At 41.5% G+C, this 72,089-nt stretch overlaps 1 protein-coding gene across 6 annotated transcripts; it reads right to left on the bottom strand.

The window, feature by feature from the left end:
- Positions 1-22,041: 22,041 nt before the first annotated feature.
- Positions 22,042-40,907, bottom strand: dyrk2 (dual-specificity tyrosine-(Y)-phosphorylation regulated kinase 2). Of its 6 annotated transcripts, none has more exons than XM_080191137.1 (3): positions 40,899-40,907; positions 39,380-39,519; positions 22,042-28,220 (listed from the first exon to the last, which is right to left on the bottom strand). In XM_080191137.1, exon 3 carries the CDS (start codon positions 28,197-28,199, stop codon positions 26,619-26,621), a length of 1,581 nt encoding a protein of 526 aa, XP_080047263.1. In that variant the 5' UTR covers positions 28,200-28,220; positions 39,380-39,519; positions 40,899-40,907; the 3' UTR covers positions 22,042-26,618. The 6 variants fall into 6 exon arrangements, with proteins under 6 accessions (XP_080047263.1, XP_080047258.1, XP_080047257.1 ...); XM_080191132.1 differs by lacking the exon at positions 40,899-40,907 and adding an exon at positions 40,578-40,861; XM_080191131.1 differs by lacking the exon at positions 40,899-40,907 and adding an exon at positions 40,154-40,571.
- Between the last annotated feature and the right edge of the window lie 31,182 nt (positions 40,908-72,089).

Here is a 72,089-nt window from a genome sequence, read left to right on the forward strand (position 1 = left end):
GCAACCATGTCTCATTTATTGCTATTTGTGCTACCATTCATCAATCTTTTTACAAATGTTGCATGGAGAATAAAATGATCTATGTTCAAACAACACATGCAGCTTGGATTCTGAATGCTCTTTGCTGAATCTTATTGTTTTTGTCCGCCGAAAATTTCACAATGGCAGCAAAGAGAATGAAAAATAGGACACATTGCTTTCAGGTATGGGGTTTTTCTACCTTCTGCAAGCAGCGTTGCAATTTAGAGATTGAGAGAACCCATTAATGCTGTGTTAAACAAACATGAGATTCAGCTCAAGGTTAGAAACAGAAATGCCTACACACAAACTCTGATCTTGGCAAAATAACCGTCCAAACAAAATAAAATCTTCGATCATCACAGAAAGATCTTTCTTTGAAAGGAGCGGGATTCCAGATTCTTGATCACTCACTATTGCTGATCAAGATAGCACCCTCCAAGATTGAAGCCACCATATGTTGGTGCGCATTCAGAGCTATCACCAATTTGGCCAAAGTGGCTATGATGTTTCTAAGGCTCAATCGCAGATAACAAAAAGAGAAAAAAAAGGTCTTGCTTCCTCACTATGAATATTTTTGAGACACTTGCACCAGAGCAAAACACTTCTGACTCAGCCAAAAATGCGTCAACAATTTATTACACCCCCAAGAACAACACAAAGGAAACAATTGTCTTCTGCTGCACCAGGCAAGAAGCAAACAAGACAATTGATCAACGTTGCATGAAATTGAGGCAACTAACTACTAGATGTGGCTTCAGTGATGCTGAACATATTGAATGGGAAATCACAACACAAATATTTGAAGATTGTCTCTTCTTTAGCCAGCCATGCCAAAAAGCACTCAAGAAAGACAGAAGGCTATCAGGGCTGTTGGAATTAGCAAGATCACTATTGCTTTCAGCGTCCAAGGCCACAGAAGTTGAGACAATCGTTTTCCAAATTCACCTCCAGTGAACACAGTTCTTCACTCGCTTGCTAGAGAACCAGTTGCAAAACAACAGCAGCACTCTCACAAGCTGAACTGCGTCTTGTCCAAAGAATTTTCCACTGTGGTGGTGCTGACACTGGACAGAATGTCCTGCTGCTGGCACAGTTTGCGGAAAACCCAACACTTTGTATTTGTCACTCAGCGGTGAGCTTAACTACTAACACCGATACCAGCAGGAAGTGGCCACGTGCGTGTGTCACAGCTAAAGGGCAAGGGGACATAACCAGTGCAGAGGCAGATCATCCCGAACATCTTTGTGCTCTCCTTTGAACACAGCAACCAGCTATGTGTGACAGTGACCACTGGCTTCTTGAACACAATGCGCTCATCGATACAGGAGTATCTATTAATGTCAATAAGACTCCAAACATTTACCAAATTTCAAGACTGTCTCATCCTCTGCAAACCTGGGAATATGAAAATTTCCCTTACAACAGTGACAAACCGCTGAAAGTTCTTGGGACTTGTGAAACAGCGGTTTATTCGAAAGTAGGGCGGCATGGTGGCACAGTGGTTAGCACTGCTGCTTCACAGCTCCAGTGACCCGGGCTCAATTCCCAACTTGGGCCACTGTCTGTGTGGAGTTCGCACATTCTCCCTGTGTCTGCGTGGGTTCCCTCCACAGTCCAAAGTTGTGCAGGTTACGTTGGTCAGACATGCTAAATTAATCCTTAGTGTCCCACAATGTTAGAGGGATTAGCAGGGTAACTAAGTGGGGATAGGGCCTGGGTAGGATTGTTGTCAGTGCAGACTTGATGGGCTGAATGGCCTAGTTCTGCACTGTGTGGGGTTTCTCAGTTTCTCCAAAAGCACCAGGAAGAATACTGCATTCCCTATCATATCTGAAAAATGGGATACAGCTCTCAGTTTCCACAAGGCAACAGATCTGCACATGATTGCAGTTATAGTTTTTTAAATTCATTTGTGGGACATGGAAGTTGCTGGCTCACCAGAATTTATTGCTCATCCCTAGTTGTCCTTGCAACTGAGTGGCTTGCTAGGCCATTTCAAAGGGGAGTTGAGAGTCAACCATATTGCTGTGGCTCTGGAGTCACATGTTGGCCAGACCAGGTAAGGATGGCAGATTTCATTCTCTTAAGGACATTAGTGAACCAGATAAGTTTTTCCTCACAATCAACAATGATTTCATAATCATCTTAGGTCTTAATTCCAGATATATTTTTTAATTGAATTCAAATCCACCATCTGCTGTGGTAGGATTCGAACCCGGATCCCTGGAACATTAGCTAGTTTCTGGATTAATACTCTAACGATAATACCACTAGGCCATTGCCTCCCCTCAACATAATTCACAAATGCTCATCTCAGTGCTGAGAAAACCAACCAGCCAGTCATGGATGGAGGCCTGGTTGACTTAGGGCCTAGTTCTCATGCAGAAGGGCAGAGCAGGTAACTCATCAATCTTTTCAAGGGTAGGCAAATTGGTAATGCCTTTAGGGCAAAGTTATACACAGATAGAAGCACTCTCTGGAATACCTTAAAACTTTGATCTCCACTTGTGTGGAAGCGAGCTAGAAGTAATAATCATAGGTCACTCATAAGCTTATTCCAGAATCAACATAGCAAACCACCTACTCATGCAGAATATCGGATGCTATCAAACCACAAGAGTACAAGTTTCATTTGGAGTATCAGCAACGCAACATCATCCTAGCAGAATATCTTTGCTGACATTTGTTGACAGTCGTAATCGTCATGAAGAAAAGATTGCCAAGCAACATCTTGGCTACGTATGCCAAAATGAGGTGCTAAAATTAGCTGACATCAAAGTGATAACAAAACAAGATGAGGTATTACAACTACGTATGATGGCAACAGAATCACAAAACTGGAAAGATGCAAACAAGAGAGCATCTACAAATTTAATCATTTACACTCCAAAGACACTCAGCCTGGTGGTGCAGTGGTTAGTACTACTGCCTCACAGACCAGGGAACTCAAATTCAATTCCAACCTTGGGTGACTGCCTATGTGGACTTGGTACATTCTATCCTCGTCAGTGTGTGTTTACTTGGGTGCTCTGGTTTCCTACCACAGTCCAAAGATGTGCAGATTAGGTGGATTGGCTATGCTAAATTGCCCATAGTGTCTCAAGATGCGCAGATTAAGGGATTAGTGGAGTAAATGTGTGGGGTTATGGTAATAGGCCAGAGTGTGGCTTGGGTAAAACACACTGTCGAACAGTCAGTGCAAACTTGATGGGCTGAATGGCCTCCTCTGCACTGTGGTGATTCAATGATAAGGTCTTTAGTGTTTGAAATAAGCTCACCATCACAACATTTCATCTGATGTTACCCAACAACTGCATTGTTATTCCACAGTGATTGAGGATATGCTGCAAGTATAGCACATGTAAGTTTGATTTATCATTTTCACGTGTATTGGTATACAGTGAAAAGTATTATTTCTTGTTCACTATAAAGCATACCATTCATAGAGAATGAGGAGTGTGCAAAAAGTAGTGTTACAGTCATAGCTAGCATATAGAGAAAGATCAACAGGTAGGTCCATTCAACAGTCTGATGGCAGCAGGGAAGAAGCTGTTCTTGAGTCGGTTGGTACATGTCCTCATGTATCTTTTCCAGACAGAAGGAGGTGGAAGAAAGAATGTCCAGGGTGCATGGGGTCCTTAATTATGCTGGCTGCTTTTGAGGTAGCGGGAAGTGTAGACAGTGTCAATAGGTGGGGGGCTGGTTTGAATGTTGGATTGGGCTACATTCACGACTCTTTGTAGTTTCTTGTGGTCTTAGGCAGAGGAGGAGCCATACCAAGCTGTGATACAAACAGAATGAATGTTTTCTATGGTGCATCTGCAAAGGTTGATGAAAGTCGTAATGGACATACCAAATTTCCTTTGTCAAAACCAAATAACTCTCTTGTGAAAAGGTATGGTTTCCAGGAATTGCTCTTGTACAACACAAATCAAAATCCATGTTCGCTAAGTAACCACTATCTTTATGATCCGCTGCAGGACCACAGATTGTTAGCATTAATTTCGTAGATTTGCCCTCTGGCAAACATCTGCCCATCGTCACTGACAACTACTGCAGATTCTCAGCTGTAGAAATAGTTACATTTACATTTAACAAAAGCAGTCATCACAAAGCTCAAATGCAAGAAGTAACAATGGATCCCTCTCAGCAATGATGGGGTGTATTTGTGAACTCTGGGTCTCACTCAAAAAAAATCACAATCAGTTGGCTAAGTGCTAATGGTGAAGTCAAGAAATTTAGACATGTTTGAAAAAAAAAGACATGTAAAGCTATAGCTTAAGGCAAATCATGGAAGCAAGATTTGTATCGCTTTCTTTGTGACTAGAACACTCCCTGAAAAGCCTCCAGCTGCACTCATCTTTTGCATATCCTACATGCACGCGTATCCCTGAGGTACCCTGCAAAATTAATCCCCAACATAAATGGGAACACAATCAAGAACAGAAAGATTGAATTAAAAAGTTTATTAGCATCACAAGTACGCTTACATTAATACTGCAATGGAGTTACAATGAAATTTCCTAGTCGCCACACTCCGGCACCTGTTTGGGTACACTGAGGGAGAATTTAGCATGGCCAATGCATCTAATCAGCATGTCTTTTAGATTGAGGGGGGAAACTGGAGCACCCAGAGGAAACCCACGCAGACACGGGAAGAATATGCAGACTTGGCACAGACAGTGACCCAAGTGGGAATTGAACCGGGTCTCTGGAGCTGTGGGACAGCAGTGCTAACCACTGTGCCACCCGCAGAATTAATAAATGAAACTAATTGCAGAGAGAAACATGAAATTTAGAGCTACCTTCCAAAGTCAGGAGACAAAATGCTCAAGAAACATGATGGACATGTGCAAAAACAAACAACCCCCCTGAGAGCTCCAGTCATTTGCGATAATCAACTCATGAGGATCAATGATCATTGCTAAGCGCAGTTCGCAATGCACGCAAAGCATATTATTCTCCAAAGCTTTGAAAATTGCCAGTTGCAAGCATTGAATCTGACATTGACAGCTCAGATGAAGAATAAGTTAAATTAAAGCACACATGGACTATAAATTTCCAACCATTCTAGCCAGCAGGATCTTCCAGTCCTGCTGACGGCACACACCCACTGCAGATTTCCTGGCAGCAAGGAGTACATTCAACAGGACAATGGCGGAACCAGAAGATCCTGCCACTGGCTATGGCAGGCCATCTCCATGAAACCCACCATGTGTTTTGTGGAAAATCCTGCGTGTCAGATAATATCCTGCTCGTCAGGGAAGATGTCCACCATATTTAAGTGATGTTATGAAGTGAGCTATTTTCAGTTGAACAAATAGTTCATCTCATTGTTTATGACGGAGTGCATTAATAATAAAGTTAGAGTATGCAAAAGTATTACAAGTAAAGTCGAATGTTCTGGTTATGCTCATGTTCACTATTGTTTATACTTTTGAAAATATACCAATTAAACATGTTCTGCCTTATTTACTAAGATGGGGAGGCCTGTAACGTATCGAAAATAAGATTGTACGTTTTGTCCACTTAAGGCAGAGGGGCGAGTCTAGAAGGAGAATAAAGAAATTCATGGTTTAACAGAACGTACAATTCTGCTCCTGAATGCTCCTTGCTGAATCTTGCCGTTTCTTCTCTAGAACTTCACAAATTTAATGAAAATCTAAACGATTACTGGAAGCCAGCCAACGTTACACTATTTTGCACTGGGGAAAAGCGCATGCTAAGTGGCCTATTAGCAGAAATTTTACATGGAACTTCTCATGAGACGTCTCAGCATTCCACATAATAACATGAATTACAGCAATGGGCTGAGGGCAACGATCTCGATGGTATAAAATCCCAATGACAACATGTATGAGGTATTCTGCACAAAATGCCCAACTCCAGACTACTTGTGTTCAGCAGTTGAAAAAAGAGCAACTGTAGGGCACCAACAGGTGTATAAATAACCAATTTTATAACATTATATAACACTATAATTATGGCAATTTCCCCTAATGTCTACTTGCGTTTATGAAATGGTATTTTACATAAAATGTTGATGGTGTGATTTGATTTACTTTTATAAAACCATTGTTAAGTGATTTTTCACAGGCATTTTTGTGTGCCAGACATGTCACATTATATTGCACTCCCCTGTGTTAAAAAAAAGCAATTTTAAATAAATGTTGGCTGCTCATTAACATCTGAGGAAAAGAGGGAAAATACAAGTAATTGATCCTGTTAGGTAATTCCTTTGTGGCTATTCCTGCCTGGTCCATGAGAAGGATCATTTCATTGAGGAATAATGCCAAGAGACAACACACTCTTTGGGGCCTGACAAGTTATAAAACAACTACAAAATCTCCTGATGGCTTATATAAGTATTTTAAACAATCTTATTTAACTTTCCGAAATAAAAAAAACTTAAAAAAAGAAATAAAGAACGGGTTAAAATTTCAGGCGGAATTAAAACTCCTTTTGCTCTGCGTACCGGTTGCAGCGTTCCAAAAGCAACTTGCTGTCTGGCACATTGTGACAGTTCAGGAGAAGGTCATTCTGTATGGGGCACCGCGCCAAATGTAGTTTCCACAGATTCAGTAAGGTTAGAAAGGAAAGTGCATATTCCTAGATATACTTCAATTTTATGAAACAAGAAACTACAAAAACAAAACGCATTCCATATTAATGATGTGCGTGAAAGTTTACATCATTCAGTGCTACTCACTACATTAGAAAGTTTTGTGTTTCAATATGCAGATTTCCAGTCGTAGGCAAATAACATAGGCAGTAAATATCACTGCGCTAAGATCCAGTCACTGAGTTATTAACCTTGGGGCTATACAAGCAAGGCAGAGGCACTAGCTGAAACACTCCTAATAAGGTGTGAGCCCACACAATCATCTTCCTGGCAAATTTTCTCAGTCAGTACGCTTTTTTCTTGGAAATATTTGAACACTTAAAATGCTGGAGCCACATCATTTCTTATGCTCACCATATAAAGTATTGCACTAGTTTTTACAGCATAACTTCCTGACAAGCAGCCGAGGTATGGAGGTGATAAAAGAAATTAAATCCATTTGTCGAACTGACTCACAGCTTTCTTTCAAGAAGAATTACATAAACCTTTACCTAAGGTAGTGCTATAGAATATCGTAGATGGAGTGCAAAGATAAGGTGCATGCAGATGAAACTGAAGCAGCTGGGGAATTTAGAATTTAATTAGTTTCAAACTCACATTAACTGTAATTAATGTTAGATTTCAGCCATGCAAAAGTTGATTCCATTGCTGTGTCATGACCTGATTTTTTGCAGACACAAATGTGACCACTCACCATATAAACACAATAGCTACAAAAGCATGTTAGAGGCTAGGAATACTGTGGTGAGTAACTCACCTCCTGACTCCTCAAAGCCTGATGGAATACTCCCCACTTGCCTGGATGGGTGCAGCTCCAACAACACTCAAGAAGCTTGACACCATCCAGGACAAAGCAGCCCACTTGATTAGCACCACATCCACTCCCACCACCAGCAATGCTCAGTAGCATGTGGTGTGTACAAGATGCACTGTAGAAATTCACAATGATCCTTGGACAGCACCTTCCAAATTCACAAGGACTTCCATATAGAAGGATAAGGGAAACAGATACGTAAAACATAGAAAAACTATAGCACAAACAGGTCCTTCGGCCCACAAGTTGCGCCGAACATGTCCCTACCTGCTAGGCTTACCTATAATCCTCTATCTTACTAAGTTCCATGTACTTATCCAAAAGTCTCTTAAAAGACCCTATCGAATCCGCCTCCTCCACCACTGCCGGCAGCCAATTCCAATCTCCTCCAAGCAATTCACCGTTCTGACTTGGGAATATAGCCCCATTCCTTCGCAGTCGCTGGGTCAAAGTCCTGGAATTCCCTCCCTAATGGCATTGATGGTCAACCCACAGCATGTGGACCTCAGTGTTTCAAGATGGCAGCTCACCACCACCTTCTCAAGGGCAACTAGGAATGGGCAATAAATGCTGGACAGCCAGTGACGCCCATGTCCCATAATTGAATAAGAAAAAACTTGCTGCACTGTTGTTCAAACTTGGACCAACATTAGTACATGTTTATTTAGGAATGTATTGTATCGAGTACTCCTATTTAATCAAAGCAACATATTTGGGATATTCAATTTACGGTTTTCATATAATGCATTCAACCACCAAGCTGTTGGAGAAGCCTAATAAATAACATTCCTCTTTATTTGTTCAAATCTCTGAGTATTAACTAACAGAATCAGCAGGAGCTGTGTCAATCCTGTTTAAAAATAGCAAAGCAATGGAACATACAAATTGCCATACATGCTGAAACAAAAATAGCACTGTTGCTGTATCAGCCAGTAATTGTATTCTCCTCGCCTCCCCAATGCATGTATCAAAACAAACAATGCTGAGTAATGTGAGAGAAATGCTCCCAGCTGCTTTGCTGCACTGACCTTGAACTGGAAAGATCATTTGTTTAGAGCTTTCCATACATTTTGTTTTTGCAGCACCCCAATGGCAAAAAAAGGACTGTTACCCACGTGATGACAAGAAAATATTTTCAGTCAAGTGTCCTTAAAGGAATGAAGTGGGAGGAAAAGTGGTCCAGGTAGATATAGGAGTCAGTGGACTTTTAGAGAATGTTGGACAATGATCAATCCCCAGAAATAAAGACAGAAAAGCAAAAATCTGAAAAGAGTTGGAGGCAGATCATATGAATGTGGCAGAAGGATGGAAATGGGAAGAAAAGTTAATGAAATTTTCAGATTTAGAGCAAAAAAAATGACACTCATAAGGTTATCAATCTATGAAAAAAGGCAAGGGGAACCAGGGAGGGGGTGGGGGGTGCAAAATCAGAGTAGGAATGAAGCAAGTGTGCTCCACATACACCACAAAAAGGCAGGAAGTGCTGGGGGGTCATTTGGGTCCCCATAGCAACACCTTTCCCTTGGAGGAAGTAAACAGAATCAAAGAAGAACTTGTCCAACGTCAGAACAAGTTCAGCCAGCTAGAGGAGGAAGGCAGATGGGACTGGTTGGGTTTCCAGTCAAGGAAGAAATGGAGAAACCAGACCATTGTGGTAGGGGATGGAAATATGGATACAAATGGTGAAGGGGAGACGTTTAGTGCTAGAGGACTGGAAGCTTAGAGTGCGATAGTAGAATTGTGAATATAGATGGATAAAGACTGGGACAGGGGAGGAAAAAAAGGCCATAATTAGGAAAATAATCTGTTTTGTGGGAAAGAATGTCATTGCAATGCTGGTCCACCAAGACATTCCTGGTTATGGATTTCCAGAAGTTAAACCTTCAATTCTGCATAACCGCTTTCAAGAGATTGGAGGCTAGAGGGAAGAGGTGGTACAGTGGTTAGTACTGCTGCCTCATAGCACCCAGGGACCCAGGCTCAATTCTGACCTTGGGCAGTGTGAAGTTTGCATGCTCTTGCCGAGTCTGTGTGGGTTACCTCCAGGTGCTCCAGTTGTCTTCCACAGTCCACAGATATGCATTTTAGTTGGATTAGCCATGGTAAATGTGCAGGGTTACAGGGATAGTGCAGGAGAGGGGGAACAGGGTGGGTTGCTCTTTCGGAGAGTCGGTACAGACTCAAACTGGATGGCCTCTTTCTGCACTGGAGCAATTCAATGGTTCTATAGGCGACGTCACTTTTGAAAACAGGTGCAATTAGTTGTTGTCGCTCTGTTTGCTTTCTGCGATTGCTGAGTAGCTGTGCAAATTATGACAGGAAGAAGGCAATTTTCAACTTCAATTTTATCCAAACTTACACCACGTTTCAGGTGCTTGGAGCAGCATGGTTAGACACTTCCTACACCATCCCAATCCCTCACTACCCCAACTGTTCTCTTGAAAAAGAGGAACTGGATTAATTTATATTGTTTTTAAGTATCTTGAACTTCATTAAGGAAGGCTTACAAAAGAGTCCTGCATTAAATAAAAAACATTTTTATACACAGTGGTAAATCAGTATAGAAATAATATACTGCTGTCAAAGATCATCTTTTAAATATGCATTGCCATCATAACACACACTTCAAGTTAATTATGATATGTCTGGAAGTTTAATTTTAAAATCAATAGCAAAAATATTCCAAAGGTCAAGACAATGCAGAAATGGGGAGAGGTACATTTTTAAAATGAACATCCACATCAGGAATTAAATAATTTGCCTTCAAGACTAAGTGTGCTACAATGCTACATGTACTACTCCCAACTTTATAATTTCACTGCAAGACCACTGGGCCTTGCTAATCTGTCAAATAATATCAATAGACAAACAATCCAGCCCATTTATTGTTTCATAAATCTCTATCTGATAACCTCTAAATCTACACTATTCTAAAAGTAAATAGACTTAGCTCAGTAAATCTATCAGAGTAACTAAGGCTCTTTTAAGCTTTGAATCATTCTGGTGACATTTCTCCAAATCTTTTCCAAAGCCACTATAATCATTCGCCCCTTAAACTGGATGTTATACTCTAAATAGGCTCTCACTCAGGGTCTGTACAAGAACAGGATTTGATCCTCAGTCTTATATTTAATTGATAGAGATTTTTAATAAATCTTTTATGGGATGCGAGTATTGCTGGCAAAGCCAGAATTTGCCATCCATCCCCAATTGCCATTGAGAAGGTGATGGTGAGCTGCATTCATGACCTGCTGCAGTGCATCTGGGTGTTAGGGGAAGGAGCCTGTTCCGTAACTGATAAGTCACCAGGCCATAATGACATGTTACCAAAAGAACTATAGACAACTGAAAGAGGATTTGACCACATTTTGTTTTTCAATCCAAAAGAGCGTACTGGGATTACACAGTCATCGATAAAGCACATTGGGTGTGATGGGCACAATTTAATAAAAACAAAATGTGTCGAACAAGCGAGAAAAAGGAAGAATTTCAGACCCGTTTTTTGAGCGAGTTTGAAAATGAAATGTTATGGCACTTAGCGCAAAAAAAGTGCTAAGCACATCATTAACATTTAAATCTGTTTCATGTGCTTTCTACATACAAAGCTGATATCAAAGAACAGAGAACATTACAGCACAGGAACAGGTCCTTCAGCCCTCCAAGCGTACACTGACCATGCTGCCCAACTTAACTAAAACCTTCTACCCTTCCAGGGACCATAACTCTATTCCCATCCTATTCATGTACTTGTCAAGACGCCTCTTAAAAGTCTCTGCTTCCACTACCTCCCCCAGCAACAAGTTCCAGGCACCCACTACTCTGTGTAAAAAATCAGCCTCATACATCTCCTTTAAACCTTGCCCCTTGCACCTTAAACCTGTGCCCACTAGTAATTGACTCTTCCAACCTGGGAAAAAGCTTCTGACTATCCATTCCGTCCACGCTTCTTAATTTTGTAGGCTTCTATCAGGACTCCCCCTCAACTTCCGTCACTCCAGTGAGAACAAACCAAGTTTCTCCAACCTCTCCTCATAGCTAATGCCCTCCATAACAGGCAACATCCTGGTAAATCTTTTCTATACCCTCTCCAAAGTCTCCATGCCCTTCTGGTAGTGTGGCCACCAGAATTGAACACTATATTCCAAGTGCAGCCTAACTAAGGTTCTATAAAGTTGCAATGTGATGAGCTAATTTTTAAATTCAATACTCCGGCCGATGAAGGCAAGCATGCCATATGCCACTTTCAGTGACCTGTGTACCTGTCCACCCAGTTCCCTTTGCCTATCAATACTCTTAAGGGTTCTGCCATTTACTGCACATTTCCTATCTGTATTAGATCTTTCAAAATGCTTTACCTCACATTTGTCTGGATGAAACTGCATCTGTCATCCCTCCGCCCCAAGTCTCCAACTGATCTATATCCTGCTGTATTCTCCGATGGTCCTCATCGCTATCCGCAAATCATCAACATTTGTGTCGTCCGCAATCCAGGTACATTTTCCTCCAAATCATTTATATATATTACAAACAGCAAAGGTCCCACCACTGATCCCTGAAGAATACCACTTATCACAGCCCTCCATTCAGAAACGCACCCTTCCACTTCTACCCTCTGTCTTCTTTGACCGAGCCAGTTTTGTATCCACCCTGCCAGCTCACCTCTGATCCCATGTGACTTCACCTTCTGCACCAGTCTGCCATGAGGGACCTTGTCAAAGGCCTTACTGAAGTCCATGTAGACAACATCCACTACCCTACCCCCATCATTCATCTTTGTCATTTCCTCAAAAAACTCGATCAAGGTCGTGAGACACAACCTCCCCTTCACAAAATCATGTTGCCGCTCACTAATACATCCACTTATTTTCAAGTGGGAATAAAGTCTGTCTCGAAGAATTCACTCCAATAATTTCCCTACCACTGATATAAGGCTCACCAGCCTGTAGTTACCTGGATTATTCTTGCTACCCTTCTTAAACAAAGGAAAATATTAGCTATTATCCAACCCTCTGGGACCTACCCTGTAACCAGTGAGGATACAAAGATTTATCTCAAGGCCCCAGCAATTTCCTCTTTTGCCTCTCTCAGTATTCTGGGGTATATCCCATCAGGCCATGGGGACTTGTCTACCTTAATGTTTCTCAAGAACTCCAATACCACCTCCTTTTTGATCTCAACGTGACTCAAACTATCTACACATCCTTTCCCAGATTCATCATCCACCAAGTCCTTCTCTTTGGTGAATACCGACGCAAAGTACTCATTTAATACCTTGCCCATTTCCTCTGGCTTCACATATAGATTCCCTCCCTTGTCCTTGAGTGGGCCAACCCTTTTCCTGGCTACCCTCTCACATTTTATACATGTATAAAAAGCCTTGGGATTTTTCTTAACCACGCTGGCCAATGCTTCTTCATGAGTCCTTTTAGCCCTTCTTACTCCTTGCCTAAGTTTCTTTCTACTTTCCTTGTATTCCACTAGTCTAAGAAGGGTAGCAAGAACAATCCGGTAATTACAGGTTGGTGAGCCTTACATCAGCGGTTGGGAAATTATTGGAGAGGATTCTTCAAGACAGGCTTTATTCCCATTCGGAAATAAGTGGACATATTAGCAAGAGGCAACATGGTTTTGTGAAGAGAGGTCATGCCTCCCAAACTTGATCGGTTTTTTGAGGAAGTGACGAAGATGATTGGTGAGGATAGGGCAGTTCCCAGCCTCCTAGCTTTAACAAATGCTTCCTTTTTCTCTTTGACTAGGCTCACAATATCTCTCGTTATCCAAGGTTCCCAAAACTTGCCATACTTATCCTTCATCCTTACAGGAATGTGCTGGTCCTGAATCCCTATCAAGTTACGCTTGAAAATTTCACAAGGAAAACAAGCTAGTGCAATCAGGGGGGGTGGGAAATAGGGGGACAAACTTGATTTTGTGCCTCTCACCCGACCTCATCACGTTGCCGAAAGTCGGGTGGAATGGGGTCATAAGATCATGCCCATTGGAGATTTTCACAGTAACTTCATTGCAGTGTTAATGCAGTATTAATTGTCTGAGAGGGGAACAAAATAAAGTAGAAATGTATAGGCCAGATAGTCTAAAGTCAATTGCTTATAAACTCTTCAAACCTATAAAATCTTTTATAGGTTAGCCATGGCCTGAATCAATTCCAGCCCTCTGGACAGCCTGGATCCACTATGGTTTGCCTACTGCTGCAACAGGTCCACAGCAGATGCCACTTCCCTGGCCCTGAACTCAACCCTGGAACACCTAGATAACAAGGACACCTATGTCAGACTCCTATTTGTTGACTACAGCTCAGCCTTCAACACCATTATTCCCACAAAACTCAGCTCCAAACTCCATGGCCTCCCTTTGTGACTGGATCCTGAACTTCCTAACTCACAGACCACAATCAATAAGGATAGGCAACAACACCTCCTTCACGATCATCCTCAACACCGGTGCCCCATAAGGTTGTATTCTTGTATTCTCAGCCCCCTACTATACTGTTAATACACCTATGACTATGCGGCCAAATTCCCCACCAATTTGATTTTCAAGTTTGCTGACGACACCACTGTAGTTGGTCGGATCTCAAAACAATGAGGAGACAGAGTACAGGGATGAGATAGAGAATCTGGTGAACTGGTGTGGCAACAATAATCTCTCCCTCAACGTCAACAAAATGAAGGAGATTGTCATCGACTTCAGGAAGCATAAAGGAGAACGTGCCCCTGTCTACATCATTGGGGATGAAGTAGAAAGGGTCGAGAGCTTCAAGGTTTTAGGTGTCCAGATCACCAACAACCTGTCCTGGTCCCCCCATGCCAATACTATAGTTAAGAAAGCCCATCAACGCCTCTACTTTCTCAGAAGACTAAGGAAATTTGGCATGTCAGCTACGACTCTCACCAACTTTTACAGATGTACCATAGAAAGCATTCTTTCTGGCTGTATAACAGCTTGGTAAGGCACCTGCTCTGCCCAAGACCCCAAAGAACTACAAAAGGCCATGAATGTAGCCCAATCCATCACGCAAACCAGCCTCCCATCCATTGACACTGTCTATATTTCCCACTGCCCCAGCAAAGCAGCCAGTGCCCCACACACCCCAGACATTTCCTCTTCCACCTTTCCCTGTTGGGAAAAAGATACGAAAGTCTGAGGTCACGTACCAATCAATTCAAGAACAGCTTCCTCCCTGTTGCTATCAGACTTTTGAATGGACTTACCTTGCATTAAGTTGATCTTTCTCTACACTCTAGCTATGACTGTAACATTACCGTTTGCACTCTCTCCTTTCCTTCTCTATGAATGGTATGTTTTACCTGTATAGCCTGCAAGAAACAATACTTTTTACTGTATGTTAATACGTGACAATAATAAATCAAATTTAAAAATCCATAATTTGAGATAAAATTGATCTGGATTTAAAAATGCATGGGTTAATCAAGGACAGCCAACTCCAACTTGTTAAAGCCAAGTCGTGTTTGACTAACAGATTTTTTTGAATAAATGATTAACTGAATGGATAAAGGGAATTCCGGTAAATAACACATACGGATTTTCAGAAGCATGTAAAAAGGTATCTCATAAGTTGCTTGTTAAAGAAAACTCAGTACATGCTTGTAACACATCAGCATAGTTAGAAAACAGAAAAGCGTTAGATATGGTATATGCCAGAGGGTAGTGTCAGACTGACTCTTGAACTTTTGAGTATATAGGTCTTCAAGTTGAGTAAAGGAAACACAGTGAGTGAGATTTTCCAGCCCTTCCTGCCAGCAGGATCTCTGGTTCCACCAAAGGCAGCCCCCTGCGGCAGCAGGTTCACCGGTAGCAGGGCAGACAAGGCATAGACTTTGGTGGGACTGGAGGATTCCGCCACTGGTCAATAGTGAGCCACCTCCATCACCAGAAAATATGCCACCACCCCCAACCAAAATTCCCACTCACTATCTACAGATATTTGGACTACACCAAAGGGGAAAATCTGGCAAATAGTGAGGTCTATAAAATATTTCATGAAAATACAGATAGGTGACAGATGTGTTTTTCTGTGGACAAGTGCAAACTAATGCTTTTTGGATGGATAAACAAATGAGGAATTCTACTTGAGAGTATATAATCAATACATAACAGGCATGAACAGAGGGACCCAAGAGCCCTAAGAATGTGATTGCAGGTAAATAAAGCCATAGGAAAGCCAAGGGAATTGGGGGTATTGTAATTGGGAGTGGCAAGCCTCAAAGTGAACCATTAGCAAGTGTAATTTTGGATGTAACTATATAAATAACATTGATGTCATAGAACACATGCAGCATAGATTCATTAGGGAGTGGAAATTATAGTTATGGAGAGTGATTTGAAGTAATGGAACAGTTTCCATTAGAGGAGAGATGACTAAGAGAGTATGGATATATAAATAAGGGAAGACCATTACTTCAATGAGAAATCAATGGTAAGCTATCAATTTAATCATCATTTTGAGAAGAAGGGTTCGGCAAAACACATTTTAGCAGTTTGCCAGATCATTCAGTGCTGCAGAGTGGTTAAGTCAGAGACATCTTTTATAGGAAAACTGTGGGAATGCATCTCAGGCAGTTGTACAAAACAGATGACAATTGATCAGATGCCTTTGACACACAGCGCCTGATATTTGTTCCTATTGCAGTCAAAGGACTTAAAAATCAGGCTCTGTAAAGAATAGGCAGCTGATCAGATACCATCCATTTTTCACATTGGATTGTCCAAGACAAATGTCCAATCCAGAATGTAAAAGTAGGGAGGTCTTGCTGCAGCTGTATAGGGCATTGGTGAGGCCGCAGCTGGAGTACTGTGTGCAGTTTTGGGCGCCGCACCTGCGCAAGGATATTTTGGCCCTGGAGGGAGTGCAGAGGAGGTTTACTAGGCTGATACCGGAGTTGAGGGGGTTGAGCTATGAGGTGAGGCTGAATAAACTAGGCTTGTACTCGTTAGAGTTTAGAAGAATGAGGGGAGATCTCATTGAGACGTATAAGATGATGAATGGGATGGATAGGATAGAGGTGGAGAGACTCTTCCCGCTCAAAAAAGACAGTAGGACTAGGGGGCACAGCCTCAAGATAAGGGGGAGGCGGTTTAGAACGGAGTTGAGGAGGAACTTCTTCACTCAAAGGGTGGTGAATCTCTGGAATTCTCTGCCCGTTGAAGTGGTGGAGGCTGCCTCGCTAAATATTTTTAAGAAGCGGGTTGATGGGTTCTTGATAAGAGAGGGGATTAAGGGTTATGGGGAGAGGGCCGGAAAGTGGAACTGAGCCACAACAGATCAGCCATGATCTTATTGAATGGCGGGGCAGGCTCGAAGGGCTAGATGGCCTACTCCTGCTCCTATTTCTTATGAAAGCCGGAAGTGCAAGGCAGTGTGCTTAGTTCTGGAGTGCTCCAGCTGAGAACAGGAAGAGAACTGATGTCTTCCTTCCATGTTGCAATTTAAAAAAAAACAGCTCAATATAAACAGAAATTAGTTCCAAATACCATTATCTTTGATTTAATATACACCTGGATTTGAGCTCTCCACACATTTAAGGTTAAGTAAGCTGGAGCAACAAGTGTAAATATTAGGAGTGGCTCAATCACTATCAGGCAAAGCACAAGATCATCTGAAACCAGCTCCCTTTGGAGGTTCAAGCTTGTATGACTCATATTTCATTTGGCTCTATAATGCCATAAGATCCATCAGGAAAATATTGGTCTATATCTATTTTAAGGCTGGAATCTTTGCTCTGTGGAAATAAATTGGAAGTCAATGATGAATAAAATTGAATATAAGTGGAGGTCAATAATGCTACAGAAGGGCCAGGGGACTAAATGCAACAATCAAGAATATAAAACTACTGTGGAAATTCAAGCTTGAAAAGTGCAACTATAATTTTAAAATTCAAATCACCACAATTACAGAGTGAAAAAACAAAATGTTGGCATTCCAACAGGTTGACTGCAGTAAATGAAATTTCTGCAAAACAAGTTGCTTTTAATAGGAGATACATGGTCATTTATATGTCAAATTATTATGCAGGCCAAGAAAAAGACTATGGGGGCGATTTTCCGGCACCCTCACGTCTAGTAGGGCGTGAGCCTGATTAAAGTTAACTAAAATATATCTAACAGCATGTACCTTATCTTCTGCGTTTGCCATGTGTTCCCACTTGCTGGCGAGGCATCACGCCAGCAGGAATCACTACTGGTTTCCAGAAATGGAAATGAATCATGACGACCACTCCAGGGGCTTGGAGGAAAACACAAGCGCGGATAGTGAGAGACATGGCTGGCCAGAGCCCTGGCACCACCAACCTTTGGCAGGACCAGGGGGGGATTGCCAGTTATGACCAATAGTGGGGGCCCTGTCTGTTAACGTTGAAATTGGGGCACCCTTTAAGAAGGGCATCCCGATATCTGTGCAACCAGGTTTGCCAGTGCTCCTCAAGACAGCGCAATATGTGCCTCCATATGCTTTATTTTGACAGTGTCAGAAGATCCAGAGAGAAATGTTGACGATTTCTCTAGGGAGAAACACGCCAGTTTTCAGTCAAAACCTCACACTGCCAATTTTTTGGGGGGTAAATTCTGCCCCGCATTTCAACTTAATTCTTTAAAAATTAAACGGATGTATCACAAGTTAAATGAACTGCAGTTCAAGCAGAGAGATGCAAACACAAAAACATAAAAAAAAACACATTGTGAATAAAACTTGGGACCAAAATGCATTTTCATCTTTAGCATCGTGACATCCTTTGACAAAAACCACAAGGGATTTCTGCAGGTTTATTTTTATAATCAAGAACTGACGTTTTCAAAAAACAACTGTTAATTACTCTGAGCTTTAACTCAACAACGTTATTCATCAAGCTGAAACTAAATTCCATCTGCATTAAATAAGAAAGTATCACAAAACCTCGGAGAATCTTGTCTGCTGCGTTTAAAATGTCCCAGTCATTTATGAAAACAACTAGGTATATCTGGTCTAAAGAATTATTTCAAATTTAGTCTCCGGTGTGGTTTTCGTAAAAGCAGTGGAAGTGGGTAATCTTTAGCCATTTTTTTGAGTTGAGGAGGAACTTCTTCACTCAAAGGGTGGTGAATCTCTGGAATTCTCTGCCCGTTGAAGTGGTGGAGGCTGCCTCGCTAAATATATTTAAGACGCGGGTTGATAGGTTTTTGATAGGCAAGGGGATTAAGGGTTATGGGGAGAGGGCGGGAATGTGGAACTGAGACACGACAGATCAGCCATGATCTTATTGAATGGCGGGGCAGGCTCGAGGGGCTAGATGGCCTACTCCTGCTCCTATTTCTTATGTTCTTATGTTTTTCCTTTAGTTTTAAAGAAACTGAGAAATCTGAATCAACTTTCAATCGTATTGGTTCTTGATGAGTGAAGTAAAGCTTACATATTAGTGAGCTTACATTCACACTGCAATGAAATCACTGTGAAAATCCTCCACTCGCCATGCTATGGCATCTGTTCGGGTAAACTAAGGGAGAATGCACCTAACCAGCACGCCTTTCAGACTGTGGGAGGAAACCCATACAAACATGGGGAGAACATGCAGACTCTGCACAGACATTGATCCAAGCCGGGAATTGACCCCAGGTCCCTGGCACTATGAGGTAGCAGGGCTAACCACTGTGTCAATGTAATTGTTCTATTACAATGCTTACTTCTCCAGATTGCACATTAAATCGTGGACGAGTATAATTGCCTTCCGTTTTGTGATCAAAATGCGTCAACTTTGTATTTTTTGGCACTGATCGTTCATCACTTTTACTTTCCAAGCATCGTTTTCACAGTTGAAATAGAAGCTGACATCTACTTCGATTTGAGGATAGGGGCGATAAACTGATTACAATATATTAAAAAACAAAAATCTTCACAACTGCTAACACGTTGCAGGAGCTTTGCATTTTGCAGTAAAATGGAAATTACATGTAGACAAATCACATGCTAATTAAGAAAAAGCACTTGGTGAAAACAATCAAAGTAATCAAGGAAGAGCAATACCTGCATTTATATAGCGTCTTCCACAATCTCAGGATATCCTAATATGCTTTACAGCCAATAGAGCGAAGTGTAGTCAATGTTGTAACACAGGAAACTATAATACTTCACGATCTTCAAGTCTAAATATCAGTATTACGAAGAGCCATTCTTTAGAAGTATTAAACCCGAGCTGAAATGTTAGTTTGGATTGGTTTCTTGCTATTTCAAGTAGTTCCCTATCAAACTCTGCCCCTGAGCAACCAGAGATAGAGGGTGCTGTTTTTAGCACCACTTTGGCTGAAGTTCAACTTTGCACCCACGAGCAGTTAGAGACTCTGAACCACAGGAAAGACCAAAGCATGCAAATGCCAAGCCTGCCTAACCCAAGTGGAACCCAGCTGGATATATCTCTGGAGATCTGTATAAATTAAGATTCGGATGCTTATGCTATGTTTGGTCACAATATGCTATACACTGCAGTGGCTCACCATTCCCCAAGCAACAATGTTCTGCCACATTAAAATGGAAGTAAAGAAGGATTGTCTAACTAACCAAATAAAGGTGGCTTAAGTAAGGGATTAAAAGACAACTATGTTCAGGATGGGGTTAACAGCCTCTCAATAATCTCAAACCAATTGGGTTTATTAAATGCCACTATGGGCAGAACTTTCCCATCCCACCTGTAATGGGAATCGCAGATGAGATAGGACCATGCAAAGGTCTGCTGACCTCGGGTGGGATTTTTTGGTCTTGATGCAAGTATTGGCCAGGAAATCCCTATGTATATTACAATCCTTTAAACTTTAGTTATTACTTTTAAAAAAATAACTCAACCGTGATGGATATTCTCAAGGAAAGCACTGCATCAAGTACACATTTTTCAAACCTACATTAAAATTAATTACCTAAATATTAAAATCCTATGAAGTGTCAATGTCCACAAGTTGTTCTTGTAGGTTAGAGCCCATGGATTGTTTGAAAGTAAAGCTGAACTAATAGTTTCTCTAACCAGATATTGTAATAGTCAAGGCCAAATGAGATCAACCAAACAGCTACATTCGTAATAGTCAAAGGCAAATTACATCATATTTTATAGGGTGGAGAATATAAACATTTATATCCATGCTAATTCTTTTCACATAAAAGAATAAGCAGAACCTTCTGATTAATTGTAAAAACTCCAGAACCTTAGCCAATTTTTTTAAAAAGCTGGTTAACCACATGACTTCTCCCCCTTTCCTTAAACCCCCTTCAGCTACAGATAGGGCCCTGTCAATTGAAATCTGCTGAGTGAATATTTTTGAGCTTCATTACTTGCAAAGAAAATAATCTTTGTCATAAAAATTATTTATTAAATCTAGGATTGTGTAGGAAATTACTAAACAACTCAGGAGACAAATCAGAGGAATAACTTGTATTCTTTTGAAAAGAAGTCGGTTAGCTGATTTGAGTCACCGAATTTCTCCTGATGTTGGTTGCAATGGTCCGATCACCTATTAAGCTGATCTTTCTCCTCATCCTATCTGTAAGTGCATCACTGTATTCTGCACCCTATCCTTTTCTTCTCCTCCATGTACTTCATGAACGGTTGGTTTTAACTCTGTAGCTTGCAAGAAGCCATACTTTTCTGTATCCCAATACTCTGTTGTATTTTATATTACTGAAGCTACCAGTAAAGTGATGTTTAGCAATGATTTCACTTATTTGGTGCCAAGTGGCTGAGCTTCCTTCACATACAAAACAGGACACCATTTCCACATCACTAAAATCTATGAAATCAAAAATTTCACTCAACAAATAAAAATTTACCATAGTTAATTTTCCCAATTTTTCTTTCGTGTCCTAAAATCTATTCATTTTAAAGTTGCATATATTCAACAACGGGGCAATTAAACAATGGGTGGGGATTTTCAAACACTCAATCTTCTGAGTGAAGAAATTTCTCATTTTCTGTCTTTAATGGCCAACTACAAACCCAAAGGTCCCTAGTTATATACACTGCACCTAGCCTGTCAAGCCCTGCAAGAATTTTAACCTTTCAACAAGATCACCTCTCATTTTTGTAAACTGAAAGTGAATATAGGTCCATTCCAGTCAACTCAACAGATGTCCCTTTCAGCATTCAAGCTTCAGGTTTACTCCACTCAAAATCTCGCTTCAACTTTCCAGGACAGACCTAGACTTAGCAATTACTACATACTAGCCAATTAAATAGCCTATGAGAACATTCACCACCAAAATAGCTGTAAAAGTTTGCAACCAGGAGAGTTTTATTTACCATCCCAGCATATTATTATAATACCATTATGTGCTACTCACAAGGTCCAGAACCAAGTTAGATCAAGTGTGATCAGTGATACAGCAAATGGCACCTCTGAAGATTAGGTGGTTACTTAGACCATTGGCTGTACCGAAAATAATCCAATAGCTAAAGGCTCAATATTAAAATGTTTATGCAGAGTATTTCAGGTTTCCTCTGGCTAGGAAGAGATTACTAAGCAATCGCTTCATTTCAAAATCTTTCTAACAAAACGTATAAAATTTGCATTCAAAATGAAAAGGCAACATGCAATGTTTCTTATAAACTCTGACATAAAATTTATTTTGAAATGAATTTTGGGCCACAATAATTTTTAACCAAATATTCACTAAAAAAGTCATACTTCTGTCATCAGCTGTACAATACATACAGTATCATAAAACTGGCCACTGGGATCAACTAAAAACACATCAAGTGGCGACAGCAATTCACAAAAAATTTTACATACATATATACAAAGTCGGCATTTATTCAAAATTTATATACAGTATACAGCTGCAGCATATTATAAACACACATCTAGTTTGGTGCTCTTCTTAAAACTATCCTCTGCCATTGCTCAGTTAAGAGCAATCATAGCTAGGCAGGGTAATTAGAACACTAAATGCCCCCATATAATTAGAAATTCACACATTTTAGCAGAACTGTGCTATCAACAAAAAAAAAATTGCTACAAGTGTCAGGTTGGGCGATACCTGTAAGTGCAGTATCAGCCCAACTAAAAAGTTACTAGACCTCAGTGCTGCAGTCATTATCAAACTTTGTGGAATAAGAAATTGAGGAGTTGTATCATACAGATTTCACTTAAAACACACCACAATGCTTACAAAATCATTAAAAGTTTTCCCATTTCATCCAAAACTAGAAATTAATAATGGTGGTGGCTTCAGGATTCAACAAGTTCATCATGGTGCTCTACCGTAGATCAAGAGAACATACCACTTCCAGATGCCTTGGACACCAATATAGCTAGATATGTGAAAAGGAATGCACTTTGTACACACCAAATACCTGGGTTTTTCTTTTCATTTTTTTTAAACAAAAACACCTTTTGAGGTAAAACGTAAAAACATTTTTTTTGCCCTCACGGATTGGATTAACTATATCTCCTGGGAAGCTGTTAGACATTTTTGAAGACAAAATTGAAATAACTACATAGGCCACCTTTAACTTCCAAGAATGCACTAAAACGTATTTGCACTGTAAAATTAAACCAAAAACTTCTCCTTGATAAATACTCAAATGCATATTTCAGGAGTGCACAAAGTATCCTTTGTTACATAACCTGTATTTATTTGCAGAGGGGTAAGGTCCTGAACCTTATGCATAATATTAGAGCAGTTTAAGGGAATTTGCATACGGCACCTACAATGGCTGGTATCCAACAGTGAATAATCTAAATACAATAGGTTAAAATAAATAATTAACATGCAATATTATTTGCAGTAACTGATCTTTACAATTGTGTGCACTGGCTGCCTTACATTCAAATGCATAACAAGTGTTTAACAGGAGCATATATATTTTGGGAGATTAAAAGAAGATTTTAATCTATAAATTTCAAAGGCAGATATTTAAGGGACCTATAATCTGCTGAAATGGTTCATTATCCAAAATATTAGAAAGGCAGATAGTTATCATTATAATTAGACAAAGGTTCTGGAATATAAAGCCAGGGGAACAAAGGGTTAGTAAACACTGAAAAGATAAATATCTTCCTTTATAGCAATTTAGGATTATGTAAAAACAATAGATTACATTTTCCCTTTAGGTACAATAGATCCTTTTTGGCTTTTATTCACCTAATTATAGTGTACGAATAAAGTAAAATTTCATGTTGGGAATATGGACTGAAACAAATTCTGTTTGAAACATTAGCATTTTATCAGTTTGTTTCATGTCATATTAAACTGGTTTACACTCAAAAACATGACATAACTGCCCTTATATATGTAAAAAGGATCACATTGACAATCCATTTTTCAAGTGCCCCAGTGACTATAACATTTATTCTTAACATTCAATTTTAAAACTGTCTTAATTGAAATAACAATTTTATGACCCTCCCTAAAGTGTCTTTTTTGTCCTCCTTTATTTTTCACCAATTTCCTTCTGCTCCCTGAAGGCATCAATTTGGGTTGGGATTTTCCAGCCACACCCTAGTGGGACCCTCTCCAGGGATACAGGCCAACCTAAAGTTCATTGACTTCCGGCAGATGATCCCAATGGCGGGCGGGGCCAGAATACCCTAGCCTTGCTATCGCAGTCTGGCTCCATAAGCACCAAATGCTCTTTGGAACCTTGCCCAAGTAGTCAAGCTTCTTTGTTAAACTTGAATTTGGAGTGTCAGCATACTACCCGAATACTGGCTCAACAGCAATTGAGCTCATATGTTATCCAGTGGTCATTAGATAAATCAGCAAAGAGAATCCAGATGGATTTACCCCCTCCTCTCTTCATAATACGCAGAGGTCAACTGCAGTATCCCTACCAATGCTCACAATTGCTCTCCTTTATACTTCAGACATTAATTTAGAAGAAACCAGAATATACTTCATATAAATTAAGTAAAATGCTGCCAAAGGATAGCTTTAAAACAAAAATCACAAATCACTATATAAACTTGTAGTTATACTTCTATTTTGGTTACAGCTTTTCTTAAGCAGCTAATGAAGTGAACCAATAGCTTAGATTTTCTTGTAGTGTTTAGGGCTTTTTTAAATAAAATTCAAAGTGTGCATTCATTCATTCATTCTCTTTCCCAATGATCTCAACAATGAAACCAAGACAACCATGTAAACTGCTACATCACTAGTGTGCCCTGTGTCAAGGATTAATCAATTGCATGTAAACCCTACAACATGGCACTGATAACAAAAGGCACACTGTTAACACTAAGGGCACAATTAGCCTGCTGTAAGAAAACAAAATTTCATATGCCTATAAAAATCTTACATGGTGCAGTTGATTCTTTTTGTAGTAGTGATGTACTCCAATGGTCCTGAACAGCAACAACGTGAAGAACTGAGTCATTAAACCTCTGTTCTTATAATATAACCTGAGACCGCATGACACTGAATTATCAAGTCAGAACATGCACCATAGGTATGTTCAAACAAGCCACCTACGAGACTGAATTAATCTCTAAAATTAGCTACTTGTAATTTAGCCATCTGAGCCATTTCTACACAGTACCCATTAGTCAACAATACATTTGAGCCAAAGCTTACCACTCCCTCAAACAAAAACAGGCTGTAATAATTAGCAAGGGTTAATCACAAAATGTGCAATCGAAGTAAAGCTTTGATTGGGGGGTGTTTCTCAGCAACTGAACATACATAAAATGCTCAGAATAGCTTTCCGGCCAATTCAAGTACAAAAATATCTTTCTGCTAACAGTTTACAAATCCAAAACACAGCAATAATCTCTGTAGTGGTATTTCAGTGACATTGTACAGTTACATAACATTCAATAAAAATTTATTACAAATCATAAAAGTACTATAAAAGGATTTTATGTTCTTTGAAATATTGCACTAAGACAATGCAACATATATTTTTAAATACACAAAATCAGATTTCATTCTGTGACAGTAGAATAGGTTTATTGGCTTAAACCTAAACTGAGTGCTGCAAAGATTTAATTTGCAATCCTTAAATTGTTCTTTCTAAAAACATATAAAATCTTCACATAAATAGTAACATTGCCAAAAACATTTGAAGATCTGGATTATTTAAGTGTGGGAACAGGCAGGGTCTAAATTCCAAATATGCATTTATTTTCTTTGAAGGTATTTGGCAAAAATTACAAGTTGTTTTATACCAGTCTAACAGGGGACCATGCTTTGAATTTTAGTTTTTCCAAGATAAAACATTTCAAGTTTAACTGAGATCATGGAGAAATGGTCAGATGCTTACGAGCAATCCAAGCTCTTTCAGGTATTGCAGTTTTGACATCTATTTCCTTCAATATATTCCAGCTTTTTTTTAAAAAAAAACTTCATTTCTTCCTTCAACTATCTCTGTTAGGATTGTTCACTAATACTTCTCCATGAATAAGCTCCTGTCATGCAATTGGACTTCTATTCTTCACATTTCCAATGTCAAGTGCCTGGATAACACTTCTTTTTTGTCAGCAGAGCTGCTGAGACAGGACACAATGAAGCATTTAAATTTTCCAAAATAGTAGGTCAACCAATTTTAAAACCTGTTTTTAAAAAAAAACAAAATTGGTTTGCCAATTGATACCGTATTATATCCAGATTAAAGCAACGTGTAAAAGGTGGTGTGTGTTCTGGTTTGTCAGCCTACTTTGACAAACTGAAGAACAGCTACAATGGCAGCACAAGGACATTCCTGATAGAAATAACAAGGCATTGAAAACCAGATTCCATGGCACTCCAGACAGAAGGAGGCTTTTGTCACAGATTTGCAAAAGCAAGGATGTACACTTCTCTGTTACTGACTGGTAAGAGCCACTAACCACAAAAAACAAAAATTCTATATATTAAATATTGTGGCATCTCTGACAAGTGTAAATGTTATACGACATACCCTATCCAAGCGCCAACAGAATTGGGTTATTCAAATGCCTAGAAAACGATTAGCTAAAATACATTTCATAATCAATATATGAAAAACCAACTTCCAATTGTGCATGGTCCCCAGTAATTACTAAAACAAAACTGTTCATTTCCAAGAACAGAATGGTACTTAAAATTCCAAGGTTGAATAATTACAAAGTTCCAAAAAATACAAAATTTCAACTGAATAAGGCTCAGTGATGCGGCAATAAATTCTCCTCGCATTCCTGGCATAGATTCATTCAAACTCAGCTAACCAACTTGGGCAACACTGTTCGTTGTTGAATATTCCCATTGGCATCAGTCATTTGTGCCAAATTAGTTCTTAGTTTTGATGATGAGCTTGAAGTTGGAGGCAATTTAGAAACTGATGTAATAGCACCACTGCTTTCCGTGGCTCTCTTTGATGAGCCTTTCTCTCCGGTGGGGGGTTTTGGTAAGCGTCTGCGTAGCCAGGGGTGTCGCAATGCTTGGCTGGGTGTCATACGCAATGAAGGATCCCACTCCAAACACTGTTTTAGAAAGTCAAGAAAGAGAGGATCATCACATCCTTTTAATGCTGCGACCCAGTCTTTGCTCCCTGGTGGGCCACGTAGCTTTCCTCTTCGTGACCTCCCTCCATTGAGAACTACCGAGCCATCGGGCAAAGTGGTAACAGTACAATAACGGGGATAACCTTTGGAGCTCACAAAATTTTTGGCTCGTTTTGACTGATCTAAAAACTTCTGTGGCGCAGTCCCCAGCAACTCAATCATACAGGCAAGCTGGTCCGCTTCATCTTCACCAGGCAACAGAGGGTAGCCTGTCAATAGTTCAGCCAGAATGCAACCCAAACTCCACATGTCTATAGGCATCCCATAGCGAGCTCCAAGAATCACTTCAGGTGCACGGTAAAACCGGGACTGTATGTACGTGTACACACGTTGGTGTTCATAACAACTGGAGCCAAAATCTATCACTTTAATCCCACTTCGCCCCTGCTGCTTCAGCAGAATATTCTCAGGTTTAAGGTCACAATGAATAATTCTATTCTTGTGCAAAGAATCCAAGCACAGCAAAATGGAGTGAGCAAACTTGCGAACTAATGGCAGGCTGAACCCTTGAAACTTATTCTTTTTGATCAATTCATAGAGATTCATACTCAGCAACTCAAATGTCATGCAGATATGGTTGCGGAATGTGAAATTTTCCAGCATGTGAATGACATTCATGGTATTATCTTTGTCTTGCTTTCGGAGATGCTCCAGAATCCGGATCTCTTCTGCTGCTTGTCGGTGGAAGCGTTTCTCATTCCTTACCATTTTTAGTGCAATATGCTGGTGTTGTTTGTGATCATAGGCTTTCACAACCTGCCCAAAGCTCCCTTTGCCAATAACTTTTAAAACTTCATATCGGTACATAATGTGATCATGAGGTACGTGGATATAGGAGCCCTGGTCATCGTCGTAACCACCATTATTTGAGCCACCAACCACACCTTGCCGTTTCTTTGCATTTGGACCAACAAAGTAAATTTCAGGGTAGTTGAATATCTCATGGTGTTCAAATGGGGAAAGTTTATGCATATATTGCTTCATGGTTTGTTCTGGTGTCATGACCATGGATTTCGGTTTTGAAGAACAATCTGCTGACTTTACCGACACAGAGCTTCCCTGCCGCCTATGTGAACTCTCCAATTGCTTGTCATGAACCACTGGTAACGAGGTTTTGCCAATTGCAGTAAGTCCATTCGGTTGCGTGGTCAAAATTGTCCTTTTGTTGCTGGTATCTTCAAAGAGCTGTTGAACCTGGATCTGTCCGTGGCTACCAATATGTAGGTGGTCATTCATGGTGTGCTTGCTACCTCCAACCTGAAAGAATCACAAAAGATTTGGTTGGGGTGGGGGAAAAGGAAAATATATTTAATTGCTAACATGCTAGCAAAAACAAAAGCCATAAAACAGAAAACTCAAAACCATGAATTTTCATTTTACACACTTGCCAAATTGGGTGTAATTCTACCTCATCATCTCAACCTTTGAAGAATACTCCTTCTTCCAAACGCCATTTTCCAGCTATACGCAAGGGGAACCAAACTGCTCTACAATCAATGATTGGAAACTACACAAGAAAGCCCACTTTATATCTGTTCCATTTCTCCCCTATGTCCAGTGGATAATACCTCAAAAGGAACGATCCAAAACAGAAGGTCAAATTCGTGTTCTCCTATTTAAAGCACACCAAAATGCTAGATCAGTAAGTTGGCCTGAAATGGCAATTACCTGCAATTCATTGGAAACTGTAACATGTTTAAGTAATGCAAACTTTAAGTGGCCAAGTTAACTAAGCTTTGATTAGATGATACATATTTAAATATTTCAGACAAATTAGCCTGACCAAAACCAGAGGTTAAACTGTTATTTCATTTGCTGCATAGAACATTCGCAGAAAGTTCAGTTTTAGCAAGTAACATGTTAGAAATTTAACATCCTTTCCCCTTTATATAACACCATGTAAAACTCAATGTCTCCTAATCCTGAAGCATCACTGCACCTTTGACAAAGTCATGCTACAGGAGCTTAAGTAGAGTCCAACTACCACTATCCTAACTGACTTCCACTCTCAACAGCTTGTTTGACTCAATAATTTGATATGTTATTGTCACATGTATTATCATGCGGTGAAAAGTATTGTTTCTTGCGCACTATACAGACAAAACATACCGTTCATACAGAAGGAAACGAGAGAGTACAGAATGTAGTATTACATCATATCTAGGGTGTAGAGAAAAATCAACTTAATGCAAGGTAAATCCATTCAAAAGTCTGACAGCAGCAAGGAAGAAGTTATTTTTAATGAGTCGGTTGGTAAGTGATCTCAGACTTTTGTATCTTTTTCCAGAAGGAAGGAGGTGGAAGAGAGAATGTCTGGGGTGCGTGGGGTCCTTAATTATGCTGGCTGCTTTGCCAAGACAGTGGGAAATGTAGACAAGGGGATGGGAGACTGGTTTGCGTGATGGATTAGGCTATATTCACGACAAAGCTGAGAGGGTCCCAATTACAAAATTTAGACAACAAAATGTTGTATTTAAATAGCGCCTTTAACCAAGGTGCTTCACAGAAGCATGAAACAAAATTTGACACCAGCCAACAGGTGGAACTTTGAGGACAGGTGACCAAGAATGTGGTCGTAAAGAAAGGGGAGGAGAGGTTTGAAGTTTATCTATTAGTGAGACAAGTAGGCTTACATTAACACTAATAAAACTAGTGTGAAAATCCCCTAGTTGCCACAGTCCGGCATTTGTTTAGGTACACTAAGACAATTTAGCCAGTGCACCTAACCAGCACATCTTTGCAGTGTGGGAGGGAACCGGAGCACCTGAAGAAAACCTACACAGACATGGGGAGAATGTGCAAACTCCGCACAGGAATTGAACCCGGGTTTTGGGCATCGTGAGGCAGAGGTGCTAACCACTGTGCCACCATTTAAAGAGTGCGTCAGGGCGCAGGGCAGCTGAAGGCAGAGGGGAAAGCAATAAATAGAGTAATTGCAAGCAAATAGAGTTGCAGGATGTTCTGCAGTTTGCAAGATGGAGAAGATTAGAGATAGGAGGGGCAAGGCAACGACAGGATTAAAAAAGACAAAGAACTTCAAATGAAGCTGTGCCAGACCAGGTGTCAATGTAGGCTGGTGAACACAGGGTGACAGATAGGCAGAACTCAGCGTTTGTTAAAGATACGGCCAGCAGAGTTTTTGAACAAGTTCAAAGTTTATGGAGGGAAGAAAGCGCAAAGTCAGCTTGGAGAACGGTCAAGTAGTCAGGTTTAGTTTTAAAAAAGTATGTATGGGTGTTTTACCAAGAGCTGACCTGACACAAAGACAGACCTGGGGGTGGTAGTGAGTTGGAGATAGATTATCTTGGTGCTGGCACGGGTATGTGGTTATGAACTCAAGGTCAAACAGAACATTATTATGAACGGTCTGAGAAATAGAAGCATGTCAAAGATAGATATTTAGAGACGCTGAATAATGGTGCTGGAGCAGAAAGACAAGCCACGACAGGCAATTCTCCAGCCATAATTCAAAAGTCAAGAATGCAACCAAGTATGGCAAATCCCACTTAGCTGCTAATGGAAGAGTGGTGTTGGAGGAGGATGTTGTGATCAACTGCACCAAAAGGCTAAAGAACAGATGTGAGAACTTAGGAAGAATAGCTTATCATGGTCATGGTCACAGTCACATCAAACAAAACAGGATTTGGATAAGGACTGCTTCAGTGTTGTGGAAGGAGCAGATATGTGACTGGAAGGGCTCAGAAATGGAGTTTTGGGAATAATGCACACAGATTCAGGAGGTGACATCACAGAAGGGCTGACAGCAAAAGATTGGAAGTGGCTCATAAGGACAGAGATTTTGGGAAGAGATGGCTGATAGCGGCAGGTTTGAAGAGATAGAAAACAGTATCAGAGGATACAGAACGATTATCAACTAACAGGATGTTGGTCTCATGGACAAGATGACTTCAAGAGACGGTGAGGGGAGATAATGATACAAGCCCAGGGCTAAGGTGGAAACTTTACAGGAAGATTGGCTTGATGGGCTAGGAGAAGGTAGGGAAGCAATGGATGCTGCTGGAGGGATGGCCTCAATCTTAGTGAGGCGCATGAATTCCTTGTGTTTATTATTGAAAGTGAAAGCAGAGGAAGCAGGGCATAATGTTTAAGCAGGTGATTTTTATTGCATAAGAACAGCGAGGTTATCTTTGTATTCCAGGAGAAGCCCAAAATAATGAGCAGTCTTGGCAAAGTCGAGCAGGTTGTGCTTTACCTGAGCCAGCCAAATCTACCAATGAATGGGAAAGCAGTTTATTCACATATATGTCTAATTCTTCAGGCTGTAGACATAAAGATCATACTGAGTGAACAACCATGGCAAAGAATTATGGTTTTAGTTTAATTTATTTATAGGACATGGATGACATTGGCTAGACCAGCATTTATCGCCCATCCCTAATTGCCCTGGAGAAGGTACACCCAACAGTGCTGTTAGGGGAGTTCCAGGATTTTGACCCAGTGACAGTGAAAAAATGCTGATATAGTTCCAAGTCAGGATGGTGAGTGACTTGGAGGGGGACCTCCAGGTGATGGTATTCCCAAGTATCTGCTGCTCTTGTCCTTCTTGACGGTTGTGGTCATGGGTTTGAAAGTACTGCCGAAGGAACCTTGATGAGTTCCTGCAGTGCACTGTGTAGATGGCCACTGTTTGTCAGCGGTGAAGTGACTGAATGTTTATGGAAGGAGTAACAATTAAGTGGGCTTTTTATTCTAGCTGGTTTCAAGCTTTTTGGGTGTTGTTGGTGTGGGGTGCGGGGGGGCGGTGGCTGCATGTAGAAAGGAAGCACAGGTACAAAAGGTACATTAGCGATATCCTTAATCATGATCAACACAGAGATCACGTGACATGGCATGATCAAGGGAGTAAGTTTATTTAGATGGAAAAATTAAGGGCGGGTAAGAGGACAGAGAACATGCAGGAGAGAGATGATGAGTTTTAGACATAAAACAAATAGAACAGGGCATTTCCTAAATAGCAAAAGGCTAGGAACAGAGGATCAAAGAGATTTGTGGTCCTGGTTTACATCATCCAAATGTCATGGACAGATACAGAAAATAATAACAAAGTTTAATGGAATTCCAGCCTTTATAAACAGAGGACTGGAATACAAGAGATAGAATCAGCTATTTAAAGCCCCAGTCAGACTACTCCTACAATACTGTGACCAGCTCTGGGCACCACACCTGAGAAAAGATTTTTTTTTGTTCTTATTCCAATTCAATCAAATCAAGTCCAATTCAGAGACTCAACAAGTTGAGACATTCCCGATCCAAGCTGACAAGACAGGGCTCTCACCTCCTGTCTTGGGCTTGATCTACATGATCCAGGCTGAGTGGAGTAGGCATAGCTCCTCCTCTAAGGCTTGATTTGCATCTTAGCCAAAAGGCCGAGATACCGCTTTTAAAAATTGCTTCAAATGAAGCTGAAGTGTAAGCTAATGACTTCAACCAAGCACAGCATGTTGATCTTAGCCAAAAGGCTGAGAAGGGAGGAAGTGCAGGATAAATTTAGTTATCTCATGAGTATACACAAATTTTGAATTGTATTCCTTAGAATTTAGAAGGTTAGGATAATTTGATTAAAGTTTTCAAAATAATTAAGGGGGAAGTAGGGTAGAGAGAAAGAAAAATATTTCTGCTTATAAAGTTCATCGCAAATGGTAATTGCCATTGGATGAATTATTACTTTTAAAGCCGAGATTAATGTTTTGTTTTGCCAATTGCATCAAGGGATATGGGGCAGGGACAGGTATATGCCAGACAGGTTCAGAGTGCTTAAACGGTCTGGTCCAATTCCTACATACCTATGAAATGGAGGTTGAGACCATGGTGGACAGAAAGTCGCTTGGTATAGTGGCTAAAGGAATAAAGCAGTGAATGGATCTTAGAGAAAACTGGCATGTTATTTGGATGTGCAACCAAAAGTTAGCATTTTAAAAGAAAACGAAAGGGGGGAGAACAACATAAGAGTCCTAGAAAGAAAGAAAATTGATCAGAGACATGGGGAAATGCAATGTAGGGGCAGCATGATGGCACAATGGTTAGAACTGCTGCCACACAGTGCCAGAGACCCAGGTTTCATTCCCAGCTTGGACCACTGTGTGGTGTCTGCACCTTCTCCCCACGTCTGTGTGGGCTTCCACTGAGTGCTCTGGTTTTCTCCCACAGTCCGAAAGACGTGCTGGTTAGGTGTATCGGCCATGCTAAATTCTTCCTCATTGTACCCAAACAGGCGCCAGACTGTGGTGACTCAGGAATTTTCACAGTGGCTTCATTGCAGTGTTAACGCAAATCTACTCGCGACAATAATAAAAACATTTTTTTAACTTTTAAGTTGTGATTTGATGATAAAGGGTCAAACGCACACCCTAACAGTCTGGATGGAGCATGTGTTGGAAGACATAGTCTTTGGGGGGGGGGGGGGGGGAGGTTGGCTGGCTTCATTGAGGGGAGGAGTCATCACCCATTCTTCAAGTTTCTATCAAGGCCATGATGTTCATGCAATTACCATAAATTCATGGATGAGCAAGAGGGGAAATGAATGCCTAAAATCACCCCTTTGTAATGCAGCATGTCAATATTGTTTTCGTTTTTAATCAAATTTATACTAACTGTGGCATAAATTTGAACAGACAGAACTGGAAATAAGTAACATTTAAATGAAGCAGTTTAGAAGAAGCAGTTCCAGTTCAACATTACAAAAACAAAACATGTATGGCAAAAGGTTCACTTTCAAATTTAAATGTGACATCTACTCCACACTGTTGGGTAAATGTTGCTGTCATCAGACAGGAGATAGCATCATTCACTCTGACTGACTGTAAAACACTGGGCAACACCAATATCCTAAATTATCTAAAAGTAAGCTGTTAGTTAGAAACAAATGCATAAATGCTAAGCCAAATTACGCTTTTTAGGACTACAATGACTCACGTTTCAGTGCTATCAGCTGAATCAACTCAACAGCAATAAGCTCACCCCGAAGACCAGAACACTACCTTGAAATAGCAAAAGCCAACAACACCAAATGACAGTGCAACTTCATTTTACAAAGTAGCATTTCTGTTGTTACTGGATATAAAAGTAGCACAATAGTTGATTCCGGGGGGGAAAGAATGTTAATATTTTTCACGCAGCCGATGTTCTAACACACAAAAAAGCCAAAGTTACATTCACACACTGGATGCAAGGACTGTTCCATGTTAATGTGACTCAACCGTACACTTAGTTGGCAGAAAACATCAGCAATCTACTTACCAGGGTGAGTACATCTACAAGAAAGTTTTACGATGATATGGGGAAGAGGGGTGGAGAGAAATTAAGAGGGTGATCAGGAGGAGAGGATGATAAGGAAGAATGCAGGTCCTTCCCATTTTCCCTGAGATTATCACATACTTTACAGACTTGTTTGATAATTACATCCCAGGAAAAAGTAAAGTAGGACTGACATTTGTTGTCTATCCCCAATCACGCCAGAGCCTCAGATCGTGTGTCAGTATTTGTGGTAGAAGAGGAGGATATCAAACAGTCTAGGAAAGTAACACTGAGGGGGAGATGGGGACACACCAAAATTAACATTAGCAAATTAACAGCATTGAATGAAATAATGGTACTGAAGAGTAACAAATCCATGGATGACCAGGGGATATCCAGCCCTGGGTTTTAAAGGAAGATGAGAATACTGCAGATAGCTCAATTATAATCTTTCAAAGTTTTCTCAATTCAGGAACCATTCTTCTAGATTGAAAAATTTTGCACATCTCTCTGTGACTGAACAAAGTCGGCGGGGGGGGGGGGGGGGGGGGGGGGGGGGGGGGTTGGAGAGAGGGAGGAAGGGAGGGGTGGGGGGGGGGGGGAGAAATTAGGAATTAACATCTGTTGTTAGGAAATTACTAGAGTCCATAATTATCCAGATAGCGACTGATCATCTTGAGATTGTTCAGTTGATCAGAGAAAGCCAGCATGGATTTGTGATGTGTAGATGCCGAACAAACTTAGCTGATTTTTTTTCTGAAGAAGTGATTAAATTAGTGGGTAGCAAATGTGCATGGGTATTATTTATTTGGGCTTCCACAAGATATTTGATAAATTCCCTCATAAGAGGCTATTAACTAAGTTGAAGCCCATGAAATCGAAGGCAAATTACTGACCCAGTCGGGAAACTCGGAAAGGCAGAGAGGACGGATAATCAGCAGATACACCAATTGGCAGGATGTGATTAATGGGATGGGATTTTATGGCCTCACTCATCACAAATCTGTAAAATCCCACCCAAGGTCAACAGGCCTTTCCATGATCTGCCATCGCCTGCTCAGACTCCCGTGGTGGGCAGGATGGTAAAATTCCAGCCATGGTGTCCTGCAAGAATCTCTTCTGGCACCTGAACATTTCACTGCATTCACTAACTTACCAACAATCCAACAGAAAGTTATATATCCAAATTTGCCAATGACACTGTAAGAAATGTAGATGGCTACAAAGAGATCATTTATTAAAAGAATGGGCAAAACTGCAGCAAATAAATTTCAAAGTTGGAAACTTTGAGCTCACCCAAAAACAGATGGACGGAAGCTAGAAATAGTGGCAGTCCAAAGAGACCTGGGGGGCACCAGGTAAATAAAATCATTGGTAAGATTATAGGTGGCACAGTGGCAGAGTGGTTAGTGCTGCTAGCAACCCAGGTTCAATTCCAGCCTTGGGTGACTTGTGGAGTTTGCACATTCTCCTCGTATCTGTATGGGTTTTCACCTAGTCCAAACACATACAGGTGAACTGGCCATGCTAACTTGCCCCTTAGTGTCCCAAGATGTGTAGGTTAGCTGGATTCACCATGATAAATGCAAGGATTATAGGGATAGAGTGGAGGAGAGGATCTGGGTAAGATATTTTGTCAGAGAATTGGTGCAGGCTGAATAGTGTAGGGATTCTATGAAATGTCATGAAGACTTTAGAATGTTCACCTTTATATCTGAAGAACTAGATTGCAAGGGGGTAGTAGTAAAGCTACAGCTGTATAAAGCCCTGATAGATCATTCTTGGGATTACTGAGAGCAGCTCTGGGCATCCCACCTCAGGATGTATCTGGCTTTGGAGGAACTGCAGCAGGTTTGCTAGAATAATTCCTGGACTCCCTGGGTTAAATTATGAGGAGCAATTATAAAAACAATGGTTGTATTCCCTGGAGTTTAGAAGGATAAAGAGTGATTTGATTTAAGTTTCAGGGCCCAAGGGAAACAAATAGATTAGATAACCACTATTCAGGAGACCAGGGATCGAGGGCATAGTTCAAAAATTTGAGTCAGACTTTTCATACAAAGGGTGGTAGAAGTTTGGAAATCTCCCACAGTCAGCTATTAATATTAGATCAATTGTCCACTGTAATTCTGAGATTGACAGATTTAGGCAGACCAAGTGGGTAAATAGAGTTAGGTTGCAGTTTAGCTTTGATCTAATTGAATGGCAAAGCAGGCTTAAGGGGCTAAATAGCCTACTCCTGCACTTAAATGTGTACATGCAAGCCCATCACATTCACCAGAATGCAATTTTTAATTTTAGGCACAGTTGCAATCATTAAGCAGTGCATGTGCCTTTCCAGAGATACAGCAGATTAAATACCATACTCCAGAAAACAGGAAAATATAGCTCTACTCTTTTATTTGTGGCAAATAATCTATTTTGACACATCTTTAGCCTGAAATGTGGGCAGACAATTTAGAAGAAATGCTGAGTTTCATTTTCATTGGTGCCATAAACAATTTCCAAAATAGACTATGTGGAACTTATGCTAAACCTAAACATCAGGGTTTCAGCATTTGATTCTTGACATTTAAAAATATAAAAAACATTTCCTCATGTTATGTGAAAGAGCTACAAGATTTGAGAGTCCATTTGCTGCCTACACATGGGTAAGATGCATGAAAGATTTTATTTTACTTTTAAGAACAAATTTAGGAGAGCTATTAAAAATCTAATTCAGTATTATAATCACCTAAACATTTAGTTAGTCTTACACATGCAGCTGAGGCATGCTAGATACAATTATTTTCAGATATATTATACATATATTAGGATAGTCACAATGCACAAGTTTAATGTTATATTTGCACAGGCATTATAAAAGTTCACATAGATTGAAAGCCAAATGCTACTATAGTTAGGATATCACACAAGACATAGGGTTTAATTGATCCTCGCGCATAAAACCATCCTAGGCACATGACAGCTATAGGAGTTTGTTGATTCTTGGGTGCATTATTCCTAGTTAAAATCTTAGAATTTGCACCCCAAATCAGCAACCCAGGTTGAAAGATCTGATTTTTGGCATGCTTACCCATTTGGTCATACTAAGCTAAACATGAAGTCTCTCCTCTTGATCTTCAATCCCACGCTAGCACAGCCCATTTTATGGCATGTAACACAATTCTGATTGTTTTTCCGAATCCGGAAACAGAGGTGCAACTTTCTCCAACCCATACATAGCTCACACTGTTGACAGTAAGATTGTACACATCTGACGGCAATAATTTCTTCCCCTAATTAACATTCTCTAACCTCAGTAGCAGAGAAATGGTACTCAACTTACAGGAGACTGGTCTTCTGTCCTTCGACCTACAGGAGACTGACCTTCCCTCCCTCAAGGAAGTCTCATCTGCCCTTGCTGATTAAAATAATGTAAAGTTGTGGCCTATCATCAGCCCTGTCTGCCAAGGGGCAGGAAGGGAAATGAAGTTGGGCAGATCAAGGGATCAAATTGCAAAGATAGAAGGAAGTCCAAATGTGTCTCTACCACAAATTTGTAACACCTTCAAAGCAGCCAGTAATCTAATAATTAAATACTTTAAAGATTAATTTGGAATTTTTCAGAAGTATACTTTTTAGAAAAATATTAAAATTTAGATGATAACGCTTTTAAATAAATGCTTCGATAACATCTATCTCACCCTCTCACTCACGAGCACCCCACCTTGTGGATGAAGTGCTATTTCACATGTGAAATGCAAATCCTGGGGGGCAATTAATTATTTAATAGGCCCATACAGTATTGTACAAAAAGGATTTTAGTCGTTACATTTCCCTCAGCACCAAGGCATCTATTTCAATTCATCTGAACCTGATAACTCAATGCCAATAATCGTTTCTCCCTTTTTGTTTTCACTTGCTCATTTCCCAACGGTATGTTTTAAGCACACTTAACAAGCACTCAAATGAAGAATGAGACCACACAGAATACTATATTTCTTGTTGAATTGTTCAGTTTAGACTGCCACCCAAATCTCTGCACAACTGCATCCTCCACCAGACAAAACACTGACAGTGATTGCACAGAATTGCTTGGCAGGTTGGAAGCAAAATAAAAATCCTAAATTTCTAAAACTGAAATTATTGTTCCAGCCATTCGTAAAAGCCTGGTAGCTTGACGTGGAAAAGGGTGAGAGTACTTTTCAATTAAACAAAGCTGGACTTTTAAAAATAAGTCCCAGACTGCTCCCCACCCCCATCTGGCACGTCTGTGGTCTGTCAGTCCAGAGACTGGAGCCCAGGCGGACTGCCCAGGCCGCAATGAATTGAGGATCACAACAAATATTATATACAAACAGATCCAATTAACAAAAAACCCAGACCATTAGGGCAGTTAACCAACCCTCTTACATATTACAATTTTTTTTTGAGGGTGTGGATTAGAATATCACTCCCAAACTAAAACTTGGCCAAAATGCTTTAATACAATTGTTGGCTGGTCTACTAATCTGGTAATTATGATTGTCTTTGTTTGACTATGTGGTTTTAAATGTCAGGGGGAAGGGGGGTTGGCGTTAAAACAAAAGGAAAGACTTCTCTATAAAAATCTAGCAATCATAAATCAAGAGAGGTGAAGAATACACAAAAGTGCAGTCAGAAAAATAAGATTAATCATGTGAAAAACCTCCACTGAAAATATAACCTTGTCTATACTTACAGGCACATTTAAGTAGATACCCCACTCATAAATCGACCTTTTAAAACCAGATTCACGGTGAGGGGGGGGGGGGGGAGGTTAAATAGTTTTACAGTGTTTCCGTTCTGTAAAAATAATGCATAATTTTAAACAAAAAATGTTATATTTAATCTTACACTATCCGCATACACAAATCGACATTTAAAATGGTGGGGGGAAAAAAGTTAAATAGTTTCACACTGTGGTTTCATTCACTTAAAAAAGCCCTCAATTTGAGGAAAATCTCTAATCTTACACTGTTGCAAACCCCTCTAATCTTAATTGTTGCAACTGCTGTTAAGAGGCTGTACTTTGACACACTGCGGTTTCCATGGTAGATTGTTTTTGTGCGGGTTTAGTTAATCCAGAAGCGGTTGCTCTGGCAATTTTTCCACAATATAATACAATCACTGAGTGGCTTTTCTCTCTCTCTCTCTCTTACCGTCTGACTCTTGAGTGGCGGTAACCCGAGCGGCGATGGCGCCTCTGCCAGCCGAGAGCCTGCTCCACCTCTCCGGCTCTCTGAGCAGTCGGTCCCCGTCCTGCAATCCGGCTGCAACACGGAGGTGTCGGCGGCCCTACCTGTCACACACACACAAAATTATACACATTTTTTTAAATAAAGGGGAGGGGAGGGGAGGGGAGGGGGGTATTAAAACAGAGCTTCCGAAGCGAACAGAAAAAAAAACACATCAACAGGAGGAAGAGCTCTAAACATACAAACAGGAGGGGGAGAAAAAAGGGACAGTCACCACAAATTATTAACAATTAACCCCATTTGTTCAACTAAAACAAACCTCACAAACACCACTTAGCAAGTGGTTATGTACTCCCAACATCCACCCTAGCCTCAGGCAACTGTAGGTTCCCCCCCACCCACCATATATAATAAATCCATGACTTATAAAAAGCTACCGAAGTGAGTTGATCCATCTTCAGACCCCCATTTCCCCCCCCCCCGCACACTTTCCACTAGTCTCAAGTTCCTCATCATCCCCATGTCAAAAACAAAAGGGTTGGAGGAGGGGGGGAGGGGGGGGTCTCTCCGTTCCCCCCTTCATAAAAAAACAAAAAAAATTTAAAGGATGCCCAGGTACAGTGGTGAAAATTAACTTGGAGTGAGGATACCCAAGGTTTGTGGGGAGAGGGAGGGGGAGATGGGGGGAGTCCAGAGGGGTGGGTGTTGGCCCCTTTCTTTCCCTGTGGTGCTCCTTACCAGTTGGATAGGCAGCAGTAGTGCACGGTTTCCTCGTTAACATGGCCGCTCATACACTCTCTCTCATACACACCACACACACAGAAGAAAATATATCTCCAGCTGCTCCTTCTCTCAACTCCAGACCGCAGGAGGAGAGCCACCTACATCCGGAGAGGCTACAAACTGCTCCAAACTCAACCACCCCGCCAACATAATGCACAACTTCATCTATACATATTTTTAAATTAAAAAAAACTACTAGCTTCGCCCCCCAGCCACACAAACACACTCCCAAACGGCGCTGACTGGGAGCGGCTTTGTGTTGGGCACTGGAATTGGTGCAGTAGATGGTGGCTGGGTGTCAACGCTGATTTGATTGTGGTTTTAAAAAAACACACACACACTGGCTTGTCCGGTTGCTAAGTGAAACTCCCGTACATACACATTAGAGGAAGAGAGATACTCGCAAAGAATCACTCCAAGCAGCCGACACCCTCAAACCCAAAGCCGGAGTTACACACCCACGTCTTTCGCATTGCCTCGGGGGAACTATAGGGCACAGCAAAAAAGGCAATAGGGTTAACCGGTTCTTTAAGAGAGAGAAAGGGGCAAAGATATTGGGCTATTAGTCTAGAGCAGATAGAGAGAAAACAGCTCCTGGTGTTAGAAAGCAATGAAAAATAATAGATTCGTTTTATAGTGACAAGAGATTTCATTGAAGCCACACAGACATAGGAGGCAGAACACAAAATGCTCAGCTCACCTACGTGACCCCAAGTTCATCAGTGTGGAGCTGATCATAAGTGTCCTCACCTAATATGGAGATCCGAATGCTGGTCCAGCGAAAGGGGGTCACGTTATATATTTCTTTGCTTCTGTATATACACTCAAAAAATGCCAGACCTGTTATTTTAAAATGCTGGAAAATTTGCAGCCCAAAGATAATTTGCAGGGCTACTTTTTCTACTGTGCTCTTTTGAAATGTTCAGCCAAGATGCAAACAGTAACTTCATCACAGTGTTAATGTAAGCCTACTTGTGACACTAATAATAATAAATAATAAGGTTGTCATGCATTTCATTAACAGGTACAAATTAATTAACCAAATACATTTGAAGTTAACGTTATTATGGTGGTGAGTCCCATTTAAAATTGGACTTTTTTAATGGATTATACATTTTAAAAATCTGAACATAAAGTGCTGCAGTGAAAGGACATCTCTAACACATCATTAAGTGGAGCAATGTTCTGTTTCTTCTGCCTTTGATGTTTTAATATATTCTAGAACAGCATAAATATGTAGAAATATGTATACTTGGCAGCACCTAAATCATCGGATTTATTTCCACGAAAATTATTTGCAACAATGACAGATTTTAGAATATGTTATGCTCATAAATGGGTACATCACTTTCTGATCACTCAGAAGAGACGTTTGCCAATGCAAGATCATGATAGTGCCAAATAATTGGGACAGACTTAGAATTTATTCTACCTAATCCAGTAGCATGTGGCAGGGTAATTTTAACTTCTTATTTTGCCAGGCAGTTAGAAGTTAAAATTACCCCCCAGAAAGTGCGATGGTGACACACTCTGTTACCATGCAACTTCAAGCAGAGATAGAGCAGTCAAGCAGAAATAACAGACTGCTCAGACCAGGATGAAAGTAATCCAAGAACAAAGTTCCAAACAAATTTGGAGATAAGCCAGGTATCTAAGTATAAGGAGTAGAAAAAAATTGTTAAAAATTTAATTTGTAGCTGCAATCCAGGATTTGTGACCCCCCCCACCCCCGCTTCCTCAGAAAGCTGGGTCAATTTAAAGTTTTAAGATTGAGAATGATAGATATTCATTGGGCAAGGGTGCCAAAAGATATGGAGCAACAGTGCGTAAATAGAGTTAAGGTGTAGATCAGCCATGGTATAACAGAATGGTGGAACAGGCTTAAGAGACAATATTATCCACTCCTGTTCCCACACTTTAATCCTCTATAATGAGTAATGTTTTTGGTGTTGGACAGAGAGAGGACATATGCCCATTTTTTCTTGCTCTGCCTCTTTTCTTTCCGTACATACCCAACTCTTCTTGGTCCTTGTGATACTTTGCCCTTCGTATTGTGGCTTGCTATCTTCTTGCTTCCTGGGCCCTTTCCTAAAGTGCAGAAGGAAACCATTTAACACATTGAGTCTGCACCAACAACAATCCCCCCAGAGTCTATCCCCGTAACCCCACATATTTACCCTGCTAATCTCCTGTCCCTAGAGTCAATTTATCATGGCCAATCAACCTAACCTGCACATTTTTGGACTGTGGGAGGAAAACAGAGCACTCGGAGGAAACCCACGCAGACAAGGGGGGAATGTGCAAACTCCAGACAGACAGTGACCCAAGGCCGGAATTAGAACCCAGCTTCCCGGTGCTCTGAGGCAGCAGTGCTAACCACAATGCCACCGTGCCGCCCCCTAGCTACAATACCTTCAATAGCAACCAACATAGTGGCCACATATATGACAGATGCGCTGGTCACCAGGGCTAACTCTTTCATCTGCTTTCCAACTTAGTACTGATACTTTTTCTTATTTTTCTTTTATGCTGCAGGTGAAATGGTCTTTGTAATTATTGTTAGGATGCTGTTTTCTACTCCTGCTGCCAACTTGGCATCGTGGGTTTGTGTCTTTCTCATTATAAACACTTACCTCGTCCCTTGCTTGCTTCAACCTACAAACTAACAGCATTCTCTCCTTATAATCCCAGCACTTGCAGAGCCATCAATCCCTCGCAACACTCTTTACTCACTTCACGTTCCACAAATCTGGTTCCATATTCAGCAAGTCCCCATTCACATTCTATTTAGTTTAATTTCCGTATCTCAATGTGCACACTGTAATGCACTTCACGTCACTGCTTACCTTTTACACAGCCACTCACTAACTCCTACTCTTCCTTTCTGCAGCAAACAGGGCATACTGCCAAGGAGAGGACCAAGATTGAGAGAGGTGTATCCAACATAGCAGCCCAAACCTAAGACAAGAATGAAGCCCAGAAAAAAGTGACTCAGAAAAAGCCAAGAACATTGGAAAAGGAAAGGATGTTGATTTATTTTAGCAGACTGTCTGCATGTTACTTGTAACCTACTTTTTTTAAACAACAATAAATATTCAGCAAGCTTCAGTTCTTCCAGTTGCAGCCTGGAGGATGTCACCTAATAATGTCTCAACTTCTCTGTCCCCTTTCTCTATCCTCTAAGACGGACTTGTTCAATGTGTGGCCTGAGGGTCGGACGTGGTCTTTGAAGCCCCTTTATGTGCCCTCCCCTAGAGCCAGTTTTCAAAATGCTGCTCAAACAGGTAAAGTTTGAATGGCATAATCTGCATGGAACTTCTCCCCCAGCGACAGGCCAGTTTGTTCCCATGTTTGCTCACTAGTGAGCCTATCAGCAGCAAAATGGGAGGAAAACAATCTGTTATAAAAACAAATTATTGCTGATGCTGGACTCTGTAACCAAATTAGGAAATGCTGGAAAATCTCAGGAGGTCTGACAGTATCCGTGGACAGTAAGAAGTCTCACAACACTAGGTTAAAATCCAACAGGTTTATTTGGTATCATGAGCTTTTGGAGCACTGCTCCTTCATCAGTGAGTCCAAATAAGCCTGTTGGACTTTCACTTGGTGTTGTGAGACTCCTTAACGTGCCCACTTCAGTCCAATGCCACTTCTCCACCACATGAGTATCTGTGGAGGGAGAATAGAGCCAACATTTCAAGTCTTGCTTCCAGACTCGAAACATTAGCTCTATTCTCTCTCTACAGATGCTGTCAGACCCGCTGAGATTTTCCAGCATTTTCGATTGAAGTAACAATCTGTGACTGGAGGAGTTGCGAACATCACGAGTTTGGGGGCCTGGAGGGTGTTGAGGGCTGGGGAGACGTGGAGCAGGGCTTGAGGAGCAGGGCCCATGCAGCCAAGGGCCTGGATCCAAAGGCCCAGGTAGGCGAGCGAGGAGCAGTGCCAAAGAGTGGGGCCCAGGGCTGAATACTAGGCTCAACTCTGATTTGGTGTTGAAGTAGAATCCTGATTAAAACTCAATTTATATGTATTTGAGAGCCCCACACCAGGGGTCTTTACTGACTTATGAAACCTCCTCAGTTCCTGAATGTATATTGAGAATACAGCAATAAATACTTCACACAAATGTAATCGCATGACCACTGCCTTCCTTTGATTTGATTTGATTGATTTCTTATTGTCAGATATATTAGCATACAGTGAAAAGTATTGTTTCTTGCACGCTACACAGACAAAACATACTGTTCCTAGAGAAGGAAACAAGAGGGAGTGCAGAATGTAGTATTACAGTCATAGCTAGGGTTTAGAGAAAAATCAACTTAATACGAGATAGGTCCATTCAAAAGTCTGACGGCAGCAGGGAAGAAGCTGTCCTTGAGTCGGTTGGTATGTGACCTCAGACTTTTATATCTTTTTCCGGATGGAAGAAGCTGGAAGAGAGAATGTCCAGGGTGTGTGGGGTCCTCAGGATGCATGGGGTCCTTAATTATGCTGGCTGCTTTGCCAAGGCAATGAGAAGTGTAGAGTCAATGGATGGGAGACTGGTTTGCCTGATGTATGGGCTACATTCACAGCCTTTCGTAGTTTCTTGCAGTATTGGGCAGAGCAGGAGCCATACCAAGCTGTGATACAGCCAGAAAGAATGCTTTCTATGGTGCATCTGTAAAAGTTGGTGAGATTCGTAGCAGACATGCCAAATTCCCTTAGTCTTCTGAGAAAGTGAAGGCGTTGGTGGGCTTTCTTAACTACAGTGGCAGCATGGGAGGACAGGTTTCCATTGGGATTAAAATCAGCCATGTACACACCTTCACTTATTTGGAAAATAGTATCTGTGAAGATTTTGAAGAGGCCATTACCCAGTCCTGCCAGATGTTGCAGGCAGACCTGTAGTCAAACTCTGCCACTGCCATGGCACTGTCATCAAATTCATAATGTGTGGCGATGCTGGCGTTGGACTGGGGTAAACACAGTAAGAAGTCTCACAAGGTGGTTGGACTTTAACCTGGTGTTGTGAGACTTTTTACTATCAAATTCACAACCACAGTGAATTCTGGGTTCCATTCCTTTGATGTTGTCAATGGCAACATGAGGTTACAGCAACTCACAGCTGCAATATCTTCTCCAATGTTACACTTCATTTCCTTTCTGATAATCAACAGGAGTATGAAGATAGCTCTGCAATCTTCAAGTAGCAGGATTCCTGAAGGAACAGGTGGTTACAGTTTGTAGGCATGTGACTCTAAGTGCTCTGCTGCACAATGCAATATTTCTAAGAATTGGAAAGGATTTCATATTCCCAGTGTTCAGCTCTCGAAAGCCATCAGCTCCACATCATTGAAAGTAAACATAATCCCCAATTTTCTTTAATTTTAAGACAGTTCCTGGTCCTACCATGATATGACCCTGAAAATTAAATCTTTGGGATTTAAGATTATCATCTACTGCCATACCTTGCGACATCTGCAATATCTAAGGACACCAGTTGAACACATATAAATCAGGTACATATTGCAGAGTATTCATAGAACACATTATCAGTATGTTACTTCTGGGTTTCCCAGTGACTTGAGTTGGGAGTATTCTGTGATATTACCTGGTGAGTTGCTGTCCGCCATGTACTTACTGCACAACATCTGCCTGCAGAGAGATATCATCATAGAGGTCATGAAAGAAATAAACTAACCATAAAACTAAATAGTTTTTCAGAAGTTACCCCCATCATAATGTGCCATAAAAGATTGCATGTCAAGGTGATCAATAAACAGTTTAGCTGAACTGGCTTCATCCATCAAGAGACAAAGTGCCATCCATATCTGGATTCATATCAGTGGACAGCTGTCTTCAGAAAGTTAGATGCAGACTTGTGCTATCAGCTGAAACCAGTGCTATCTGCTGCACCTACCTGTACCAAAAGCTGGCACAGAAAGAGCCACCAGCTCCTCAAGCCTCCTTTCTCCTCAATCAATGTTGACCCATGGAGAACACATCCTGGAATAGCAAATAGAACCACCTTCTTTGCAACCATCTCGTGTACCACCAAAGATCAAAATGTGGAACAATGTCCTGAGCAAACTTGCTGGCTCTTCATGGGGTGCAGATACTCAAACCATCTGGATCTCAGCTCTTTCCATTTTCTATTCAACTCCAGAGTACTGTGCACCTATATAATGCAACTCATTCCACACCAGTCTTTTAGACACCCAACTCAACACAACAAAGTGTATCATCTTGCGCACCCTCTAATCAACGTAATTCCCCTGACTCCCAGTCCTGAGCAACCTCCCACCCCCTCACATGTGGAGGGAGATTGCGACAAGAAAGCTCCTGGAGAAGGTTTACATTAACTGCTACATAAAGACCTTGCCAATCCACTTGCTGCTTGCCTCTCATCATGCTAGCCTAGACACATAAGACAAGTATGCCAAGGCATAACAGCAGAGGACCTAAGGCAGTAGGAATGGAAGTAACATGTCATCATTAAACACCACTTCCTCATCATAGATCTCACAGCCTGCCCACCTGGTCTCAACCTGCCATGTTAATATTAGGACCTCCTCAACCAATTCCACACTGGCCAAGGCCATTGTCAGCAAAGTGGCACAAGTGGAGCCTTGCAGGGTGCCTAGCCAGCAGCGGGAGTGCACTCCAATCAATGACTCACATCATTAAAGACTGCCCCCTAACAAAATTCTGCAGAGGGCTCCAGTTAGCCACTACGGAAGCTATTGGCTAATTGGTAATTACTGCACATGCTAAAAAAAAGTAGAACCTCCAGTTCACCAAGATCAAACATTAAGCATGTTGGGAGCTAGATATTGCATTAATTACCTGCAGGCTCCTGCCTCCAAATCGGGATTTCTTTCCCTTCATTCTTACCTGCCATTTCTTGCCTTATTTCCTCTTTCAGCCTTTCCAAAGGATGCCACCAAGCTGAAAGACCTTTCCAACTTTTCTAAAGACTAAAAGTTCCCTATCACATCCTCTGCCCACCCCTTCACTCACCTACCCCATCCCACTACAATGTGGCACTTGAGCGTCCACATGTCTTTAAAATATATCTTACACTGTTATTCCCTGAATTGAAATGTTAGACTATTTCTCTGCAGTAGGTTTAAATTACACTTGGTGTTGCGACTGAGAAGGTGGGCTGAAACAGGAAAATATTTTGTAAATTGGACATCAAAATTCTGGCTAGATTTACACCAGTTAAACTGATCAGTATTCCTGAATTATTCCTTTTCGTTAAAGAAGAGTCAAGTGCTGGAATTTTCCAGCCGTGCATGCTGTTGGGATCTTTCAGTCCTGCCAATAGCGTACCCCTGTCACGGGTTTCCCAGCAGTGAGGGCTGCATTCAACAGGAAACTGTGTTGACAATGGCAGGACCATCAGATCCCACCACCAATGGCAGGCTGTCTTCATAGTGGGTTGCATGGAAAATACCACCCAATATTTCATCTCTGTTCCTCCAACTAGTTCCTGTTTAAATGAGAGTTTTCTTCATTACTTCAGAGATGTGGTTGTCACTGGCAAGGCCAGCATTTATTGCCCATTCCTGACTGCCCTGGTAAAGGGGGTGGTGAGCTGCGTCCACTGTAGTCCACATGGTGTAAGGAGGGAGTTCCAGAATTTTAGCCCAGTGACAATGAAGGAATGGTGATATAGTTCCAAGTCAGGTGATTCAAAGGGAATTTTTCAAGTGGTGGTGTTCCCATGTGCCTGCTACCCTTCTAGGTGGTATATGTCACAGGTTTGGAAATGTTCACCAAATTACTCTGAGATCCCATTCATGTACACCCAACTCCTTACTTTTTAGATTTGTCATCTTGACAAAATTCATATTGAACAATATATAAATCACTCCTTAAGTCGGTTAGACATGCAAAGGCATAGAAAGGTCAACTTAATACAACATATTTACAGCAAGTGACTCACTAATAAAAAATTGTTATTTCCTGTTTTTAACTCAGTGTAGACCTGTGATTGAACGTGAGACAAAATACAGTTCAGTCTCTCACATGGTGTACCATTGAGCCAAGGGTGCTTCTCAAACTATTCAAGCTTATTTTATTGTCTGCTGTTAGAAAGCTTCCCAAATTATGTTTTAAAGTGTGTATTTTGGCTTTCATTTCCCGCACCAATTTTCTCCACTTTCTCTGAAATCATTTATTCCCAGATTCCAAAGCCAGTAATTCCCTCAAATAGCATAAGACAGGAAAAGGAGTAGAGGGAGGTGAACCTTCAGGCCATCCCCCCAGTCATCATCCTCTTCTATTTGGCCGCTCTCAGACTGACTGACACACAGACACATGGTCAACCCAGAAACATCACACACAAGAGGAAACCCTCTCAGTGTATAGATTTGCGTTTTAGAAGCACGTTTTGGAAATTATGGTGTCCCCGAGCACCACCTCCTCACCCTGCCTCTGATTTCTCTGCTTTTTCCCCTGCACCCCTAACCCAGGATTTCCAGGTTCACTGTTCTTAGCCTCCCCCCACCTCCCATCACCACCTCCTCGATTCCAGGGCCTGTGTTCTTTTGTTCCTCCCTCCACCACCACACTCCACCCCCCACCCCAAAGTTGGCACTAGATACCTTTCACATACCTTTTTTCCTATCCTGCTAAACTGCTACAAGTGATCCACTTGAATCTTATGTTTTATTAAGACTGTGGCCTGAAATGTAAGCACAAACTAAGCAAGAAACCCAGCTGGCTGGAAAGTTACAGGTAGAAAAAAAACACCTGGATTTCCTCCTTCCCTGGTGCCACTGAGCACAAGTTCTACCCTGTGATACACTATGGTAAGGCTCCAAAGATCTACATCAAAGACTTTAATTTCTAGCCTATCTCCATTATAATACTTCTGTCAACTCGATGCAAAATGTTTGGTTCCAAAACACCTCTCGGGTGTTAATTCCTTTCTCAAATCAGGGTGTGAAGTTTGCAGCCCAGTTTGAGAAATGAGGCAATTCTGTTTAATATACTAAAACAGCATAGCACATTGAGCAGCTGACTGAGAAAGCAGCCTGCTCGCCACAGGTAAGATCAAAGTTTAACGTTAAGAATTCTTTTGCCACTTTGAACACAGTACAATCAGTAACTTGTAATCATCACTAATAACCACTGCAACTAACAATGCAACTAATTGCGAATAGATTACTGTGATTTTCTATTCAACTTTCAGAACAAACACAATTCAATCAGGATTCTATAACTCTACGTGAAGCCAAATGGTGAATTTTACAAGTATAATATAAATATGGGACAAGACCGATATCTGACTGATAGTGAACTAGTATCAAACACAGCAGAGTGGTGAAGAGACTGTGGTGAGGAAAACACAGTCTTTCATCCACAGGTCTTGTCCAAATATCCAGAAGATGTTGCATGACTTTGGGGCGGCACAGTGGTTAGCACTGCTGCCTCACAGTGTCAGGGACCTGGTTCGATTCCGAGTTTGGATCCTTGTCTGTGTAGAGTTTGCATGTTCTCCCTGTGTCTGTGAGAGTTTCTGCCAGGCACTCCAGTTTCCTCCCAGAGTCCAAAGATGTGCCAGTTAGGTGGATTGGGGGCCATGCTAAATTGGTCCATAGTGGCAGGGAGACTAGCTAGAGTAAATATATGGGGTAATGGGATAGGGCCTGGCATTGTGGTTGGTGCAGTTTTAATGGGTCAAATGGCCTCCTTTTACACTGTAGGGATTCTATGAGACTTCAATAAAACCACAAAGAATACCATGACCAGATGCAGTACTCTGTGCCCTGTGTCACATCCATTTCCATCCGCACCCCCCCAACTCTTCGATTGAGGCAATGTTCTTAGTGTTCCTCCTAAATCAAAGCCAATCAGCGAATCTCACTAAGTTGGAACCAGGGTCTTCCTCCTCAACCTGGTAAATGTGCAACCATGGAAGATGGACCCATCCAAAAAATGTACTTCTGGAAGATGCAACCCAAGCTGTGACACTGTTCCTGCTCTGCAACCAGCAAGTTGGTGACCACATGACAGTTCTTAAGTCAGCTAAGAGCCTAGCACTATACAGAATCCAACCCCCAAGCAGAGCAGTTGAAAATATGTGGAGGGAATGGGAAGGGCTTCTAAATGGCAGAATGTATCCGTTTTTCTCCCCCCACAATCCCAGAACACCCTCCCTCAACCCCAGGATCTCCATTACTGCCCTTGCTGAAGTTTACATGATTAAAAGAAGGCCTATCAATTTGAATTGGCTGGTGGACTTTGGGTGCATCTGGGAATGCCTACTCACCAGAAAAAGCCACAAATTGTGTCAGCACAGTGGCGCAGTGGTTAGTACTGCTGCCTCACAGCAGCAGGGACCCAGGTTCAATTCCAGCCTCGGGTCACTGGAGTTAGTATGTTCTCTATGGGTTTCCTCCGGCTGCTCCTATTTCCTCCCACATTCCAAAGATGTGCAGGTTAGGTGGATTGGCCATGCTAAATTGCCCCTTAGTGTCAGGGAGACTAGCAGAGAAAACATGTATGGTTATGGGGATAGGGACTGAATGGGATTGTTATTGGTACAGGTTCAATGGGCCAAATGGCCCACTTCTGCACTGTAGGGATTCTCTGATTCTCTAATGGCCATTGCTAAAGAAGATTCAGGTGTCTTTAGCGGGTCAATTTGAATGAGAACGACATTTATTTTTTTAAAAAAATAACCCTTGCATGATACCTGATTACGCTTTCCAACCTCTGTTTGTGCACTTGCATTTACTGGGTATACCAACTGTCAAACCTGCCTGTTCCTAGATCAGGTATATTTGCAAACTCCTGGTGTAGAGAGTTCTCCCCCACATCCTGTTGTGCCATTGACCTGTGACAAAAACTGGCAGAGGCAAGGAAATCCTGATACTGAGCAGTAAAAACAGCACTGGGAAAACATTGTTACAAGGAATATCCTTCAAGAAACACTTTAGAGCCCTCCCTCAATGATTAAAGCTACTCTTTACATGCTCTGCAGATGAGCAGGTTGAAAACACAGCGGGATCATGTTGTAAATGTGCATTTCTATTTACATACATTAAGAACTGAATTAAACAGCAAAAATAAGTTATTGAATAAAATGTTCACGAGTACGAAACCAGAAGCTAAATCCTTGCTGGAGGGATTTCAGTTGGGGCCACCTGTGTGTGATTCCCTAAAATGTGTGGAAGCTCGACAAGTGTCAAACCTGCTGTGAGAACCAAAGCACAGGATCATCAGTGTGACACACTCCACAGTATAAATGAGCACCTCTCATGTTACTTTATCACCTACTAAAACGCATGTAATGTGCCTTTATATTGGAATATGGAAATTTGAACTGTCACTGATTCTTTAGCTATTTTGTTAGGCACACCTCCCATGAAATTTATGCAGATTATTTGCCTAAACCTGTATAACTGATGTTAAACGCCTTTAATACCCTTCAGCAGTCATTTTGCACAGTTTGCAGCTGCCAAACGACCACGCAGGTTCTCAATGCAATATCAGAAAATGATGGAATCAGAGAGCAAAATTACTTCCACTTTTTTGGCCTTATTGCTGTCATTAAGAAGAGTTAACGGTTAATCTGAAAATTACAACCAATTATCTTAAAAATTGGTAACCACACCTCCCTTACGACACTGAGCTTCCAAGGTAGAGCTGAAAAGGGTGAGCTAAAAACACATGGAAGCAAAAGTACCATCACTTCTTTTCTCTCAATTTCAAGGCAATAATCTAAATTGGAGATTTGAATAAACTTAAGTAGCTATTTGAACTTTGCTCTGACGTTTGAAGCCCTTGCTTTGATTACAGGCTTGTAATCACTCTCTGTGACCCACTATTCTATCTGTTAAGTTATGGTGCCTGATCCAAGAATTTAATCTTGCCCAATGGATAAGCACCTAATTAGATCATCAGGCAAGATTCAAGTAACTTATTTATTTTGAGATCCTCCAGAATAAAACGCATACCAACCGACTCAAGATCAGCTTCTTCCCTGCTGTCATCAGGGAATGGACCTCCCTCATATTAAGCTGATCTTTCTCTTCACGCTACTTGCAGCTGCAACACTACATTCTGCAGCCTATCCTTTCCTTCTCCTCTATGTATTTTACGGTACGAATGGTATGTTTTGCTTGTATAGCGTGCAAGAAACAATACTTTTCATTGTATCCCAGTACATATGACAATAAGAAATCAAATCAAATCAAGTGTGCCAGAAATGGGTTATACTTAACATTTAACTTAAGGTAAGCTTTATCCCCCTTTTTACTGATGGAGATCGCTTTCAAATGTATTCTTACATTGTAACATTCCTTTCTCATACCTGATTTCTGATTTTCTGTTTTTTTCCTCTCTTCAGTAAGAAGTCTCACAACACCAGGTTAAAGTCCAACAGGTTTATTTGGTAGCAAATGCCACTAGCTTTCGGGCCTCTGACCCTTCGTCAGACGAGTGGAGAGTTCTGATTACCAGAACTCTTCACTCACCTGACAAAGGGTCAGAGGCCCGAAAGCTAGTGGCATTTGCTACCAAATAAACCTGTTGGACTTTAACCTGGTGTTGTGAGATTTCTCACTGTGTTTACCCCAGTCCAACGCTGGCATCTCCACATCATTTTTCCTCTCTTCTTCAGAAAGCACAGAGCTTGAAAACCAGCTGCCCTCCTGGCAGGTGGCCAATAGAATGGATGTATGTTTAGAGTGATACTAGCTTTGTCACCAAACCCCCGGTCCACCCAAACCAAGGCGATCAGCAGAACAGCTGGTGGAACTAGGTAAGAAATCCCAATGCTGGGAGTGTGTGTGCCTCCATGGCCTAGTCAGAGGTTTTACCAAAAGACCATAAAACATAGGAGTAGAAGTCGGCCATTTGGCCCATTGCTCCATCATTCAATGAGACCGTGGCTGAACTTATATGATAATCCTCAAGTCCATTTTTCTGCCTTATCCCCATAACCCTTGATTGCCTTACTGACTAAAAATTTGTCTATCTAAGCCTTGAACATTCTTAATGATCCAGCCTCTACAGTGCTCTGCGGCAAAGAATTCCACAGAATCACTACTCTCTGAGAGAAGAAATTCCTCCTTATCTCTGTCTTAAATGGGTGACCCCTTACTCTGAGATTATGCTGTCTGTTCCTAAATTCTCCCACTAGGGGAAACAAACTCTCAGCATCTACTCTTTCAGGCCCCCTGAGAATCCTATATGTCTCAATAAGATTGCCTCTCGTTCTTCCAATGAGTACAGGCTCAACCTATTCAACCTTTCCTCTGAAGAAAATCCCTTCTCACCCAGGATTAACCTAGAGACCCTTCTCAGGACATAAGATCAGTAAATCTTTCTGTAGATGAGGGGACCATAACTGTCTATTGCTTGTTTAGAACATTAGTTCAGAACCTGCTGAGATCTGAATGCCTTAAGGTTTGATGAGAGAATTAAAAATAATAATTTTGATGTGTCCCTCTTGCAAAAACCACCACAAGAAAATATATCTTGACAGGAGGGAAAGAAATCAGGACCACCTCCATCACCAGCATCTGACAATCAAGGCCGTACAATGTAGTTTATTCAGCAGGCCAAACTAGCGCCTCTAGTGGTGAAGGCAGCTGACAGAATAATGTGAGGAGAATTCTACCTGACTGAGGAATTGTGGAGTCAAAGATTCCCAATTAGCATACCCAGCCATTTGAACCCAGATATGCATCCTCATGGATTTTTAGCTTGGCTAACTGTTGCTGGTGTACAGTTTCATTCAATGTTGGCAGTCAACTGAAAGTTTATTCCCAGCTGGTCATGTTTTATTTGTAAGACTAGATAGTAATCTGAATATTTTGATTCTGACCATTAGGCAGCGCGTGAACATGCAACCCATAACGTTTTGACCCTATGCCAGTTTCTTGGACTGGCCTCATTATATTACGAGGGCAAGCCCTGGGATTGATTTGATATTGCGCAATGAGAGGGCAGGATATCAGGTGTTACCACAATATTTTGTTATGAAGGTATGTAAACATTACATTTCAATTTCAGCTGCTCGACACACACATAGGACTTCAGGCAGTTTCAAGTATTAAAACAAAGTTGACTTAAGATGGCTACCAGAGGACACCTGACCTGTCTGCAACTGCAAGTTGGCCAAATTTCTAGAAATATTAGTAGTGGATTACATATCCAGGTAAATCTCCCATCGAATTTCACACCCGTTGATGTCAAGGATTACATCAAAGATAGTCTGAAACTTAAAATGGCTGCTTTCATTTTCATCACTGTAAAAATCACATTCCTCCCTGCCCAAAACAATGGGTGGGATATTGCAGTCCCACCTGTTCCCCAGAAGGTCTGGTCCCACCAAAAGTCAGTCTCCCACAGCGTGTCCTGCCTAAATATGGACAGAAAATCCCAGCCAATGTCTTAAAGTATTTACAAACCCTCCATCCTTCAAGCTGACAGTCCTCACCTATTAGCCCTCTTTCACTCAAATCCTTACATGAATATAGCCCCAATGAATCAACCCATCTAACATAACAGACTGCTGATGGTCAGTATCATCAGTCAAAAGCTGATCAGGCCACCCAACATCAATTAAGGCACCAAAAATGACAACGGCAAACCAGGTGCTGTCAACCCTATAAACTCCTCCTTACTAACATCTTAGGATTAATGCCAAAATTGGGAGAGCTATCCCACACCATAGCCAAGCAAAAGCCTGACATAGTCATTCTTATGGAATCGTACTTCACAATCAATGTCCCAGACATAATCACCATCCTGGGTATGTCCTGTCACACTGTAGAACAGACTCGCAGAGGTGGTGGCACAATGCCCCCCCTCCCCGCGCCCCCAAGCTAATACTCCTCCATGTTGAACACCATTTAGAAGATGCACTAAGGGTAGCAAGAATGCATTCTGGGTGGGGACTCAGTAGCGCCAGTACTGACTAAGGTGGTCCTGATGCCATCTGTGACAGTAACCATCAATAGGGAAAGAAACTAACTGACTTCACCCTTGCCAATCTACCTGTCAGAGATGCATCTGTCCATCACAGTATTGAAAGGATTGACCACTCTTGGTCACTTGTGAAGGCAAAGTCCCATCTTCCCAGTGAGGATATTGTTCATCTTGCTTTGTGTCACTACCACATCCAGTGCTAAACTGGACGGATTTCGAACAGATCCAGCAACTCAAGTCTTGGCATCTTTGAGGCACTGTGGACCATTAGCAGCAATAGAATTGAGTATGAGCACAAGTAATCTTTTGGCCTGGCATATCCTCCACTGAGCCATTACCAACAAGTCAGGGGGTCAAATCTAGAGGACATTCCAGGAGCAGCACTGGTGAACCTAAAAATGAGGTGTCAATCTGGTGAAGCTAAACAAAGATCTACATGCATTCTAAACAAGATAAGCAGCAAGGGTTAGATGGTGCTGGCCAATCCAACAACCAAAGATCAAACTAAAGATCTGCAGTCTTGCCATATCCAGTCATGAATTCTTGTGGACAAATAAACCTCCTCAAATACCCCCATTCTCAATGATGGGGGAATCCAGCATATTAGTGTAAGAGACAAGGCTGAAGCATTTGTAACCATGTTCAGCTAGAAATGTTAAATGGATGACCATCTCAGCCTTCTATCCTGTGGTCCCGAGCAGTGCAAATTCCAATCTTCAGCCAATTTGGTTCACCCCATGTGATGTTATGAATTAGCAGAAGACTCTGGGTACAGCAGAGGGAATGGAATTGTGAAAGATCTCCAGCAATAATACTGAAGTCTTGTGCTTCAGAATTAGTTGCAGCCTTTGCTAAGCTGTTCAAATGCTGGCATCTACCCAATAACTTAGAAAAATCCCCACGTACATCCACGAAAAGCAATACTAATCCAATCCTGGAGAGGAGACATAGTAAATCAAAGAGAAACAACAAGCTAAAAGAACACCCTAGCAATTTGGATAATGATCATCAGAATGTAGCAGGAAGGGACAGAGTGTACAAACTTCAGAGTGCACCAGCAGGCAAGGCAAAAGATTGCAAAAACAGTAGAAAGGCAAAGTTCAAAGGTTCTGTAACTAAATTCACACAGCATTTATAAGAAAATGAATGAAGCATTGCACAGATATAAATGAGCATGTATGCTCTGATAGCCATTAGAGAAATGTGGTTGCAAGGTGACCAAGGCTGTGACCTGAATATTGAAGAGCCTTTGACATTTTGATAAAAATGGAAAGCTAGAAAAATGTGGTGAGGTAGTTCTGTCAATTAAGTATGTCATTAATACAGTAGTGAGAGATGCCCTTATCTTGAAAGAGTAAGATAAGGTATCAGTTTAGGTAGAGATGAGAAATAAGAAAGGTAAGAAGTCACTTTTAGAATTAGTTTAGTTGCTCCATAACAGTTGTCACACTGTAGGATGGTATACAGTAACAAATGAGGTACATAAGAAAGGTACCACAATAACCATGGATAGATTTAATCTCCATGTGGATTGGGCAAATCAAATTAGTAAAGCTGGTCTGAAAATGAGTTAATAAAGTATATCCAAGACAATTCCTTAGAGCAATATGTTCTATAGCCAAGGGGGAGTAAGCTATTTTAGAACTCGTAATGTGCATTGAGACAGAATGAATCAACCTCATTGCAAAGGAGCTTCCAGTCGACAGCAATTAACGTGATATAACTTCATGCTCCGTTTGAAGGAAGGGGAGAAGTGTAAGTCTAAGACTTAAACCCAATTAACAGTAACTATAAGGCTGTGAAGGCAGAGTTGGCAAAAGTAAACAGGGTGCAAAGGTAGGACAGTTCAGATGCAGTGACAGACTGTTAAGGAGATCCTTAATAGCTGTGCCAAGAAAAAAAATACTTTTGAAAAGGATACATCATCTGTAGCTAAATAGGGAAGTTAAGGGTTGCATCAAATTTGAAAGAAACACTGCACAAAGCTGGAAAGATTAGTGGCTGGTGTATCTACAGCAAAATGGACTGCAATGGTTCAACCAGGGCACCACCAGTTTTTCGAGGGCAACTAATGATAATTTAACAAATTCTGATCTAGGCAGCACTGCTCATGTCCCCTGATTTCTTTTTAAATTCTCACAGTGGAATGCCTGTGACACTGGATACTGCTGAATGTTATCTTAACAAGTACAACATCCCTCCTTTTAAAGGAGAAAATAATGTATTACTGTCATAAATAATCAATGTTAAGAGGTGATTCATCAACTCTCAGGCCTCTTACCTTGCACAAGAAAGAAGCACTCAGAGCTCTCAGAAGAGAAGCTATTAATGGTATTATGGATGGTGAACATTGAGGCCGTTCACTAATTCAAGGCTTGATGCCAGTCTGCTAAAGGTTAGCACATGGATGAGTTATACAACACAAGTGCACAGGGTTTTCTGATCTGAAAGCACTTATTTTTGTGGAGGACCAGATAGTATATTCCTTGTCTGACAATTTTAGAATTCTGGATCTTCAAGCCTCAACTTTAAAAAAAACTGAGCATTTAGCACTAATATAGATATCAGGGACTGTACCAAATGTTATACTGTAAAGATGCAGGTTAGGTGGATTGGCCATGCTAAATTGCCCCTTCGTGTCAAAAAACATGTAGGTTAAGTGGCTTAGCCATGGTAAATGTGTGGGGCTATGGGATAGGGCGGTAAGGGTGCAGGGTGGGCAGGGTAAGATACTCTTTTGTAGAGTCAGTGCACACACTTCATGGGCTGATTGGCCTCCTTCTGCACTGTAGGGATTCTATTCTATGAAATGACAGCTGGGATGGATGATCCCACCAACCTCATGTGCAGAAATATGCAGAATGATTCGGAGACATTGCAGTCCACCGTGGGACATGAGAAAGCCTCTAGACAACTGGAATTCATTTCCTTTTCCAAAGACACAAAGTGCAGTTAGTGATTCCTGCATGGATGCTCCCATTGCTGTCTTACAGAGCCCAGTGAAACCAGTTGTCTCCAGCAGCTTCATTAAGATTGGGAATAATCCTGTGAAAAGCCCCAGTCAGGGTTTTCACTAATTTCACTTGTACCAATGGTGGTCAGAGTGAGGGAGGACTCAGCAGAACATTGGAACGTAGGAGCAGGAGTAGACCATTCAGCCAATCGAGTCTTGCCCTGCCATTCAATTTAATCATGGCTGATCACCCACCACAATCCCACTTTCCCGTACTATTGCCATATCACGTGATGTCATTAATCTCCAGAAATCTATCGATTTTGGCTTGATCAATGATTAATCTTCCACACTCTTTGAAGTAGAGATTTCCAAAGATTAACCCACCTCTGAGAGAAGGAATTCCTCTTTGTCCCAGTTTTACCTATTGATGCAGGCCTACTTCTTATCCTGAGATTATGGTTGGAATTTTATGGCCTCACATATCCTGAAACCATAAAATCCCACCTGAGGTTAATGAATCCTTCCATGGTGTGCCCTTCACCCGCTCCGATTCCCGTGGTGGACGGGGCAGCCTTTGTCCTTTGGTTTTAGACTACTCAGTCAAGGGAAACCTCTTATCTACATCCAGTCTGTCATACCCTGGAAGAATTTTGTAAGTTTCAGCGAGGTCAGTCCCTCATTCTTTGAAACTCTGGGGAATACGGACCCAGTGCCTCTAATCTTTCCTCATAAGACAATCCCACCATCCTAGGGGTTAATCTGGTGGACCACTGTTGTACTCCTTCTGTGGCTAGTAGATTCCTCCTTAAATAAATGGACCAAAACTACACCGTATTCCAGGTGAGGTCTTACAACTTCAGCAAGTCATGTTTATTCCTGAAATTAAATCCCTTGTGATGAAGACCATTATACTATTTGCTTGCCTTGTTGCTTGCTACATCTTCATTTGTGTAAATGACCCATGAGCAAGGACACACAGATCCCTCTGGGGGGAGTGGGGTTCGGGGGGTACTTGAGGGAGAGCTAGGTTGGATGATTGGCTCGCTACCCACAAAGCAAGTGGGGAGGCTGCCAGGAGCAGAGGTGGGCTGGATGGAAGGTCTATCTCTGAGACAAAGATGGACACAGCCGGGTGTGGAGGTGGACTGGGTAGGAAGCCTACTTTTGGGCTTTGACTCTTTATTTAAGTGAATTGAAAACAGACTAAAACAAAAATCAGCCCTCTGTCCTCAACTCCACTCCCCAAACACTCCCCATATCCAATCCATGCCATGCCACCTCATGCCCCCACCATTCCCCATGGCCCTTCATTCTGCCTAAACCAAGTCATATCTCTCTCTCATCTGCACACTCCATTGTACCCTCTATGCCAATTTAGTGCCAACCCATGCCCCATCACCACCCTTCACCTTAGCCTCTCCAAGCCAACCCACCTGATGTTCCCTTGAGTAGAGTAGAGTTTACTCTGATGATAGCTACTGAACAGATGCATGAGGATATTACGTTACAGTGATATAATTCACTGAAGGAAGACGACTGAGAAGAATCTTAGAGGGTAACTATAACTGTGTTTTAGTTTTACTTAACCTTTGTAAATAATCTGTATGTAACTAATTGTATTTTCAATAAAAAAATCATTGCATCCAACATGATCTCTTCTAGAATAAAAAGCCAATGAATCCCAAGATCAAACAACAATAACTGACAGCTTGACAGTCCTTTGACAGTTTGACAGTTCCTACACAGCATTGACAGTTCATATGAATCTATGAACTTCTTACACGCAATCATATTTACTTTTAGCAATCTCCCAAAAGTGTCTTGGGATTATATCCAAAGGGGTACCTTATCTCCCTGAAGGGATACCCTAGCAATCCAAACAAATCCACCAAGTTTAGGCCTTCATTTACCTGGTCTAATCTGCACATTCCATTTTTCACATATCTTGGCCTATTAAAATCCCACTCCAGTGGAAGCAGCTGGTGATATAAAGGGCCATCTGTCACTGTGAAACATTCATGCACAAAGCCTGACTCTAGCCTGGTCCCTTGAAAATAGGGAATGCTGTGTTCTGGGGCAGAACTTAGAATTGCCGGCCATTTCCAGGACTTTCATGATGCCACAGAGCGTCTCCATTGTAGCAAAACTCTGATCCTCTCTTTTCATTCAGTTTATAAATTCAGAATTTATTTCCAAAGCCTACAGCAAAAATTAATGATACATAAAAGTAGGGAGGTCTTGCTGCAGCTGTATAGGGCATTGGTGAGGCCGCAGCTGGAGTACTGTGTGCAGTTTTGGGCGCCGCACCTGCGCAAGGATATTTTGGCCCTGGAGGGAGTGCAGAGGAGGTTTACTAGGCTGATACCGGAGTTGAGGGGGTTGAGCTATGAGGAGAGGCTGAATAAACTAGGCTTGTACTCGTTAGAGTTTAGAAGAATGAGGGGAGATCTCATTGAGACGTATAAGATGATGAATGGGATGGATAGGATAGAGGTGGAAAGACTCTTCCCGCTCAAAAAAGACAGTAGGACTAGGGGGCACAGCCTCAAGATAAAGGGGGGGCGGTTCAGAACGGAGTTGAGGAGGAACTTCTTCACTCAAAGGGTGGTGAATCTCTGGAATTCTCTGCCCGTTGAAGTGGTGGAGGCTGCCTCGCTAAATATTTTTAAGAAGCGGGTTGATGGGTTTTTGATAAGAGAGGGGATTAAGGGTTATGGGGAGAGGGCGGGAAAGTGGAACTGAGCCACGACAGATCAGCCATGATCTTATTGAATGGCGGGGCAGGCTCGAAGGGCCAGATGGCCTACTCCTGCTCCTATTTCTTATGTTATGTTCTTATAACTCTTTGCCGTATGCAGACATAAAACATTTAATCAACAATTTATTATTTACCAATATCCAAGGCCAGAATCATCACCAAATTAAATTCTAAATGCAATCGCTGGTACAAGGAGCAAGAAGAGACATTAAATCTGACCTGTTAAAGCATGTTCAGCTCACCCCTCACATCAACATGCCCCAAGTAACCATAGAGCCCCTATAGTACAGAAAAAGGCCATTTGGCCCATTGAGTCTGCACCAACCACAATCCCGCCCAGGCTCTATTCCCATAATCCCACATATTTACCCTGCTAATCCCCTGACACTCGGGTCAACTTAGCTTGGCCAATCCATCTAATCCACACATCTTTGAACTGTGGGAGGAAACTGGAGCACCCAGAGGAAAAATATTGGAAATACTCAGCAATTCAAACATCATCTACAGTATTGACATTTCGTGTGAAGATGACCTTTCAGCAGAATATGTTCACTGGTCACCTTGACCTGCAATGCTGTCACTGTTTCTCTTCTCAGATGCCCCCTGACCTGCTGAGTAGCTCCTCCATTATTTTGTTTTAATTCACATGCAGCACAGGTTAGGTTCAGGGTAAGACTCTGTCTACAATGCCGCATCATTCGCAGAATCATTTAAAAGAAACAGATCAGATAGAGAGCAAAAATTCCCCAACGCTAACAGCAAAACACACCCAGGACTGCTGCAGCTTGGATTAGATACAGCATAAAGCTCTCATAATTCTGGGGTTCTTCTAATTGCAACTTGTGTTCAGAGGAAAGACGTTCAAGCATTTTTTTTTAATGTTGCGGTTAAGGGCGGCACGGTGGTTTGCGCTGCTGCCTCGCAGTGCCAGGGACCTGGGTTCGCTTCCTGGCTTGGGTCACTGTCTGTGCGGGGTCTGCGCGTTCTCCCTGTGTCTGCATGGGTTTCCTGCATGGGTGTCCCGGTTTCCTCCCACATTCTGAAAGACGTGCTGGTTAGGTGCATTGACCCAAACAGACACTGGAGTGTGGCGACTAGGGGAATTTCACAGAAACTTCATTGTAGTGTTAATGTAAGCCTTACTTGTGACTAACAAAATAAACTTAAACTTTATAATTTGGGTAGCTGGCTCTAGAAGTCGTTGTTGTCTGCAATCATGTGAAGTTAACTGGTCGATGAGTCAGACTGGCCTGAGCCTATCCTGTGCTGCGAAAACTCAATGAAAGTTTTCTCCCTTCTGTAGTTGCTCAGATAGAAGTGAGTTAATGGGATGCTGGCCTTCATAGTGAGGGGGATTGAATATAAAAGTAGGGAGGTCTTGCTGCAGCTGTATAGGGCATTGGTGAGGCCGCAGCTGGAGTACTGTGTGCAGTTTTGGGCGCCGCACCTGCGCAAAGATATTTTGGCCTTGGAGGGAGTGCAGAGGAGGTTTACTAGGCTGATACCGGAGTTGAGGGGGTTGAGCTATGAGGAGAGGCTGAATAAACTAGGCTTGTACTCGTTAGAGTTTAGAAGAATGAGGGGAGATCTCATTGAGACGTATAAGATGATGAATGGGATGGATAGGATAGAGGTGGAGAGACTCTTCCCACTCAAAAAAGACAGTAGGACTAGGGGGCACAGCCTCAAGATAAAGGGGGGGCGGTTTAGAACGGAGTTGAGGAGGAACTTCTTCACTCAAAGGGTGGTGAATCTCTGGAATTCTCTGCCCGTTGAAGTGGTGGAGGCTGCCTCGCTAAATATTTTTAAGACGCGGGTTGATGGGTTTTTGATAAGAGAGGGGATTAAGGGTTATGGGGAGAGGGCGGGAAAGTGGAACTGAGCCACGACAGATCAGCCATGATCTTATTGAATGGCGGGGCAGGCTTGAAGGGCTAGATGGCCTACTCCTGCTCCTATTTCTTATGTTCTTATGTTCTTATGTTAATTGCGAGTAAATTGTGCTTCAAGATAGCAGACTCTTTAGCTAAAAATTAACTTTTACTGTATTAGTGATCAGCCACCAAAGTTTCATCGATTACTTCAAAAAATACAATGCTTTTATCCTAAAAAGAGCCCTCAGGTTATAGAAACAGTTCAAATTTTGCAGGTGTAATTCAATATCTTATCTCTCTGTGCATTATAAATCCCTCTATCTTGCTGTTCCTCATCCTCACCCTCCTTACCTCTCCCAATTTTGTTTGAAAGTGCTCCTGTGAAGCATCTTGCGATCTTTTATTACATCAAAGACGCTTAAAAAGCAGGCACACCCGTTCCTGGGACTGAAACCATTTTAGCTTTAGTTTCCATCCACAAAAGCAGAAAGACCATTCTTAAAGTTAAATATGTTCTGTAAATACACTGTAGCAGAAATAAACTTCTAGCTTTTTTTAAAATACTTCATGCAGATAAACTTTGGTTTGATTATAGAGCCCAATGAAATGTGATGACAGGTGGTGAGAAATCTTTGAGCTCAGGACCAAAGGGGATTGCCATCTCTCATCAAAAACCTATGGTCTAAAGTTCTTTTGTCAGGACTCATTTATTAGAATCATGTGTACTGTTTACAGACTAATAAACACTTTTATAGTTGCTCAGAATCTACTGAAATAACCTGGAAGCATTCTTGGGATCTACGGAACTGTGGAACTGTGAAACGGCGGGAATGTGGAACTGAGACATGACAGATCAGCCATGATCTTATTGAATGGCGGGGCAGGCTCGAAGGGCTGGATGGCCTACTCCTGCTCCTATTTCTTATGTTCTTATGTTCTAAACCCACGCAGACATGGAGAGAACATGCAAACCCGACACAGACAGTGACCCGAAGCCGGAATTGAACCCGGGTCCCTGGTGCTGTGAGGCAGCAATGCTCACCACTGTGTCGCCCTGAATTCCCACCTTGGAAATGCGACTGATCAGCATAGACAAATTATTTGCAAGAGGAAATTGAAAATTCAAATTATTCTTTTAAAACAAGGTCAGTTACAAAGAGGTACTTTTTGCTCTACAGGTTAAACAATGTTGATCATCATAATCGACACTCCACAGTGCTGAGTGTTTCCATGAGCAGAAGTATATAATGGAGCTGTGAGGCCACGGGCCAAACTACTCAATTGCGCATACCAGTACTTTAAAGTATGGTAGAGTGCTCGTTAAGGTAATCATGGCATATTTGGATATTTGGGTGTTCTGAAGGCCATTTAAACATGAGGATATAAATACTTTCAATCCTTGCATGTGGCATCTATTATATACAGAACATTTTGAGTAACCTGAAGATTCCAAAGTAACTACATCAATAAGTGTGGTCAGTGTAGCTTTCATAACAACGTAGTACAGATGGCTCTTCCTCTCTGCTCTGACCCCCTATCACTTCCATCGAAGCAGCCAGGGTGATGTAGAATTTTCCCATCCTGCCTACCATGGAAATCGTAGCAGGCGGGACAGGACCATGCAAAGGTCCGTTGACCTCAGGTGCGATTTTCCAACTTTGGGGTGAGTGCAGCTGGAAAATCTTGCCCTGGAAGAAATGGTTTCACCCCAAATTTCTCATCTTCCCCCAGCACACAATCCCAATTGAGGCAATTCCACGGCCAAAGCAGGCTAGAATTTCTGTTATCTCATTTTTTTAATGCATCTTACAAGCGATCCTGTTCACTATTTACAAAACTGAAATAAATACAAGGCACCAGCTAGTGTACCAAAAAGAAGGAATATAAGAAAGCTGCAGAAACAGCTTGCCAAATATCAATTGGAACCAAAGTGATTTCAGTGGGTCGACATGGTGGCACAGTGGTTAGCACTGCTGCCTCACAGCGCCAGCGACCCGGGTTCAATTCCGACCTTGGGTCACTGCCTGTGTGGAGTTTTGCATGTTCTCCCCGTGTCAGTGTGGGTTTCCTCCAGGTGCTCTAGTTTCCTCCCATACTCCAAAGATGCGTAGTTTATGTGGATTGGCCATGTTATATTGCACTTAGTGTTGGAAGGATCAGCAGGGTAAATATGCAGGATTATGGGGATAGAGCCTGGGTGGGATTGTTTTTGGTGCAGGCTCAATGGGTTGAATGGCCTCTTTCTGCACTGTAAGGATTCTATGATTCGTAGCAGAGATTAAAAGTACATGGAAATAGCTGTTGACAAATCTGAGGCTCTGGACAAGAGAATTTGGAAGATACCACCAGGAAACAATATGTGAAGATGCTTTCTCTTAGATTCAGGTTGTGGTGGCCATGATTTCAACAGAGAGACTCAAATAACTTTACATATTCCACACTTCTAATTGGTGAAATCATGGTCCAGTCTCTGTGCTGTGATCAAGGGGATAACAACAATTTACTCACCAACTTATTTGAATTCTCCTATTCATTAGATTGCTGATCTGGAATTTCTTTCTCTGGAGTCTACCTGGGGAGAAATCCATGTTATCTCCAACACAACCTTGCCTTTAGCATGGAAAAACTTGATAATGCGCTTCAAATGGACAATATCGAAAGTTAGGCCAAGAAGAAGGGTGTGATTAGAAATGTGGCCAGAGAAGTGGTTTTGGAAGGAGGGAAGTGCGGAGGTGAAGGGGCTAAGAACAGGAAATCCAGAATGTAGAAACTAGGCCGCTAAAGCAACAGACATCAATAATGGAGTAAGGAGAGTTCGGAATACACAAGGGACTGGGGGATTGGAGGATTTGGGAGGCTATAGTGCTGAAAAAGATGAGCGACTTTCACAGTTCAAGAATTCCAAAAGATTTCTTAGTCTATAAGTACTTGTGAAGTGTTATTGGTGTAATGTAGGCACAGGAAGATCCCAGAAGCAAACATAGAATCCCTACAGCACAGAAGGAGTCCATTCAGCCCATCGTGTTTACATCAACCACGACCCCACCCAGGTCCTATTTCCGTAACCTCACTCTGCTAATCCCTCTATCACTAGGGTTAATTTAGCATGGCCAATCAACGTAACTGCACATCTTTGGACTATGGGAGAAAACCGAAACACCCGGAGGAAACCCGGGCAGACACTCACAAACTCCGCACAAACAGTGACCCGAGGCAAGAATCGAGCTTGGGTCCCTGGCACTGTGAGGCAGCAGTGCTATCCGCAAATAATCTGCTTTCAGTAATGTTCAATGAGGAATTAAGTTTTGACCAAGGCACACTGAGAAATCACCCTGCTCCTCTTCAAACTGTATTGTGCAAACTTTACACCCACCTAAAGTTACATTTCCTGAAATCGCTAAAAGGTTATCAATGTGCCCACAAGGTATTTTTCTACAAACCCTTTCTCATCAATAACATTGAATTACTGAGATTATTCAAGTTGTAAAACAGAAGCTGGCAACAGTTGCCAATGTTACATGATCAGATAATGTTATATTACATACATTCACTTTCCCGATGGCCTCACAAATTGGGTAAAGGATTTGCTTTCCACATCTCAATTAATAGTTAATTAAAAATAACAATATCAAAATACATTTTGCCCCCATGTTGCATTTATAATAAAAACAGAAAATGCTGTAAATACTCAGCAGATCTGTCAGCGTCTGTGGAGAAAGAAAGTAAAAGTAAAAGTTTATTTATTAGACACAAGTTGGCTCAATTTACACGGTGACTGTGAAAATCCCTCGGCGCCACACTCCAGCACATGTTGGAGTACACTGGGGGAGAATTTAGCATGGTCAATCCATCTAACCTGCACATCTTTGGACTGTGGGAGGAAACCGGAGCACCCGGAGGAAACCCATGCAGACATGGGGAGAATGTGCAAACTCCGCACAAACAATAACCCAAGCCAGGAATCAAACCCGGGTCCCTGGCGCTGTGAGGCAGCAGTGCTACCACTGCCACCATGCCTCCCCAGAAACAGAGAAACAGAGATGGAATTTTATGACAAGGCAGAGAGATTTTCCAGTCCTGCCAAAGTCAATGGACGTTTAAACAACTCATCACATTTTCCAGCCCAGCCCCTGCCTTTGGGAGTCAGAAAATTCCACCCAACATTTAGGTTCATGTCCTTTCATCACAGTATATTTACTGGTTCGTGAAATGCTTTGCCTTCAGTTGAATACACAGGAGGGTTCAGATTGATACTTTACTTCACAACGTACGATAAAATATGACATAATATTTCATTCACTTTTAATTAACTTTGCTACATGAGATTGCTTTCCCTGTGTTGAAAGGGGATCGAAGGGTTCCAGCAAGTTCAGGGTGAATCTGTTTACAGCTTTTCATTCTGATCGTTCTTATTGTATTTAGTTTCTTCTATGTAACATGATAAAACAACCCATTTAAAGTGTACACCATTACCAAGATAAAATGTCACTACATTAATTATTGAAAGGATAAGTTGGTTGCTTGTCTTTGTTTAAAATATATATATCAAAAGCCATGAACAAGGAGAGGTTTCAAGAAATTCTAATGGGGATTCAACTTTTGAATCAGAGGTTTGCCATCACAGACTATTTAAGGAAACAGCTAAACTTTAAAGTTTGTTTATTGGCATCACAAGTAGGCTTACATTAACACCGCAATGAAGTTACTGTGAAAATCCCCTAGTTGCTATACTCCAGCATCTGTTTGGGTAAACTGAGGGAGAATTTAGCACGACCAATGCCCCTCACCAGAACATCTTTCAGACTGTGGGAGGAAACCTGAACACTCGGAGGAAACTCACGTAGAAACAGAGGAGACAGGCAGCCTGACAGTGACCCAAGCCGAGAATCGAACCCAGGTCCCCGGCACTGTGAGGCAGCAGTGTGCCACTGTGCTAAGTAATGATAAAAATTATGTTTGAATACTGCAAACAATTAATGAGAGCTTCAGATAATGACAACCTGTTAAAGAACTTCACAGACTTAAAAATGAATCTTTGCTGGTCATAATCCAAGCAGATTTTTTATCATTGAGCAGAAATCTGAGGTATATCTGCAGTAGTTTAATTGACTCCATTATAAACAACGCAGCACTAACAACCACCATGACATTGAAGAGGACTGATGGGATTATTTTGCTAGCACTGTAGTTAGATTGTAATAACATCCTAAAAGTCTAGCCATTCCCTTGATGTATTGGAGGTAGATTCTGCCATTAGGTAGGCCTGGGTCAGTAGAACTGCAAGTTAACACACCTCAATGTGCTGTTCAGTCCAAACAATTAAATACAGGGCACCAGCTCTGTCTCATTTACCATCAGAAATGGATTGACTTACACTTTTCGGAAGTTTGCATAGAAACCCTACAATGCAGAAGCAGGCCATTCGGCCCATCAAGTTTGCACCAATAACAATCCCACAAGCCCTATCCCCAAAAACAGCACACCTTTACCCCACTAATTCCTCTAACATATACATCCCGGAACACTAAAGGACAATGTAACATGGCTAATCAATCTAACCCGCACAGTCTTGGACTGTGGGAGGAAACCAGAGCATCTGGAGAAATCCTATGCAGACACGAAGAGAACATGCATACTCCACACAGTAACCCAAAGCTGGGAATCGAATCCTCGCCCCTGGAGTTGTGAGGCAGCAATGCTAACCACAGTGCCACCATGGTTTGCGAGAATGGGACTGTTCTTATTGGAGAGAAGAAAGCTAAGAGGAGATTTGATAAAAGTATTCAAAATCATGAGGGGGCTGGCCAGGGTAGATAAGGTGAAACTGTTCCCACTCGTAAAAGGGCCGGGAACGAGAGGGCACAGGTTTAGTAATTTGTAAAAGAAGCAAAGTGCGATGTGAGAAAAAACGTTTTCATCAAATGAGTGGTTTGGGTCTGGAACACATTGATAGGAGGTGTGGTGAAGGCAGGTTCAACTGAGGCATTAAAGAGAGGGCATCAGATGACTATTTGAATAGAAACAATGTGTCGGGGTATGGGGAGAAGGCAGAAAAAAGGCACTAAGTTATAATGCTCATCTGGACAGCAGTGCAGATACGATGGGCTAAATGGTCTCCTTCTGTGCCCTAACAATTCTGAGAAGAGAATGCATTCAAATACAGCCAGAACATTCCAAATTTCTTCACAGCCTACAAAGTAATGTTGTAATGCAGGGAAACCTGGCAGCTAATTTGTGCACAGTAAGATCCCATGAAGAGCAATGAAAAAATGCCCATGTTTATCTGGAAGGCAACATTCTTTCAACTGCTTGGGAACGTTTAAAGAAATTGCAGCTTTTCTTATCAGCATCAGAAACTTCAATGTCCTACAAAGGATATATTTGTCCAGTGATTCGATATTGTAGCATTATTTGGCAGCCGATACAGGGAACTTATCTCTTGGTGCTTGGATCAGTTGGTTCAAAGGCATGCAGGCGGGGGATTGGCCTACTCATACCACCTCCAGTACATCAAAGATGTGGCTAGACTCTCAGAATGTTATTACATTGTAACAACACTGTTAGTAAAACAGTCTGTCAGTCAATCTAATATCATAGTTAGTGTCGAGCCAGAGTTCCATGATTACGCTGGAGTCAGTTTATTGCTGTAGATGTACCTTGTTCAACCCAAAAAGAAAGTGCAGGACTTCAGCTCTGCAAAATTATTTAAGAAAGAATTAATGTTATTAAGATGTGGGAAATCACAATAACGCAATAAGTACTCCTTTTATGAAGTTTCATTAAAGTAATTTGGTTATAAGGGCAGAGGCCCTTCCTTCCAATGTGGCATAGCGGTTAGCACTGCTGCCTCACAGTGCCAGAGATCCAGATTCAATTCTCAGCTTGGATCACGGTCTCTGCAGAGTCTGCATGCTCTCCCTATGTCTGTGTGAGTTTTCCTCCCACAGTCCAAAAGACATGCTGGTTATGTGCACTGGCCATGCTAAATTCTCCAGGAACTGTTCGGGAACATAGCCCTCCTATGTTCCCGAACAGTTGCTGGAGTATGGTGACTAGGGGCTTTTCACAGCAACTTCATTGCAGTGCTAATGTAAGCCTACTTGTGACACTAATAATTCAACTTTAAATTTTAAACTTTAAACTTTTCCCTGTTGCAAAAAGTGACTGGTGATTTGAGGCTATAAAACAAAGGATAAAAAAATCAAAGAAGAAATTGCGGCAGCAGTGCTGCCTCACAGTACCAGGCACAATACCAGCCTTGGGTCATTGTCTGTGTGGAGTTTGCACATTCTCACCATGTCTGCATGCATTCCCTCCAGGTGCTCCAGTTTCCTCCCACACTCTAATAATGTGCAGGTTATGTTGATTGGCTATGCTAAAATACCTCTTAGTATCAGGGGGATGAGCAGGGGGAAATACATGGGGTTGTGGGATTGGACCTGGGTGGGATTGTGGTCAGTGCAAGCTCAATGGGCTGAATGGCCTCCTTCTGCACTGTAGGGATTCTATGATAATGAAGACAATATTCATTACTATACAAAGTATCAGCTTAGGCTACAAAGTCTTGGGATGTGGCAAAAACCTTTGGATGCAGAAACAAAAGTGAATTAAGTATCTGCATTTACAAGGATTATGGGTCATAAATGGTAATGAAAGCATGAAATGCAGTGGAGCAAGCACAGTTCCCTGAGGAAACATGTTCTTGTGTTAAGATGACAAATTCTATTTATAATGACCCTGTGTTTTGCACCCTTTGAGGAAGTGATATTTCCTGTATGGAACTTCACCAGATGTACATCTAGATAGTTTAAAGGGGCACCAGAAACCATCCAGCTCTCAACAGAGCAGAAGAATTGGAGGGAGAATCATCCTTGTGCCACTGTCGCTTACCCATAATTAACCCATTGGGAACAGTGACCGGAAATCACTGGCCTCGCCCAGGGCTGAGATCCTCCAGTCCCTCTGCTGTGAATGGAGATTTGGCTGAGCGCCAAGTTCTCCATTCTCGCTGGCAGTGGTGGCAAGGTGTATGACATTGGAGAATTCTGGCCAGTGTTTGAGGTGGCAAGAAGCATTCGAGTTAGATTGATTGGTTATGCTAAATTGACCCTTAGTGTCAGGGGGATTAGCTGGGTAAATGCATGGGATTACGGAGAAAGGGCCTAGGTGGAATTGTTGTTAGAGTAGGCTTGATGGGCTGAATGACCTCCTTCTGCACTGTAGGGATTGTATGATTCTATGATTAAAATGACAGAGTAGACAAGCTACTCCAGCAAAACAATCCCATTCCAAATGCTCACCGTTAAATCCATCCCTTCCAAACATTCTCCTGCAATCATACAATCCCCGGGCAGAGGCCAGAAACAGAGAGAAAAGAAAACTATGACCAACTGAAAGGGAAAACAAACTCAGGGAAATTTCTATATGATTCTCTTTAAGGCACAGTGCTTGGAATGACTTTTTGTCCTTCAACCCGCCTCCTTACTGAGCATAGAATTAGTACAAGGCCTACAGATCTTGCAAAACATTTCAATGGCATCAAATTAAATGCAAAGTGTGTCCTGACAAACAGCTAGGCATACAACTCAATCATCAGCACATATTGTGAACATTACAACCTGGACTGAAAGAAGGTCACAAACAGAATACTGTCTGAGGCTGATGTTGAGAGCTCAAACATCCATACCTCATTTATTGTATGTTGCATCTAATTTAGGAGCATTTAATACTGAAATGGGGCAAAAGTGAAGGGGCAGGTTGTTAAATCCCAACCAATGACTATATCTTACGATAAACCAATCAGATTTAACAATAAAAAATACGTGTTAACATTGTTCAAGACAGCAACTAATATTTAACAAATATCTTTAAATTTGAATACTAAATATTACAAGATGATTAGTGCAAGATGGGTGATATTGAATTGCCCAATGGTTGTCTAACCCATATTAGGGTCAATGTAATCCAACATTATCTAACTAGAAATAATGGAGTAAAATGATCAAAGCAGTTTTAATGTCAGTGTGGTTCAGTTCTCCCCAGTGTCCTGGCCAATATTTATCCCTCAATCAACATCATCAAAAATAAAATTGATTATCTGGGCACTATCATGGCGCTGTCTAACAGAGCTTGCTGTATACAAATTGGTTTTTGCATTTCCTATATTGCAATAGTTCAATTTTTTTATAGTTCGGAAGCCTTCTGGGACAAGGTACTTTCTAAATGCAAGTCTGTTTGTTTCTTGTAGCAGTCTTTATTCAATCTTCAGAGGACATTGGCCAGATGAGTACTAAGGACCCAAGTTGGATTCCTGGCTTGAGTCACTGTGCAGAATCTACATGTTCTCACCATGCCTGCATGGGTTTC

The sequence above is a fragment of the Carcharhinus amblyrhynchos genome, chromosome 6, assembly GCF_965287045.1.
Source record: "Carcharhinus amblyrhynchos chromosome 6, sCarAmb.v2.hapA, whole genome shotgun sequence".
In the NCBI taxonomy this organism is placed as follows: domain Eukaryota; kingdom Metazoa; phylum Chordata; class Chondrichthyes; order Carcharhiniformes; family Carcharhinidae; genus Carcharhinus; species Carcharhinus amblyrhynchos.

Bases quoted from the DNA above. Each gene is read 5' to 3' on its own strand.
- dyrk2 (XM_080191131.1), bottom strand. From the start codon at position 40,196: ATGTTAACGAGGAAACCGTGCACTACTGCTGCCTATCCAACTG. The intron at 39,520-40,153 runs GTAAGGAGCACC...TGTGTGTGACAG, and splicing joins TACTGCTGCCTATCCAACTG to GTAGGGCCGCCGACACCTCC. The intron at 28,221-39,379 runs GTAAGAGAGAGA...TGATTCTTTCAG, and splicing joins CGCCACTCAAGAGTCAGACG to GTTGGAGGTAGCAAGCACAC.